This window comes from Salmo salar, chromosome 01, assembly GCF_965601325.2.
Source record: "Salmo salar chromosome 01, fSalSal1, whole genome shotgun sequence".
NCBI lineage: Eukaryota > Metazoa > Chordata > Actinopteri > Salmoniformes > Salmonidae > Salmo > Salmo salar.
The window spans coordinates 107547501-107601277 of record NC_138291.1 but is presented as its reverse complement, the minus strand read 5'-3'; the positions used below and the strand labels follow the sequence as shown (position 1 = coordinate 107601277).

The following is a 53777-nucleotide window of genomic DNA, read 5'->3' as shown; positions in this document are numbered from 1 at the left end:
ATTACATGGTAGTAGATGTGTTAGGTGTCCTCAATTGTTGAAAATCATAGAAAATAATTTGAGTTATTTAATAGTAGTATGGTATTAGTACACACTGTTTCCATCTTGTAATGTTTTGAGGAAAATACTGTCATACAGTGTGTAGTAGTGGTGTGTATACACACGCCTCTCACTCAGTAAACTATAAACAGTGTGTAGTAGTTGCGTATACACACACCTCTCACTCAGTAAACTATAAACAGCGCCACCTTGTGTCTTCAGAAGTGAACTGGTGAGTGCTGTGCAAACTAAAGCCTACAGCGCCTACTAGTGGTTGAAACGAAAACCTTACGTGCAGGAGCTACTCTGAAGGATAGGAGATAGGAAATGAGGACTGATTGACTGATTTAATTCATTAGATCATTCCATTGTGGTGGAAAGCAGGCTATTAGTTTTGCACTATTGAGAGACGGACACAGCACTTCCTTTCTTATTTATACTTTTTATTTTCCATTTACAAAGACAACAACAACAGCACAGTGACAACAAACATCCAAACAATAGAAGGGGATATTTTATTTATTTAACCTTTATTTAACTAGGCAAGTCAGTTAAGAACAAAATCTTATCTACAATGACGGCCTACACCGGCCAAACTCGGACGACGTTGGCTATGCTTTACGGATTACACATGTTCCTCTAGTGTCCCAGAGGCCCTCCAGGGGGGTTATGTTCTGGTCATGGTCACTCACATGGAGGTAGTGATGGGGGGGGTGTTCTGGTCATGGTCACTCACATGGAGGTAGTGATGGGGGGTTGTGTTCTGGTCATGGTCACTCACATGGAGGTAGTGATGGGGGGGTGTGTTCTGGTCATGGTCACTCACATGGAGGTAGTGATGGGGGGTTGTGTTCTGGTCATGGTCACTCACATGGAGGTAGTGATGGGGGGTTGTGTTCTGGTCATGGTCACTCACATGGAGGTAGTGATGGGGGGTTGTGTTCTGGTCATGGTCACTCACATGGAGGTAGTGATGGGGGGTTGTGTTCTGGTCATGGTCACTCACATGGAGGTAGTGATGGGGGGTTGTGTTCTGGTCATGGTCACTCACATGGAGGTAGTGATGGGGGGGTGTGTTCTGGTCACTCACATGGAGGTAGTGATGGGGGGGTGTGTTCTGGTCACTCACATGGAGGTAGTGATGGGGGGGTGTTCTGGTCACTCACATGGAGGTAGTGATGGGGGGGGTGTTCTGGTCACTCACATGGAGGTAGTGATGGGGGGGGTGTTCTGGTCACTCACATGGAGGTAGTGATGGGGGGGGTGTTCTGGTCACTCACATGGAGGTAGTGATGGGGGGGTGTTGTTCTGGTCACTCACATGGAGGTAGTGATGGGGGGGTGTGTTCTGGTCACTCACATGGAGGTAGTGATGGGGGGGTGTTCTGGTCACTCACATGGAGGTAGTGATGGGGGGGGTGTTCTGGTCACTCACATGGAGGTAGTGATGGGGGGGGTGTTCTGGTCACTCACATGGAGGTAGTGATGGGGGGGGTGTTCTGGTCACTCACATGGAGGTAGTGATGGGGGGGTGTTGTTCTGGTCACTCACATGGAGGTAGTGATGGGGGGGTGTTTTGGTCACTCACATGGAGGTAGTGATGGGGGGGTGTTTTGGTCACTCACATGGAGGTAGTGATGGGGGGTGTTCTGGTCACTCACATGGAGGTAGTGATGGGGGGGTGTTCTGGTCACTCACATGGAGGTAGTGATGGGGGGGTGTTCTGGTCACTCACATGGAGGTAGTGATGGGGGGGTGTTCTGGTCACTCACATGGAGGTAGTGATGGGGGGGGGTGTTCTGGTCACTCACATGGAGGTAGTGATGGGGGGGGTGTTCTGGTCACTCACATGGAGGTAGTGATGGGGGGGTGTTCTGGTCACTCACATGGAGGTAGTGATGGGCGGGGTGTTCTGGTCACTCACATGGAGGTAGTGATGGGGGGTTGTGTTCTGGTCATGGTCACTCACATGGAGGTAGTGATGGGGGGGGTGTTCTGGTCACTCACATGGAGGTAGTGATGGGGGGGGTGTTCTGGTCACTCACATGGAGGTAGTGATGGGGGGGTGTGTTCTGGTCATGGTCACTCACATGGAGGTAGTGATGGGGGGGTGTTCTGGTCACTCACATGGAGGTAGTGATGGGGGGGGTGTTCTGGTCACTCACATGGAGGTAGTGATGGGGGGGTGTTGTTCTGGTCACTCACATGGAGGTAGTGATGGGGGGGTGTTGTTCTGGTCACTCACATGGAGGTAGTGATGGGGGGGGGTGTTGTTCTGGTCACTCACATGGAGGTAGTGATGGGGGGGGTGTTCTGGTCACTCACATGGAGGTAGTGATGGGGGGGGGGTGTTCTGGTCACTCACATGGAGGTAGTGATGGGGGGGGTGTTCTGGTCACTCACATGGAGGTACTGATGGGGGGGGGGGGGTGTTCTGGTCACTCACATGGAGGTAGTGATGGGGGGGGTGTTCTGGTCACTCACATGGAGGTACTGATGGGGGGGTGTTCTGGTCACTCACATGGAGGTAGTGATGGGGGGGGGGTGTTCTGGTCACTCACATGGAGGTAGTGATGGGGGGGGTGTTCTGGTCACTCACATGGAGGTAGTGATGGGGGGGTGTTTTGGTCACTCACATGGAGGTAGTGATGGGGGGGGGTGTTCTGGTCACTCACATGGAGGTAGTGATGGGGGGGGGTGTTCTGGTCACTCACATGGAGGTAGTGATGGGGGGGGTGTTCTGGTCACTCACATGGAGGTAGTGATGGGGGGGTGTTCTGGTCACTCACATGGAGGTGGTGATGGGGGGGTGTTTTGGTCACTCACATGGAGGTAGTGATGGGGGGTGTTCTGGTCACTCACATGGAGGTACTGATGGGGGGGGGTGTTCTGGTCACTCACATGGAGGTAGTGATGGGGGGGGGGTGTTCTGGTCACTCACATGGAGGTAGTGATGGGGGGGGTGTTCTGGTCACTCACATGGAGGTAGTGATGGGGGGGTGTTTTGGTCACTCACATGGAGGTAGTGATGGGGGGTGTTCTGGTCACTCACATGGAGGTAGTGATGGGGGGGTGTTTTGGTCACTCACATGGAGGTAGTGATGGGGGGGTGTTCTGGTCACTCACATGGAGGTAGTGATGGGGGGGTGTTCTGGTCACTCACATGGAGGTAGTGATGGGGGGGGTGTTCTGGCCATGGTCACTCACATGGGGGGGGGGGGGGTTCTGGCCATGGTCACTCACATGGAGGTAGTGATGGGAGTAGATGGGAGGCCGTGTCATGGGTTAAACATCTCCCTGCTGGTGGGTCTGTGGAGTAGATGGGAGGCTGTGTCATGGGTTAAACATCTCCCTGCTGGTGGGTCTGTGGAGTAGATGGGAGGCTGTGTCATGGGTTAAACATCTCCCTGCTGGTGGGTCTGTGGAGTAGATGGGAGGCCGTGTCATGGGTTAAACATCTCCCTGCTGGTGGGTCTGTGGAGTAGATGGGAGGCCGTGTCATGGGTTAAACATCTCCCTGCTGGTGGGTCTGTGGAGTAGATGGGAGGCCGTGTCATGGGTTAAACATCTCCCTGCTGGTGGGTCTGTGGAGTAGATGGGAGGCCGTGTCATGGGTTAAACATCTCCCTGCTGGTGGGTCTGTGGAGTAGATGGGAGGCCGTGTCATGGGTTAAACATCTCCCTGCTGGTGGGTCTGTGGAGTAGATGGGAGGCCGTGTCATGGGTTAAACATCTCCCTGCTGGTGGGTCTGTGGAGTAGATGGGAGGCCGTGTCATGGGTTAAACATCTCCCTGCTGGTGGGTCTGTGGAGTAGATGGGAGGCCGTGTCATGGGTTAAACATCTCCCTGCTGGTGGGTCTGTGGAGTAGATGGGAGGCCGTGTCATGGGTTAAACATCTCCCTGCTGGTGGGTCTGTGGAGTAGATGGGAGGCCGTGTCATGGGTTAAACATCTCCCTGCTGGTGGGTCTGTGGAGTAGATGGGAGGCCGTGTCATGGGTTAAACATCTCCCTGCTGGTGGGTCTGTGGAGTAGATGGGAGGCCGTGTCATGGGTTAAACATCTCCCTGCTGGTGGGTCTGTGGAGTAGATGGGAGGCCGTGTCATGGGTTAAACATCTCCCTGCTGGTGGGTCTGTGGAGTAGATGGGAGGCCGTGTCATGGGTTAAACATCTCCCTGCTGGTGGGTCCAACAAAGGGAAACTAATTTAGGGAGTACAGTACTTAGGCCTCGTCGCCATGGTTACTGCTCCCCCCGAGAATCTGAACAGTTTAACAGACAGGCGGCGTAACTACAGACGTGTATATAGGTGGCTACAGACAGAGCCTGTGGTCTGTAGTCAGACTCACCATGTCATGGAGAGAAACGATGGCACTCGGGGAAAGTGTAGGTGGGATTTGGGCTGGGGAACAACTAAAACTTGTCAAATGCCTCAGTGTGGTTTACAGCTGGATGGGATGAAAAACGTGTTATTCTGACACACTGGACATCTGATAAGTGAAGTATCTACCAGGGTTGGAGTCAATACCATTTCAATTCTCTTCAATGCTTTTCAATGAGGAACATTTGGAATTAGAATTGGAACAACCCTGGTAGATACAGGTAGATGATGGGAATAGCTTGTTCCATCAGCCTTGTGGGAGGACATTATATACAGAATACACATTACTTACGCATAACGTGTTCTAAATGACCACACATACGCATAACGTGTTCTAAATGACATTACATACGCATAACGTGTTCTAAATGACATTACATACGCATAACGTGTTCTAAATCACATTACATATGCATAACGTGTTCTAAATGACATTACATACGCATAACGTGTTCTAAATGACATTACATACGCATAACGTGTTCTAAATGACATTACATACGCATAACGTGTTCTAAATCACATTACATACGCATAACGTGTTCTAAATGACATTACATACGCATAACGTGTTCTAAATGACATTACATACGCATAACGTGTTCTAAATGACATTACATACGCATAACGTGTTCTAAATGACATTACATACGCATAACGTGTTCTAAATGACATTACATACGCATAACGTGTTCTAAATCACATTACATATGCATAACGTGTTCTAAATGAATTACACTGTATGTGTGCAGACAGCCTCAGGATGGTGATGATACTGTATAGTGTATTACAATTCAATGGAAACATTGAATATATGATGAATAAACATTGCGTTTGTGTCTCTGATTGTGGCCACTTGTGGTCCAAGTGCTCGTTAAGTTAGTGTGAGAGAGTGCCATTGTGACAACACTGTATAAAATGTTTTTTATGCCAATAGCTTCAGCTCTGATCACCATATCCCTAAGTTAGACTTTTCCTTCTTTATTTCACTTAGTAACACATTCCTAGACAGTGGGGTACTTGGACAGGAGGACAGAGGTGGTTACCAGTCACAACACATTCTACGATCAACAATCTCCTCACTCCCCTCTGATGTTTTGAGGATTCACCCTTATGCTACTCGCACCAGAACACATGTTCATGTTCATTAGGTCACACCGTAGCAAAACGTTTAACGAAAAACAGTTTCCTATTGGACAAGTTCAGATAGTAACGCCCCTCTACTTTGTTTCAGGCCATTTCTTCTGTTTTGTGCCGAACACCCGCCAGCAACACAAGTCCAGTATTTATTAACACCTTCTGTTGTGACTGTTGCTCACCCAGCTCCAGAACCAGACTTGTTTGACCCCCATCCTTTCCTGTCCGTACCCCCTGAAGGACAGCCCGAGGCGGGCAGGGAATGGTGGAGGGGAGCACCAGGCTTTCCTAACCCACCTGGAGAAACCCGGGCTGGGGAACACAGGCCCCCGCACCCCCAAGGAACCAGGCCTTCCATGGAGGACCAGAGGAGCTCTGGACAGGAGGCTGATCTCGAGTCACTCCACGTTCCCAGCAGCTTGGTGGGAATTCTGTTCCGGGAGAATGGAGGGAACCCAAGGGAGAGGAGCGCGGTGAGGGAGCAGGAGACCGAGGGGAAGAGGCTGAGAGAGAAGGAGAAGAAGAACGAGCAGCAGAACCTAACCAACGTTCCTCTCTCTCTCTCGTAAAACCTAACCAACGTTCCCTCTCTCTCTCTCGTAAAACCTAACCAACGTTCCTCTCTCTCTCTCGTAAAACCTAACCAACGTTCCTCTCTCTCTCTCTCGTAAAACCTAACCAACGTTCCTCTCTCTCTCTCGTAAAACCTAACCAACGTTCCTCTCTCTCTCGTAAAACCTAACCAACGTTCCTCTCTCTCTCTCGTAAAACCTAACCAACGTTCCTCTCTCTCTCTCGTAAAACCTAACCAACGTTCCTCTCTCTCTCTCGTAAAACCTAACCAACGTTCCTCTCTCTCTCTCGTAAAACCTAACCAACGTTCCTCTCTCTCTCTCGTAAAACCTAACCAACGTTCCTCTCTCTCTCGTAAAACCTAACCAACGTTCCTCTCTCTCTCTCTCTCGTAAAACCTAACCAACGTTCCTCTCTCTCTCGTAAAACCTAACCAACGTTCCTCTCTCTCTCTCTCGTAAAACCTAACCAACGTTCCTCTCTCTCTCTCTCGTAAAACCTAACCAACGTTCCTCTCTCTCTCTCTCGTAAAACCTAACCAACGTTCCTCCTCTCTCTCTCTCTCTCTCTCGTAAAACCTAACCAACGTTCCTCTCTCTCTCTCTCTCTCGTAAAACCTAACCAACGTTCCTCTCTCTCTCTCTCTCTCTCTCGTAAAACCTAACCAACGTTCCTCTCTCTCTCTCTCTCTCGTAAAACCTAACCAACGTTCCTCTCCTCTCTCTCTCTCTCGTAAAACCTAACCAACGTTCCTCTCTCTCTCTCTCTCTCGTAAAACCTAACCAACGTTCCTCTCTCTCTCTCTCTCTCGTAAAACCTAACCAACGTTCCTCTCTCTCTCTCGTAAAACCTAACCAACGTTCCTCTCTCTCTCTCGTAAAACCTAACCAACGTTCCTCTCTCTCTCTCTCGTAAAACCTAACCAACGTTCCTCTCTCTCTCTCTCGTAAAACCTAACCAACGTTCCTCTCTCTCTCTCTCTCGTAAAACCTAACCAACGTTCCTCTCTCTCTCTCTCTCGTAAAACCTAACCAACGTTCCTCTCTCTCTCTCTCTCGTAAAACCTAACCAACGTTCCTCTCTCTCTCTCTCTCGTAAAACCTAACCAACGTTCCTCTCTCTCTCTCTCGTAAAACCTAACCAACGTTCCTCTCTCTCTCTCTCTCGTAAAACCTAACCAACGTTCCTCTCTCTCTCTCTCTCTCGTAAAACCTAACCAACGTTCCTCTCTCTCTCTCGTAAAACCTAACCAACGTTCCTCTCTCTCTCTCGTAAAACCTAACCAACGTTCCTCTCTCTCTCTCGTAAAACCTAACCAACGTTCCTCTCTCTCTCTCGTAAAACCTAACCAACGTTCCTCTCTCTCTCTCGTAAAACCTAACCAACGTTCCTCTCTCTCTCTCGTAAAACCTAACCAACGTTCCTCTCTCTCTCTCGTAAAACCTAACCAACGTTCCTCTCTCTCTCTCGTAAAACCTAACCAACGTTCCTCTCTCTCTCTCGTAAAACCTAACCAACGTTCCTCTCTCTCTCTCTCGTAAAACCTAACCAACGTTCCTCTCTCTCTCTCGTAAAACCTAACCAACGTTCCTCTCTCTCTCTCTCGTAAAACCTAACCAACGTTCCTCTCTCTCTCTCTCGTAAAACCTAACCAACGTTCCTCTCTCTCTCTCGTAAAACCTAACCAACGTTCCTCTCTCTCTCTCGTAAAACCTAACCAACGTTCCTCTCTCTCTCTCGTAAAACCTAACCAACGTTCCTCTCTCTCTCTCGTAAAACCTAACCAACGTTCCTCTCTCTCTCTCGTAAAACCTAACCAACGTTCCCCTCTCTCTCGTAAAACCTAACCAACGTTCCCCTCTTTCCTGCGTAAAACCTAACCAACGTTCCCCTCTTTCCTGCGTAAAACCTAACCAACGTTCCCCTCTTTCCTGCGTAAAACCTAACCAACGTTCCCCTCTTTCCTGCGTAAAACCTAACCAACGTTCCCCTCTTTCCTGCGTAAAACCTAACCAACGTTCCCCTCTTTCCTGCGTAAAACCTAACCAACGTTCCCCTCTTTCCTGCGTAAAACCTAACCAACGTTCCCCTCTTTCCTGCGTAAAACCTAACCAACGTTCCCCTCTTTCCTGCGTAAAACCTAACCAACGTTCCCCTCTTTCCTGCGTAAAACCTAACCAACGTTCCCCTCTTTCCTGCGTAAAACCTAACCAACGTTCCCCTCTTTCCTGCGTAAAACCTAACCAACGTTCCCCTCTTTCCTGCGTAAAACCTAACCAACGTTCCCCTCTTTCCTGTGTAAAACCTAACCAACGTTCCCCTCTTTCCTGCGTAAAACCTAACCAACGTTCCCCTCTTTCCTGCGTAAAACCTAACCAACGTTCCCCTCTTTCCTGCGTAAAACCTAACCAACGTTCCCCTCTTTCCTGCGTAAAACCTAACCAACGTTCCCCTCTTTCCTGCGTAAAACCTAACCATCGTTCCCCTCTTTCCTGTGTAAAACCTACCCAACGTTCCGCTCTCTCTTTCCTGTGTAAAACCTAACAAACGTTCCCCTCTCTCTCGCTCTCTTTCCCACGTAAAACCTACCCAACGTTCCTCTGTCTCTCGTAAAACCTATCCATCGTTCCTCCCTCCCTCCCCCCTGGCGTAGGAGAGCCTGCTGAAGGTGAGAGTGGAACACCAGTGTTTCAGGGAGTGTAGCTCTCAGAGGGGCCCTGCTACGGCAGGACATGGTACAGTCCTCCACACAGAGGGGCCCTGCTACGGCAGGACATGGTACAGTCCTCCACACAGAGGGGCCCTGCTACGGCAGGACATGGTATATCAGACCGTATACCACAGGTATGACAAAACATATTTAACCAGTTTATAATAGCAATAAGGCACCTCAGGGGTTTGTGGTATATGGCCAATATACCACGGCTAAGGGCTGTATCCAGGGCTTATTGCTTAAATAACCCACAGCATTAGATATATGCTCAGATGATTTTCACAGGCTACCTTTTTGATTACCAGTTTAGTTTGCTAATAATAATAATAATAATAACAACAACTGTTCCCACGGCCAGATCTCCATGTTACGACGCTTGTTGACAGAAGTCAGACGTGACCACCTCTGCTAATTCGCTAACGTGATTTTCCATTTTTTAATTATTTTTTTAATTATATTTTTACAATAAGGAGGTATAAATAACTAATGATGATAATGACCTTTGTGTAAGAGCTGTATGAAAATAAATCCTGGAATTTCAGCCTGATTTGGTGGGATGGACTTTTGGTCCACATCATGACATCACAATCTGATCTGATTTATTCTGACCAAAGACCAGTCATTCTTCATTTGCAGATGTATCCTCCTACTTTGAAGGGGTACGTGGGTAGGCTCTAGAGCAGGACTGACTAAACTGGGGCCTGCGTGCCAAACCTGGCCCACGATAATGTTTAGTTTGGCCCGACAAAAGGTTCCAGATTTCTATCAGTTGGGCTCTCAACTTACTGGTTTTTCCCGCCCCATGGCAAAATTGTATAATTGTTCTCTTCAACCCATGGCACAATTGCAGGAAATGTACTTTAAAAATGTATTTGTTTCTCTCTACCAAATCTCGCTTAAGCTGCGTTTACATGGTACAAGGTAGACGGCAAACTGGATGTCATTGTTTGACCGTAAATGCTATGCCACTATGCCGACTGTTACGACGGTTTTTGTGTCTCTCGTCTAAACGCAGCATTAGGGTCCCCCAAAGTCTAGGTAATATGGTAACGATAACGTGTTGTTAGGTGTCAAGTTACGGCCACTAATTCTATGATTACTTAAAAAAAGATATAGCGTCAAGACCATAAAAAGCTATTGTTTACATATTATATTTCTAAATAGATCATATCTATTTGCTCCGCCCATGGCCCACCACTCAGATAACATTTCAACAACCCGGCTCTAGTCTAGACGAGCCTGTCCGCCAATCAGGGCTTGTGTATGTAAATTTGTGTATGTAAATATATTTACATCACCACAACCAGACTGAGCATTTCAAATGGCAAAAGGAGGCTCAGGGAAATATATGTTTTTTCATAATTTGGTGTTATTTTACTGAAATAAACAGTGATTTAGTAATCATACAGTGATGATTTAAATATATATTTTTTAAATACTGCATGGGGCTTTAAGTAGCAATGTGACATGATCTCTGGTATTAAGTCTGATATTGGTATCTCTATAACATATTAGAGAAAGGACTGCATCCTGCCCCATTCAATCCATAAAAGTGGAAATGTACAACAAAGCAGAATACCAATAAAGATTTCACAATGATAATCATTCAATAGTAACATTAATACAGCCTTACATTTGCTTAGTCAGTGAGCTGAGAAAAAAAAAAAAAAAAAAAAAGGAGAATACAGTAGTTTGATCTGAAAATAGATTTTGTCATGAAACATGTCCTTAGGGGTATCAGGTAGCCTCGCGTTAGAGAGACAGGCCTGGAATCAAAATGTCGCTGGTCTCAATTAGGTCCACTATTGCTCTAAATGATCAACACAGCTGTTCACACAAAGGTTCATTTTGGAGAAATGTGAATACAGCACTAATTTCACTTTTAATACAAATAAAGTAAGGATGTCACCGTGTTCTCTATCGCCCCCTATCGTCGATAAACACAGATATTAAAACTACCTTCTAAAATTTTGTCGTCCCGTCTCAAGACTTAAGTACCCAAATTGGTCCACACGGACCAAAGCGGGTTTGTTAAAAAAATATATTTATCCTCTGATTAGATCCGTCGACTATTCCATATCTTAGATGCTTCATCAGAATGAACAGGTCCTTGGGCTGTATTATCTCTCCATGCAGAAAAAGCTTTTGATAGACTAGAATGGTAATATCTCTGGTCTGTCTTGAAAAATGGCTCTAATTTTAATAATATGCCAATCCCTCAGCCATAGTTATAACAGGAAATAATCTGGTCTGTTCAAAATCACTAGAAGCAGCAGACAAGGTGATCCATTTCTCCTTTGTTATTTTATTATCCATGGAACCCCTGGCCCAGGCAATTCATCAAAGGAAAAACACCAATACGCAGACGATATTGTACTATATCTAGACAATGTAGCTCTATTGCTCCCAAATGCATTGAAGATCATAGATAAATTCAGTTTAATCTCAAATTACTAAATGAATCTATCCAAATCAGCCCTACTGCCTCTCAAGATCCCCATGGAGGACTCCAATTATACTTACAGTTATAGATCTGTCACGCTCATTGAAAGCAAAGTCTAGGAAGCGGTAGATCTGTTCTATGTGCACTATTTCTATGCTTCCCGTTAAGTTTTGTTTTTGCGTATTTTACTTTCAAGTTTTGTACACCAGCTTCAAAACAGCTGCAAATACAATATTTTTGGTTATGGAAAATATATTTCACAGCGGTTTAGATGGTACAATGATCCTGTAGTCTACACTAGACTTGCTTGTGATATCACAAACTGAAATTAGGTTTACTATTAGAATTTTACCAACCAGGAAATGGCGGAGTTAATTTCTTCTTCAATGTTTTTAGTGGCAGCCCACAGGTACAATGTGTGAGCTAATGAATATAAAATATATGAACAGAATATGAATTTAAATATTGTACCTGTAACCCCCCACCACACACAAAGTCGCTGGTTCGAAGTATGACTGGGAAACGCAATGGCTAAGCTGTCGCGTTGACAGTCTCTGGACCTGATTTGAAGTCCCCGTCAGGGCCGCGGTCTCCCAAGTTCGCTGCAGAACTCTGTCTCCGTTTGATTCTGTTATATACATAGAGCTTAATGCCCGACCAGTTTCTGCTTTTGAGCGCCACAGGTTCTGACTGGAGGCATTTGAGGCAGTCCCTCTTTCCAGGAACTCGGCTACTCTATATGAACGACATCATGTGTTTCTCTACTGTTGCTACCTCATTGGTGTTTCTTCAGATTGGCTGGGCGCCTGTGCGCCGGGTCGGCTGGGCGCCGGGTTGGCTGGGCGCCTGTGCGCCGGGTCGGCTGGGCGCCGGGTTGGCTGGGCGCCTGTGCGACGGGTCGGCTGGGCGCCTGTTGAGAAAAGGTTGCTTAAAAGATTGCAAAAACGGCAGCAAAGAATGGAAAATAATTTCACAATGCAAATCACAGCTTCTTTTACACTACTGTAACATTTTTAGATTTCACTTTTTGGCTCAACAGGAGAGAAAGATAGAAAAAATGAATAGGTTAAATAAACATGACCATTTCCAGGCAAATTACCTGTATAAAAAATCCAATATTATTAGGGATGGCTGGCAAACCATCCACTTGGAGAGCTAGCCTGACCTACAAGGTATAACAAACCATCCACTTGGAGAGCTAGCCTGACCTACAAGGTGTAACAAACCATCCACTTGGAGAGCTAGCCTGACCTACACGGTGTAACAAACCATCCACTTGGAGAGCTAGCCTGACCTACACGGTGTAACAAACCATCCACTTGGAGAGCTAGCCTGACCTACAAGGTGTAACAAACCATCCACTTGGAGAGCTAGCCTGACCTACAAGGTATAACAAACCATCCACTTGGAGAGCTAGCCTGACCTACAAGGTGTAACAAACCATCCACTTGGAGAGCTAGCCTGACCTACAAGGTATAACAAACCATCCACTTGGAGAGCTAGCCTGACCTACACGGTGTAACAAACCATCCACTTGGAGAGCTAGCCTGACCTACACGGTGTAACAAACCATCCACTTGGAGAGCTAGCCTGACCTACAAGGTGTGACATTTGACTTACATTTATTTTTGGGTTCACCGAGAGTGGACAGTGCTCCAGCCAAAACAACCTCATTCCACTTGAAACTTTTGAATTTGCCAGCAGACTCCGCGACTTTGTGTCGTCCTGACTTCAGTGCACAGGATTCCACAGCGCTGCCAATGTTCATTAAGTTGTACCCCATTTGAATAGCCAGCGTCGGATGGTCGTACGTTTTGTTCTCCTCGTTGTAGCCAGCAACAGCTCTCACTGCCGTGATGACGTGAGGTAAATTACTAGGTATGACCAAGTCCTCAAAGCACATCAGAGGTGTACACGTCCTGGCCGTGATGAGGAGTCTTGCCACCTCTCTCATTCTTTGTTGAATGTATTTATTTCTTCTGTCATCTGGCTGTAGTTTGTTGTACAGCTCTTCTCCCATGAGGAGGATACATTTGTCATTTCTTACCACAAATGAAACTTGGCCGGAGTTCATACCACAAACTATCTTCCAAAGACCTGTGCTGACGTAGTCGGGTTGAGGACACAACTTAAACGCCTTTGCTGACTGAATCCTCATCTTTTGTCCAGGTTTTGGTTCTTCAGCTTTGGGGTTCAGAGGGCAGTATCTGACATGCTTCCATAGAGACTTTTGAATGTACAGACCTTGACAGTGCAAGCAGTGGGTGTAATCTGGAGTGTATCCTGGCACTTTGGGACGGGAACAGGAGGCCATCTCTCCACTCCCACGTCTTGCTACCGCAACACTATGCACCCTCTGACATATCCTCTTAGCTGGATTATGAGCCCCAGACTGTGTTTGGATGTTCATGTCTTTGTTGCCGTCTGAAGGGCTGATCTCAGTCCCCGGGTTGTTTTCATCACATAAGTTAGACAAATCAGATGGTTCATTCAGCACACCACTAGAATGGCATGTTCTCTTTGCTGGTTTACGTGCCTCAGAGTCTTCTTTAGTGCAGGAGCTACTGTCTGAAGAGTTGCTGTCTGTAACTGAGATGTTTTCGTCACTCCAGGTAGAGAAATTAGATGCTTTATTTGATTCCACGTTACTAGAATCCTAAGGGGGAAACAAAAAGGAAAGATTAATGTAATATGAAAACTCACGGACAGCAGAGATCCCATTTTGGAACGTAGATATGTTCATAGAGTTATCATATTAAACAATGTACAGTGCATTCGGAAAGAGGGTGGCAGGGTAGCCTAGTGGTTAGAGCGTTGGGCTAGTAACCGAAAGTTTGCAAGTTCAAATCCCCGCGCTGACAAAGTACAAATCTGTCATTCTGGCAGTTAACCCACTGTTCCTAGGCCGTTATTGAAAATAAGAATTTGTTCTTAACTGACTTGCCTAGTTAAAAAAAGGTTGAGAAAAAAAATCTATAAATAAAAATTCAGACCCCTTGAATTTTTCCTTTTTTTTAACATTACAGCCTTATTCTAAAATTCATAAAATACTTTTTCCCCCCCTCATCAATCTACACACAATACCCCATAATGAAAAAGCAAAAACAGGTTTAGAAATTTTTGCAAATGTATAAAAAAATAAACATGCCTTATTTACATAAGTATTCAGACCCTTTGCTATGAGACTCGAAATTGTCAGAGCAAAAACCAAGCCATGAGGTCCAAGGAATTGTCCGTAGAGCTCAGAGACAGGATTGTGTTGAGGCAGAGATCTGGGGAATGGTACCAAAATATTTCTGCAGCATTGAAGGTTCCCAAGAACACAGTGGCCTCCATCATTCTTAAATGGAAGAAGTTTGGAACCACCAAGACTCTTCCTAGAGCTGGCCGCCCGGCTAAACTGAGCAATCGGGGGAGAAGGGCCTTGGTCAGGGAGGTGACAAAGAACCCGATGGTCACTGACAGAGCTCCAGAGTTCCTCTGTGGAGATGGGCGAACCTTCCAGAAGGACAACCATCTCTGCAGCACTCCAATCAGGTCTTTATGGTAGAGTGGCCAGACGGAAGCCACTCCTCAGTAAAAAGGCACATGACAGCCACTTGGAGTTTGCCAAAAGGCACCTAGACTCTCAGACCATGAGAAACAAGATTTTCTGGTCTGATGAAACCAAGATTGAACTCTTTAGCCTGAATGCCAAGCGTCACGTCTGGAGGAAACCTGGCACCATCCCTACGGTGAAGCATGGTGGTGGCAGGGACTGGAAGACTAGTCAAGATTGATGGAAAGATGAACAGAGAAAAGTACAGAGAGATCCTTGATGAAAACTTGGTCCAGAGCACTCAGGACCTCAGACTGGGACGAAGGTTCACCTTCCAACAGGACAACAACGCAGGAGTGGCTTCAGGACAAGTCTCTGAATGTCCTTGAGTTGCCCAGCCAGAGCCCGAAATTGAACATCTCAGGACAGACCTGAAAATATCTGTACAGTGATGCTCCCCATCCAACCCGACAGAGCTTGAGAGGATCTGCAGAGAGGAATTTGGGGAGTTTCTCCCATACAGGTCTGCCAAGCTTGTAGCATCATCCCCAAGAAGACTCGAGGTTGTAAATGCTGCCAAAGGTGCTTCAACAAAGTACTGCGTAAAAGGTCTGAATACTTGTGTATATGTGAATGTGCAAATTTATAAAAACCTGCTTTTGCTTTGTCATTATGGGGTATTGTGTATAGATTGATGAGGGGGAAAAAAACTATTTAATCAATTTTAGAATAAGGCTGTAACGTAACAAAATGTGGAAAAAGGGGTCTGAATTCTTTACCAATGCACTGTACGTGGGCCATTCCGTGGGAATGAGACTCAGATTTTTCACATTAAAATGTACACTACATGACCAGAAGTATGTGGACACCTGCTCGTCAAACATCTCATTCCAAAATCCTGGGCGTTAATATGGAGTTGGTCCCCCCCCTTTTCTGCTATAACAGCCTCCACTCTTCTGGGAAGGCTTTCCACTAGATGTTGGAACATTGCTGCAGGGACTTGCTTCCATTCAGCCACAAGAGCATGAGTGAGGTCGGGCACTGATGTTGGGAGATTAGGCCTGGCTTGCAGTCGGCGTTCCATTTCATCCAAAAGGTGTTTGATGGGGTTGAGGTCAGGGCTCTGTGCAGGCCAGTCAAGTTCTTCCACACCAATCTCAACAAACCATTTCTGTACGGACTTCGCTTTGTGCACGGGGCATTGTCATGTTGAAACAGGAAAGGGCCTTTCCCAAACTGTTTCCACAAAGTTGGAAGCACAGAATCGTCTAGAGTGTCAATGTATGCTGTAGCATTAAGATTTCCCTTCTCTGGAACTAAGGGGCCTAGCCTGAACCATGAAAAACAGCCCCAGACCATTCTTCTTCCTTCACCAAACTTTACAGTTGGCACTATGCATTCGGACAGGTAGCGTTCTCCGGTCATCCGTCAAACCCAGATTTGTCCATCGGACTTCCAGATGGTGAGGCGTGATTCATCACTCCAGAGAACATGTTTCCACTGTTCCAGAGTCCAATGGTGGCGAGCTTTACGCCACATGGTGATCTTAGGCTTGTGTACAGCTGCTCGGCCGTGGAGACTCATTTAAATGAAGCTCCGACGAACAGTTAATTGTGCTGACGTTGCTTCCAGAGGCAGTTTGGAACTCTGTAGTGAGTGTTGCAACCGAGGACAGATGATTTTTAAGCTCTACGCGCTTCAGCACTTGGCGGTCCTGCTCTGAACTTGTGTGGCCTACCACTTCGCGGCTGAGCCGTTGTTACTCCTTGACGTTTCCACTTCACAATAACCACACTTACAGTTGACTGGGCAGCTCTAGCAGGGCACAAATTTGACGAACTGACTTGTTGTAAATGTGGCATCCTATGACGGTGCCACGTTGAAAGTCACTAAGCTCTTCAGTAAGGCCATTCTACTGCCAATGTTTGTCTATGGAGATTGCATGGCAGTGTGCTCAATTTTACACACCTGTCAGCAACGGGTTAAGCTGAAATAGCCAAAGCCACAAATTTAAAGGGGTGTCCACATACTTTGTATATATAGTGCATGTCAAACAAAAAACAATGATTACAAGATTAAACAAACCATACAACTACTGTATGCACAAGGACAACTTTGAACAATTTCCACAGAATGTTTTACAAAAACACATTTACTGGAAGACCAGTACAGATAGAAAGTTTGGTAACAGAATGACGGTTTGTGCCGTTGGTGCTGTCATTCTGTTACCAGAATTTGCATCTACAAAAGTAGTCCTTGTGCATAGAGTTGTATGGTTTGTTTCACTTTGCAATCATTGATTTTTGTTTGACATACATTTAATGACTTTCTCCAACTTGACAGTATTTAGAAGTGTGCTGTTTTGGGTTCCCCCTTGGAGTACTATAGACACACTTCTATTTGGTTTGTCCATTCTCTGAGTGGGAGATATTAAGGTTGGGATTTTGCTTGCAAATGTAATGTCCATAATGCTGGAATTGTCCATATACTTTATATTTAAAATGTACTTTAAAATGTATATATTCATGTTCATATTTTTTTTTGTATTCATTTTCTGTAAGGAAATTGCTTTCAAAATCTCATGTAATCACTTGGCTGTTTTCTCTACAATTAAATGCTGCCTTTTTGTGCTGTTCTACATGTTTACTAATACATTAAATTAAATATAATCTTACTTGTTCTGAAGAAGTGCTGGGACTCTGATGAACTTTACCGTTTTCACCCAGAGCTGCAGAACATTCTGGATTTACTGCAGAGAGGAGCTGAGAGTCACTGGTTGGTTCTGATACTCTGCTGTCAGATTCCAGCTGCTGTTCCTCCTGATTCGTCCAGAGTTCCTCTTGTTTTGTGGGCTCTGGGTCCTCCAGACCCAGCCTGGGGCTTCTCTCCTGCTGCTCTGGGGGAACCTCCTCTTTAGAGACAGGGAGAGAGGGCTGCTGGGAGTCTGGAGAGAAGGGAGGGGGAATGGGTCTCTCCAACCCATCAACATGTTCTTCTATGTTTTCTCTCTGGGCTTCAGAGAGGAGCTGAGAGTCCCTGGTTGGTTCTGATACTCTGTAGTCCTCTCCATCAGGTTCTGTTTTGATCTGTTCAGTTGTGTTGGTGGGTTGAGAGTCCCTCTCTCTGTTCTCCAAGGTTTGGTCAAGATGTGAGGGCAGAGATGGGTCCTGTTCATAGTCACTTTTCACACAGGATGGGATCAAGAGGTCTTTGGTATCAGGTTCCAGCCCTTGAGGCTGCTCTTCCTCTTGACTGGTCCTGAGGTCCTCCTGTTCCTCTTTAATCTGTGCGGGCTCTGGGTCCTCCTGTCCCAGACCGGGGCTACTCCCCTGTTCACAGTGCTGCTGCTCAGGGGGAACCTCCTCTTCAGAGACAGGAAGAGAGAGCTGCTGGGAGTCTGGAGGGAAGAAAAGGAAAACAAATCAGAGTTTATTCACATACAGCAGGATACAGCAGGTGTAAACAAAACCGCGAAACGCCTGATTGCAAGCTATTCCTTAACAATGCAGTTCAGAGGCTGGTGGGGGGTGCTATAGGAGGAATCAATGGAACTGAGTCCAACATGTGGTTTCTATATGATTAATACTGTTCCATTTATTCCATTCCAGCCATTACAATAAGTCCATCCTCCTAAAACTCCTCCCACCAGCCTCCTCTGATGCAGTTATACTGGTCATATAAAGTAATACACAAGAATAAATAAACAAATGGGGGTGACAGGTTGAAGATACTGTATCCCTGGAAAAAGGATGTTTCTATCACCCCGCTGAGGCTGGTGCGTGTGCGCACACACACACACACACACACACACACACACACCCTTCTTGTTCCCTCTGGCTAGTTATCTGTGTGATCTTCAGACCTGGGTTGAAATACTATGTGAAATCATTTCCATACTGAGTTAAACAGATGAGACTGAGTGGAGAGTTAGTACAGAACCCAGACTCACTGTGGCTAGAATAGAGATACTGTCAGGTCAATAAAAGGCTTTTAGATTTTAAAGATGTATACGATAATATGTATACGATAAGATGTATATGGACTTTCAAAGCAGGGTTGACTCACATTGAACCCTAACCATTCCAATGTATTTAATAGAATAAAAAACAACATAAAAAAAACTATATTTATGGAAGTGGTGATTTTGCCAGGTTACTACAGGAAACATGCTTGTTTTGGTCCCCCGGGTGTGGAGACAGATGGGTTAATATACTGCAGTCTAACTGTGTGTGTGAATGACTAAATGAGAATAATTATTTTATAAATAATTTTGTTTCCCACAGTAACTATTATTACAAACCTGCTCGATGTAACTTGATTTCCGGGTGGAAAACCAAATCCAACAGCCTCTGTAGACGTTTGTTCTCCTCCTTCGAACGGGAGATTTCTACCTGGTACTCGACTATCTTTTTTTCAAAGACAGCCGATATCTCCACAGCAGCCGCTATTAATCGCTGCGTAAGAAACGTATTTAACTCCATCTGTAATTTGGGAATTTTAGGGTCTGTAGAGCCACATGTCAACGAGGAAAATAAACCAACGATCTAGCTATTCACTTCCTGCTTTTGTTCTTCTTCTTCTTTGGGATTTGGTTGTCGGATTCCATCCAACTTTAAGGTGCATACACCGCCACCTACTGTAGTGGTGTTTGAGGCCATTCACGGCCTACCTACATTACATTATTTGATACAATAATACAATATTGGGAAAAAGGGAAATTGCCACCCATTCCACTATTGAACCCTATCTAGTCCAACTCTAAACCAATGGGTTGAGAAGACATAACCCTAGCTCTCCCCCTGCAGCTGTTCTGCAGTAAATCCTCGCAATCCCAAGTACTTCTCTACCACTGCCACCACAATCTCTATTTTCTGTGACTTTCAATTCATTTCTGCAGTACAATTGACAACCACGGCTATACATGCTAAAAAGCCAACCTTACAAGCAAATTTTCTTCCCATCACGGTCTCTTGATCTCTGCCGACTCACAGGAATCCCCTCAGGATCCCTCACCCTGTACCCATCTTCCTCTACCAGTCTCTTCCCTGCATCAGCATAGACACTTCCTGTACTACTGTAACCCTGGCAACCTCAATCTGCCTTTCTCTCACCAGACATCTCCCATCTCCAGCCCCATGATCACCCCCACAACTTTTCACATCATACAGGTTTCTCCGATCAAATAGCCTAACCCAAATAGAGCTCAATCAAATACAAAATGCACTGTCATGTTAACAAACAACATATCCTAAAAACAGGACAGGTCAATGTAAAATGGACAATATGGAATGGACAATCACAACCGTTGTCCAGGAGTTTCACCCCATTGTCATGATCAGGGGTTTCAAGTTTGTATCCGTACATTTTTGACAAGCTGATCATAGCGAAAAATAAAATACTTCTGCATTTCTCGCTGTGTAAATACATTGCAAATAGGCTCCTAAAACTCCTGATAAAGTTGGGTAGCTGATATTCAGAGTTTAAATAGCCAAATGTATTAGTCACAGGAAACAGGACTAATAAAGCCAACGCAATGGCCTGTTTTACAAAACGGTGGGCCTACCACATCGAAGGGCACTCATAAAATTCCATTGCAGGCCGACATGGTGGGCTACACCCCAGTAAGCACAAACCGACACATTTTGGACATCTTTTTTTGGTCCTGTCCGGACTTTTTGATGTTTTACAAATGATTGTCTTACCACATAGATGGGCATTCATAACATTACATTTCAGGCAACACTGTAAACTACACCCCAGTAAGCACGGACCGACGCCGACACCTTCTGAACGTCTTTTTTTGGTGCTGTTCCCGGACCGGCTTTGAGTTCCACGGACATTGGTTTTTGGTCCGGTCTGGACCAAATCTGAACCATTCATAGACATCTTTCTTTGGTCCAGATTTTGTCCGGTCTAGAGAAGCCTTGATTTGGCCAAAACATAGACGTCTATAAATTACTTATTTTCAGCTTTCATTCATAGCCAAAAATGAGCCTGATTTCAACATGAGCCTGATTTCAATGTCCAGAAAAGATGCCTTTTCACTGTCCTGGAAAATACATTTTCCCCTTTCATTCTGAACTTCAACGTCTTGAAAATACATATTTTAGACGGCATTTTTTGTTCTCGCCAATGGCAGCAGAACGGCAAGGACCGGCCCTCCTGGTAACGACTCTGCATCAAAACTCAGCATGACAGATCATTCTTCGTTTTCCCACCGGATCTACGTCTCATCAAACGGCAGTCGTCACAGACACTGGGGATCTTCAATTTCAACTGCTCCTCTTCAACACTTAATCAAATCAAATCTTATTGGTCACATACACATGGTTAGCAGATGTTATTGCGAGTGTAGAGGAATGCTTGTGCTTCTAGTTCCGACAGTGCAGTAATATCTAACAAGTAATCTAACAATTCCACAACAACTACCTTATACACACAAATCGAAGTAAAGGGGTGTAATAAGAACATCTAAATATATGGATGAGTGATGACCGAGCGGCATAGGCAAGATGCAATAGATGGTATAAAATACAGTATATACATATGAGATGAGTGATGCAAGATATGTAAATATTATTAAAGTGGCATTATTAAAGAAACTTGTGATCTATTTATTAAAGTGGCCAATGATTTTGCTTCTTCTTTTTATTATTGTTTGGTATTTTGGAACCAAAATTCAATGTTGCACTTCCGTCACCGTATGGACGATCCACGGCGGTTAACGAATACTGGGGAATGATATTTAAACGAATTTGTCACACCGTGTGAAAGAAAGGTTTTGAAGTTGGAGGCATATTTACTTCCAGTAGGTGGTGATAGTACACCATTTAAATTGTGTACCAAATGCCATAAAACAATATAGAAGAAGAAGAGGCAGAACGTGAACGGCTAGTGCTTTGGTTTGTTTACGTCGTGAATATAGAATGTCACGATTACAGTTCTTGAATGTGTTTCTTACCGAACGATTAACAGCGGTAGCTATGGAGATATCCGCTGTACTTGAACAAAATTTCGGCGAGTACCAGGAAGAAATCTCCCGTTCAAATGAGGAGAACAAACGTCTACAGAGCCTGTTGGATTTGGTTTTCAGCTCCGAAATCAAGTTACAGCGCGAAGGTTTGCAATTATATAATGACAACTCAAAATGCACGAATCAAATAGTTACTGTGGGCAAAACTTATTGATCAAATAATTATACAAATGTAATCATTATGGGTTTTTCCCCCCCTCCCGCCAGACTCCCAGCAGCTCTCTCTTCCTGTCTCTGAAGAAGAGATTCCCCCTGAGCAGGAGCACTGTGAGCAGGGGAGTAGCCCCAGTCTGGGGCAGGAGGACCCAGAGCCCACACAGATTAAAGAGGAACAGGAGGACCTCAGGACCAGTCAAGAGGAAGAGCAGCCTCAAGGGCTGGAACCTGATACCAAAGACCTCTTGATCCCTGCCTGTGTGAAAAGTGACTATGAACAGGACCCATCTCTGCCCTCACATCTTGACCAAACCTTGGAGAACAGAGAGAGGGACTCTCAACCCACCAACACAACTGAACAGATCAAAACAGAACCTGATGGAGAGGACTACAGAGTATCAGAACCAACCAGGGACTCTCAGCTCCTCTCTGAAGCCCAGAGAGAAAACATAGAAGAACATGTTGATGGGTTGGAGAGACCCATTCCCCCTCCCTTCTCTCCAGACTCCCAGCAGCCCTCTCTCCCTGTCTCTAAAGAGGAGGTTCCCCCAGAGCAGCAGGAGAGAAGCCCCAGGCTGGGTCTGGAGGACCCAGAGCCCACAAAACAAGAGGAACTCTGGACGAATCAGGAGGAACAGCAGCTGGAATCTGACAGCAGAGTATCAGAACCAACCAGTGACTCTCAGCTCATCTCTGCAGTAAATCCAGAATGTTCTGCAGCTCAGAGTGAAAACGGTTCAGAGTTCCAGCACTTCTTCAGAACAAGTAAGATTATATTTAATTTATTATTAAACATGTTCAAAGGCACTCAGCACAAAAAAGCAGCATTTAATTCCAGAGACTACGTGAGATTTTGATAGCAATAGCAGAAAATGCTTCACTTATATTGAAGAAGATATTACTTAAATACTGGAAGTCAAATTATACTCCAACATTAAGAGAATGGAAGAATCAAACATTTTATTATTTAAATATTGAATACAATCTTTCTACAGACAGAAACAACATAACAATTTGAAGTCGTGGGAAAATGGCCCCTTTTTTAAACTTGTTTTTCAACCCCTGAGAAACAGACAGTTACTGAAGCGTCCCTGGAGCAGTTTAGTGGTTCTGTGCCTTGCTCAAGGGCACAACAGCAGGAGGCGGCGTCTAGGATACCCAAAAGCCTACCAGAATTGTTCCATTCAGACTTGGGATTGAAACCAGTGACTTTCCAGTTGCAGGTCTGCCTCTAAGGACATGATCAATGAAATGTTACCTGGCTAAAACCATTTACTACAACATTAAACTGTTTTCCTTAGCTCACTGACCAACCTAGTGTTGGGCTAAGGTTAGCAAAATTCACAGGTTTTCCAGAAATCCTGGTTGAAATATTCACAGAATCAAAAGGGATTAAGCATGAAATCCAGAATCCTTTATCCAGGATTTCCAGAATACCTGTGAGTTTTGGGAAAGCTATCAGAATTTTGCAACCCCAGTTGGGCTTTATTAAAGTTACTATTAATGATCATCATCATCTTTGTGAAATCTTTATTGATAGAGCTAAATACTGCTTCCTTTATGATAGAATTGGGCAGGACTCAATCATTTTGCCATTATAGAGATACCAATATATATATATATCATACATCCCAATTTAATGTCTGGTGTATGTCACATTACTCGACAACTTAATTTGGTGTAGAATTAGGGAGATAGCCTTACAATATGTGCCAATGTTACCCTAAATTGATTAGTTTTACTTTCCACAACAGACAGACTACTTTTGTGTGTTTTAGAATGGTTTGTTTTCTCGTGGATGCATTGTCATACACCTGAGAATAGTGGGAAAAGACATTGCCACAATCAAAACAAGGGCTTCATTCAAAAATGGAAATTCAAGACAGTTTATCGAAACATGATTAGTACCATTATTATAACACACAAATACAGTCTCATATCTCCAAAACATCTAGTTTATGTATGAAACCACTGTCATGTATTAACTAAACTAGAGCCTTCAGAAGGTATTCGCACCCCTTTACATTTTTCCACATTTTGTGTTACAGCCTGAATTTAAAATAGATTAAATTGAGATTTGTCACTGACCTACACACAATATCTCATGTCAAAGTGGAATTAGTTTTTTAGTTTTTATTTTACAAATTAGATTAGATATTTCTGTATTTTATTTTCAATAAATGTGCAAATATTTCTAAAAACATGTTTCCACTTTGTCATTATGGGGTATTGTGTGTAGATGGGTGGGGGGAAAAAAATATTTAATCAATTTTTAATTCAGGATGTAACACAACAAAATGTGGAATAAGTCAAGTGGTATAAATGCTTTCTGAAGGCACTGTACATGTAAAGGATGAGCCAGAGAGACAGGAGTTAACATGTTAGATGATAGATGGTACAGGTCTTAACTTTGACCAAAATGAATGAACCCTTTACAAAACACTTGATACAGGTCTTGACTTTGACCAAAATGAATGAACCCTTTACAGAACACTTTCGACGACTTGATCACGGCTTTTACACACGCTGATGTAGTCTTTTTTGCTGGCTGGGAGAGGGAGGTCCTCCTGACTGACGAGAGACGAACAGAGGTTGTAGGGGCTGCCAGGGGTGCAGAGTGGGTCGATGTAAGACAACTCCCTCTCTCTCTCCTTCCCCTTCTTCCTCTCCGACTCCATGTCTATCTGGAGCTCAAGCTGCTTCCTAGGTCCCCCCGTCCCCATCTTGATCGACGGACGCCTGCTCCGGCTCTGAGACCTCCAGTAGCTATTGCTGTTGTAGGATGGGAGTCCCTCCTTTTTTAGGCGAAAACTCTTCTCTTTCTCCACAAGCGTTAGGCCCTGGTCCTCTCCCCCCTCTGTGTCCCCCCTCTTCTCTCCTGGACCCTCGGCCCGCAAGCCTGGTGTAGATTGCGTGCTGTGTTGGTGGGTCATATTCTTCAGTTTCATCTTCTGACTCGTCAGCTGCTGCTGCACTTTGCTCTGCTGCCTGTGGGTGGCGCTGTGGCTGTAGTACACAGACCTGGGCACCGGCCTGGCCTTGAAAGCCCTCCTCTCTTTGGCCACCAGGTTCTCCAGTTCCACTTCAATCCTCTGCTCCCTCTTCCTCCTCTCTCTCTCCAGGAAGCTGAACGGTCTCTGGGGTGAGCAGGAGTTGGCCCGTTGGTTGCCACCGCTGACCGAGACATACCGATAATTACTAAAGTTAACTCCGTGGTTACCGGGATGGTAACCGGGCCGCTGGCTGAGGCGGCGGCTGATGATGTCGTAGAGCGGCAGGCGAGTGTGGGCGGGCGCCGGCGAGGCCCTGAACTTCATGCCGCACTCCCTCAGCTCGTCCAGCTCCCGGCGCAGCAGCAAGTTCTCCAGCTCCACCTCCGAACGCGTCCTGACCTTAATAACAATAATACATCAATATTACATTAGTTTTATATTGTACTTTTAACCCAAACACCCAGAGGGACATTTGCTCAGCACGTCTGGCATACATATAGTGTATTTATGACACGCAGTACATTCCCTATGGAATGCTATGTTACATTATTCATTCAAGACTCTTTAGGGAACAATACAACTAAACAAAACCTCCTCACCTTCCTCCTCTTCTTCTCCTCCTCCCTCATCATCATCCTGAACGGCTCGGGGACGGTCACAGTCCCCCTGGAGTTATCAGGACCTCTATCCCCCCTATAGCTCTCTCCTCTGGTTCTCCTCCCTGTCTTGCTCAGGTTTCCTCCCTGGTTTCTGCCCTGGCTCTTGGGGCAGCAGCCTCTCAGCTGGAGCTGGATCTGGAGCTGGCTCCTAGATGGTGAAGTAGAGGATGGCTGCTTATGGGCGGTGGTGGTGGTCATACTCTTTGGACAGCAGGACTGACTGTCCCTGTGGGGGAACAATAGTAAAACAAAGCTTCAATTGCAACGTATATCTTCTAGTGAATGCTTTGATGCCTTGTTTCATTTTTTGATGTGATTGACCTTTGGCTCCAAGCACCCTTTCATGTATTTACGCAAGAGGATAAGAGTTGAGCACATTGATTCTTTTTGAAAAAATAATTCATACAGTTAAAAACAATTTAATGTATAAAGTACCACAGAGGAAGTCACATTCTCTCTCTTTACCTGAGACTGTTCCTGAGGGGTTTGTCCTTCCTGCTCCAGGCCCTGGGGCTGTGGCTGTCATCTACAATCAGAAAGAGACAAAATAGTGAACTATTAAAAATGTGACCTTGATGGATGGATTGAGTGATTTTGTGTAGACATAAAATGCCTTCAAAGTATTCACGCCCCTTTACTTATTCCACATTTTGTTTGTCTAACAGCCTGAATTTAAAATTGAGTTCAGCTTTTTTTTGACACTGTTCTACACACAATACTCCATAATGTCAAAGTGGAATTATGTTTTTTTCAGCAGAAATGTCTTGAGTCAATAAATATTCAACCCCTTTGTTATGGCATGCATAAATAAGTTCAGGAGTGCTTAACAATTCACATAAGTTCCATGGACTCACTGTCTGCGATTTTTAAATGACTAGTCATCTCTGTACCCCATACATACAATTATCTGTAAGGTCCTGCAGTCGAGCAGTGAATTTTAAACACAGATTCAACCACAAAGACCAGAGAAGTTTCTCAATGCCTCACAAAGAAGCGCACCTATTGGTAGATGGGTAAAAATTCAAAACCAGACATTGAATATCCTTTAAGCATGGTGAAGTTATTAATAACACTTTGGATGGTGAATCAATACACCCAGTCACTACAACGATACAGGCGTCCTTCCTAACTCAGTTGCCGGAGAGGATGGAAACCGCTCAGGGATTTCACTATGAGGCCAATGGTGACTTTAAAACAGTTACAGAGATTAATGGCTGTAATAGGAGATAACTGAGGATGGATCAACAACATTGTAGTTACTCCACAATACTAACCTAATTGACAGAGTGAAAAGAAGGAAGCCTGTACAGAATAAAAAATATTCCAAAACATGCATCCTGTTTGCAACAAGTGTTATGTTTGGGGCAAATACAACACATATATTTTTTGCTCCATATTTTCAAGCCTTGTGGTGACTGCATCATGTTATGGGTATGCTTGTAATCATTAAGGATTGGAAGTTTTTCAGGATAAAAAAAAAAAAAGAAATAAGCACAGGAAGATATGCGCAGGAAAATCCTAGTGGAAAACCTGGTTCAGTCTGCTTTCCACCAGACGCTGGGAGATGAATTCACCTTTCAGCAGGACAATAACCGAAAACACAACACCAAATCTTACACTGGAGTTGCTTACCAAGAAGACATACAATCCAGGTGTGCAAAGTTCTTAGAGACTTACCCAGAAAGACTCACAGGTGTGACCGCTGGCAAAGGGGATTCTAACATGTATTGACTCAGGGGTGTGAATACTTATTTAAATGGGATACTGTATTTCTGTATTTAATTTCCAATAAATGTAAAAAGAAAATATTATAAAAACATGTTTTCACTTTGTCATTATGGGGTATTGTGTGTAGATGGGTGAAGAATTTTTTTTATTTAATCAATTTTGAATTCAGGCTGTAACACAGCAAAATATGGAATGAGTCAAGGGATTTGAATGCTTTCTGAAGGCACTGTTTATACACAGTACATACATGTATTTTTTAAACGTGACCAGGATTTCACAATAAAGTCAGAGACTTACTGTATTTCCATTTAGTGAACGTTTTGCTGAATTATTTACAAAAATATTGACAACGGTAGGAGAAGATTAGCATATTATGTTACAGCAGGGGGCATATTTATGACATGCTGTTTATGGCTCTTTTTCCCACTGACCTCTCTCTTCCAGCAGCAGTTCATAATGGTTATCCTCCTCTCCTCCGTCTCCACCAACACCGTCTACTGATTGGTCAGACATGTCGCTGGACGTCTCCTCGTGGAAGTTAAGCTCCTCGTCTGAAAGGATTCTCTGCAGTCGCCTCACTGGCATAGAGCCAGAGCTCTGGCTTTCCGACGTGACACTGAGAGACAGGAGAGATTGAGCACCATGTAAGATGAGCTTTCATTGTTGCTACCATGGAAAAAGTATCAAGCGCATCACGGTTAAAGCCCCCCTGATGATGTGAAACACTAAAATACCGTTTTCAAACGCACAACAAAACAAACACTGATGTTTTTGTTCCCCAAATACTACTCTGGACAAAAATATAAATGCAACAATTTAAAAGATTTTACTGAATTACAGTTCCTATAAGGAAATCAGTCAAGTGAAATAAATTCATTTGGCCCTAATCTATGGATTTCACATGACTGGGCAGAGGCGCAGCCATGGGAGGGCATAGGCCTCAGCTCATGAAACATGGAATCAACACATTACATGTTGCATTTATATTTTGGTTCAGTATAATAAACACTTCATTTTCCCTGTCTTGTAAAAGGTAGCACAAGGTTACATAGCCTACAACTACTTAACTAAAAACTAAATTCCGTTTCAAAAGGTGCAGTACTAAAAGCCATGATATCAGACCTGGGTTGGAGATCCTGTATGTCTCTGCCCTCTCTCTCCAAACACTTGTCCTCCTCATCGTCCTTCTTGTTGACCTTTGACCTTTTACAGATATACATCTTCTCCAGCTCAGCCATGTTCCTCAGATGGGTTCTCTGCAGCTGCTCCAGCCTCTGGTAGTAGTCCTAGTGGGGGGAAGAGGAACACCCACATTTAGGACCAGGATTTAATCCGTTCGCCTGGTTATGCACCTTTTAAAAGACAATGTTCCCACGGTCCCGGACACCACATTCATGGTAAACTCTGCATTTGTTGGCTCAATCTGAAATGACCTTATATGTCAAAGTGCGCACTGATTGGATAGAATCCCAACCTTTTGATTCAGACAATCTTTTGACCCTTTTCACACTACCAAACCAAAACAAGCCAAAACAAGCCAAAATAGCCAAACCAAGCCAAACCATAGTAGCTGGAACCGTGCTACAATGGATCAGGTAAAGATAAAAATTGCCAAGCCAGAACATTAAAGTTTGGGTTGACATGATAGTGTGAACCAGGCACTACTGTCCCATCACAGCAATTTAGTTTCAACATCAGTTGTTAACAGGCAAAGCCTATGCATATACAGAGGAACAGTAGAAACAGTAAAGGAATGGTCATGAATTTATAGTAAAAAGGAAACGGGTGCAAAGAGCATGGAGCAGTGTCTATTCTAGGCTACCTGGTTGGAGAAGTAGACGCGTCCCAGGGCTGAGCGCTCCCCTCTCTCCACCCCGTATCCTTCCTCCAGAGAGAGAGAGCTCCGCATGTCATCTCTCCCCTCCTCGCTGCCCTCTGAATCCACATCATCATACTCCTGAAAGATTTGTTCAGAATATTATGTACAGTACACACACAATAAGACCTTATAGTTCTGTATTAGACTCCTTAGTCATTAATAAACACCCACTACAGTGAAGATTTAACATTAATAAACACACAATGAGACCTAAAAACTCAGCAACAAAAAAAACTTCCCTTTTTCAGGACCTTGTCTTTCAAAGATAATTCGTAAAAATCCAAATAACTTCACAAATCTTCATTGTAAAGGGTTTAACTTCTTTGGGATAGGGGGCAGTATTTTCACAGCCTGATAAAAAACGTACCCAATTTAATCTGGTTACTACTCCTGCCCAGAAACTAGAATATGCATATAATTAGTAGATTTGGATAGACAACACTAAAGTTTCTAAAACTGTTTGAATGGTGTCTGTGAGTATAACAGAACTCATATGGCAGGCCAAAACCTGAGAAGATTCCATGCAGGAAGTGCCCTGTCTGACAATTTGTTGTCCTTCTGTTGCATCTCTATTGACATTACAGCATCTGTGCTGTAACGTGACACTTTCTAAGGCTTCCATTGGCTCTCTAAAGCCGCCAGAAAGTGGAATGGGATGTCTGCTGTCTCTGGGCAAAGTATAGGAGCAGAGTTTGTAAGTGGTCAGCCTGGGGACAGTGTGACTGGAGATGCGCATTCACGAGAACTCGCCATGTCTTTCTTTCTCTCTTTGAATGAATACAACGTTGCCCGGTTGGAATATTATCGCTATTTTACGAGAAAAATAGCATAAAAATTGATTTTAAACAGCGTTTGACATGCTTCTAAGTATGGTAATGGAATATTTTGCATTTTTTTGTCACGAAATGCCCTCGCGCGTTACCCTTCGGATAGTGACAAACAAAACAGAGGTATTTGGATATAGCTATGGATTATTTGGAATCCATTTGTTGTTGAAGTAGAAGTCCTGGGAGTGCATTCTGACGAAGAACAGCAAAGGTAATCAAATTTTTCTAATAGTAATTCTGAGTTTAGGTGACCCCGAAGTTGGCGGATGTCAAAATAGCTAGCCGTGATGGCCGAGCTATGTACTCAGAATATTGCAAAATGTACTTTCGCCGAAAAGCTATTTTAAAATCGGACATAGCGATTGCATAAAGGAGTTCTGTATCTATAATTCTTAAAATAATTGTTATGTATTTTGTCAACGTTTATCATGAGTAATTTAATAAATTCACCGGAAGTTTTCGGTGGGTATGCTAGTTCTGAACATGACATGCTAATGTAAAAAGCTGGTTTTTGATATAAATATGAACTTGATTGAACAAAACATGCATGTATTGTATAACATAATGTCCTAGGAGTGTCATCTGATGAAGATCATCAAAGGTTAGTGCTGCATTTAGCTGTGGTTTGGGTTTATGTGACATATATGCTTGCTTGGAAAATGGCTGTGTGATTATTTGTGTATATGTACTCTCCTAACATAATCTAATGTTTTGCTTTCGCTGTAAAGCCTTTTTGAAATCGGACAGTGTGGTTAGATTAACGAGAGTCTTATCTTTAAAATGGTGTAAAATAGTTGATTGTTTGAGAAAATTGAATTGTGGTATTTTAGTTGGTTTTGTATTTCGCGCCGTGCGATGCCATTGGCTGTTGCCTAGGGTTCCACAGGCGGAACGGGGTTCCGCTACCGGAACGTCTGTCCTCAACAGGTTAAACACTGTTTCCCCTGCTTGTTCAATGAACCATAAACAATTAATGAACATGCACCTGTGGAACGGTCGTTAAGACACTAACAGCTTACAGACGGTAGGCAATTAAGGTCACAGTTATGAAAACTTAGGACACTAAAGAGGCCTTTCTACTGACTCTGAAAAACACCAAAAGAAATATTCCCAGGGTCCCTGCTCATCTGAGTGAATGTGCCTTAGGAGGCATGAGGACTGCAGATGTGGCCAGGGCAATAAATTGCAATGTCCGTACTGTGAGATGCCTAAGACAGCGCTACAGGGAGACAGGACGGACAGCTGATCGTCCTCGCAGTGGCAGACTACATGTAACAACACCTGCACAGGATCGGTACATCCGAACATCACACCGAACGTCACACAAGTACAGGATGGCAACAACTGCCCAAGTTACACCAGGAACACACAATCCCTCCATCAGTGCTCAGACTGTCCACAATAGGCTGAGAGAGGCTGGACTGAGGGCTTGTAGGCCTGTTGTAAGGCAGGTCCTCACCAGACATCACCAGCAACAATGTCGCCTATGGGCACAAACCCACCGTGGCTGGACCAGACAGGACTGGCAAAAAGGGCTCTACACTGACGAGTCGCGGTTTTGTCTCACCAGGGGTGATGGTCGGATTTGCGTTTATCGTCGAAGGAATGAGCGTTACACCGAGGCCTGTACTCTGGAGCAGGATCGATTTGGAGGTGGAGGGTCCGTCATGGTCTGGGGCGGTGTGTCACAGCATCATCGGACTGAGCTTGTCATTGCAGGCAATCTCAACGCTGTGTGTTACAGGGAAGACATCCTCCTCCCTCATGTGGTACCCTTCCTGCAGGCTCATCCTGACATGACCCTCCAGCATGGCAATGCCACCAGCCATACTGCTCGTTCTGTGCGTGATTTCCTGCAAGACAGGAATGTCAGTGTTCTGCCATGGCCAGCGAAGAGCCCGGATCTCAATCCCATTGAGCACGTCTGGGACCTGTTGGATTGGAGGGTGAGGGCTAGGGCCACTCCCCCCAGAAATGTCCGGGAACTTGCAGGTGCCTTGGTGGAAGAGTGGGGTAACATATCACAGCAAGAACTGGCAAATCTGGTGCAGTCCATGAGGAGGAGATGCACTGCAGTACTTAATGCAGCTGGTGGCCACACCAGATACTGTCTGTTACTTTTGATTTTGACCCCCCCTTTGTTCAGGGACACATTATTCCATTTCTGTTAGTCACATGTCTGTGGAACTGGTTCAGTTTATGTCTCAGTTGTTGAATCTTATGTTCATACAAATATTTACACATGTTAAGTTTGCTGAAAATAAATGCAGTTGACAGTGAGAGGACGTTTCTTTTTTTGCTGAGTTTAGTTCTGTATTAGACTCCTAAGTCATTAATAAATAGCCACTACAGTGAATATTTAACATGAATTAACACCCATTACAGTGAAGATTTAACATGAATTTATACCCACTACAGTGAAGATTTAACATGAATTAACACCCATTACATTGAAGATTTAACACGAATAAACATCCGCTAACAATTTGTTTAGGAAAAATAGCTAACTTTGATGAACATCCAGAAACGATAGATTTTCTGATTCAATAAGAAAGCTAAACCTAAATATGTGTTTTTGGTTGTTGAGTCAATTTGACCATTTCAAGCATTTATTCAAAAATATATATACAATGAACAAAAATATATATTCGTAACATGAAACAATTTCACAGATTTTACTGAGTTACAGTTCATATAAGGAAATCAGTCAATTTAAATAAATTCACTAGGGCGTAATCTATGGATTTCACATGACTGGGAATACAGATATGTATCTGTTGATCACAGACACCTTAAAAAAAAGGTAGGGGCGTGGATCAGAAAACCAGTCAGTATCTGGTGTGACCATCGTTTGCCTAAAGCAGCGTGACACATCTCCTTCACATAGAGTTGATCAGGCTGTCGATTGTGGCCTGTGGAATGTCATCCCACTCCTCTTCAATAGCTGTGCGAAGTTGCTGGATATTTGCGGGAAACCGGAACACGCTGTCGTACACGTCAATCCAGAGCATCCCAAACATGCTCAATGGGGGGCATGTCTGGTGAGTATGTAGGCCATGGAAGAACTGGTGCATTTTCAGCTTCCAGGAATTGTGTACATTTCCTTAAGACAAGGGGCTCTGCATTATCATGCTGAAACATGAGGTGATGCTGCGGATGAATGGAATGACAATGGGCCTCAGGATCTCATCACAGTATCTCTGTGCGTTCAATTTGCTATCAATAAAATGCTATTGTGTTAGTTGTCCGTAGCTTATTCCTGCCCATACCATAACCCCACCGTGAAGAGCACACTTCTCCAGCTGTAACGAGTGCGCTGAGAGTCAGGAAGCAAGTTCAGGGAGTGAGTGTTTTAATAAAAGAAGAAACATTCAATTGAACATTCAGTTCTCTGGCAAAAGCTCTGGTGGACATTCCTGCTGCCAGCATGCCAATTACATGCTCCTTCAAAACTTGAGACATCTGTGGCATTGTGTTGTGTGACGAAACTGCACATTTTAAAGTGGCCTTTTAAAGTGGCCCCCAGCACAAGGTGCACCTGTGTAATGATCATGCTGTTTAATCAGCTTCTATATATGCCACACCTGTAAGAAAACGTGCTCACTAACAAGGATGTAAACAAATGTATGCACAAAATTTGAGAGAAATCAGCTTGTCATGCGTATGGAACATTTCTGGTATCTTTTATTTCAGCTCATGAAACACTGACAGTATCACCAGCAAAGCACCATCACACCTCCTACTCCATGCTTCACGGTGGGAACCACACATGCGGAGATCATCCATTCCCCTACCCAGTATCTCACAACGACACGGCAGTTGGAACCAGAAATCTCAAATCTGGTCCTCATGAGAGACAGCTTCATCATAGCGCTTGATGGTTTTTGCGACTACACTTGAAGAAACTTTAAAAGTTCTTGAAATTTTCCGTATTGACTGACCTTCATGTCTTAAGGTAATGATGGACTGTTGTTTCTCTCTGCTTATTTGAGCTGTTCTTGCCATAATATGGACTTGGTCTTTTACCAAATAGGTCTATCTTCTGTATACCTTGTCACAACACAACTGATTGGGTCAAACGCAATAAGAAGGAAATAAATTCCACAAATTAACTTTTAAGAAGGCACACCTGTTAATTGAAATGCATTCCAGGTGACTACCTCATGAAGCTGGTTGAGAGAATGCCAAGCATGTGCAAAGCTGTCATCAAGGCAAAGGGTGGCTACTTTGAAGAATCTCAAATATAAAATATATTATGATTTGTTTTAAACTTTTTTTGGTTACTACATGATTCCATATGTGTTATTTCATAGTTTTGATGTCTTCCATTTTATTCTACATTGTAGAAAACAGTAAAAATTAAGAAAAACCCTGGAATGAGTAGGTGTGTCCAAACTTTTGACTGATACTGTATACATCATACCCCCCCAAAAATGCTAACCTCCCCTGTTATTGTAATGGTGAGAGGTTAGCATGTCTTGGGGGTATGATATAAAATGCTAACCTCCCCTGTTATTGTAATGGTGAGAGGCTAGCATGTCTTGGGGGTATGATATGTGTGCGTCTGTAACTTTCTCTCTCATCATTATTCACGATTCATTCAGGATGATCCGTAATCATTGTAGCATCCACATCAATGTAGAAGTGTTTAGAAACATATTATATTCTTATTTACAATAAAAGTGACTCCAAAATTACGCAATACATTATTTACCGTTCATTTATATTGGCACAAAATAATCTGAAACACAACCAAAACAAACAGTAAATGCATCCAACAAGTTTGTAGAGCCAAAAACTTGATGTAGACGTTGGGTGCTAGGAATATGGGACCAAATACTTTAAACTTTTTGGTCCCAACTTTTTACTACTTTAATACACATATAAGTGAATTTGTCCAAGTACTTTTCTCCCCTAAAATGTGTGTGTGTGTGTGGGGGGGGCTATGTACAAAAAGTGCTGTAATGGTTCACCTGATATGGATGAAAATGCCAAAAAAGCTGACAGCCTGCACTTTAACATGGTAATTGTTTGATTTCAAATCCAAACTGTTGGAGTATGGAGCCAAAAGAAGAAACCATGCTGTGATGTCCCAGTAATTACAGAGGGCTCTCTCTGTATGTAGTTCTGAATAGTTAGCTGGCTAACTCATTCAACCTGCTTTGTAGTATTCCCCACAAGTTTCAACTTGTTGTCTCCTCACCTCATAGCCATGGCCCCGGTCTCTTCCCCTGTAAGGGTCCGCTTCTCGTCCGTACAGCGCCAGCAGCTCGCTGCTCTGCAGTGAAGGTGAACGGTAAAGCACAGCCATCTCTGTGTTCCTCCTGTCCAAGCCTGTTACTTGTCCTGCTGTTGTTGTCGTCGTATATTATTCAATGTCAGTTATTTTATTCTAAAAGCATGTCTCGTACCACCGGGTTACATCACTATGTAGTGTGCTGCTGATCTCACAAAGGAATGGCACACTGACTGGAGTCAAGAAGTAACACACACACAACGGGATGATCCTCAGTCTTAAAGCCTGCATGCAGGAATCATGATTTTACTGTGGCAGGAGTGACACAGAACACACAGATTGAATGTAATTCACCAGCTGTTCTCCATATGGCCGAGTCAGGACTTAACCGCACTATAAGGCCTACAGACATGATTCCCAGTGAGATATCCAGCCTGTATGTGTCCAGACAGTCAACGTTTCCAATCAGATTTGCAGATTAACAAACACAGTTAATTACAGTTGAAGTGTTGATCTGATTGGATCTGGTTTAGGAGGGAGGCAGTATGTAGTCACACCTTCTGCTCTGTTGCCGTGGCAAACAGTAAGTCAGGAAGCAAAAGTCCAAGATTGCCTCTGAAATGGCACCCTATTCCACCTATGTATGGCTTTGGGTCAAACGTAGTGCACTATATAGGGACTAAGGTGTCATGTCAGACACAGACCAATTTGAATTCCAAATTGAAATTCCAGAGCTACCCAACACAAACACAACTGATTCAGCCAATCAATGTCCTAGCGGGCAGATTTAGTAGAATTCTTTAGAGTATGTCTTGAACAAAACCCTGCATGGGATGTAGTGATATAAAAAGTTGACCTGACTTTACCTGAGTTGACCTGACTTTATCTGAGTTGACCTGACTTTACCTGAGTTGACCTGACTTTACCTGAGTTGACCTGACTTTACCTGAGTTGACCTGACTTTACCTGAGTTGACCTGACTTTACCTGAGTTGACTTTTCCTGAGTTGACTTGGCTTTGTCTGAGTTGACCTGAGTTTTCCTGAGGCCGCTCCAGTTTACCCTCCACTAGCCTCCATCACTGTTGACAACCTGATGTATAGTTCTCCTCCTGTGTGTTGATTGTCCACAGACGACATGAAGGCTGCCAGGGCCTACTCCCCGTACACTAATTACCCCAGGCTGATAGGTGTCAACTAGGCAGAATATAGACACACCTTCCGTTCTGTTGTTGTGGCAGTAAAGACAGTCATGAAGCATAAGTCCAATTTAGGGCTGGAACAAAACCCTGCAGAATGGATAGGTTATGTGTATGTTGATTCACCCCTACTGCTACTCTCTGTTTATCATATATGCATAGTCACTTTAACCATATCTACATGTACATACTACCTCAATCAGCCTGACTAACCGGTGTCTGTATGTAGCCTCGCTACTGTTATTTTTCACTGTCTTTTTACTGTTGTTTTTATTTCTTTACTTCCCTATTGTTCACCTAACAACTTTTTTGCGCTGCTGGTTAGAGCCTGTAAGTAAGCATTTCACTGTAAGCTCCACACCTGTTTTATTCAGCGCACGTGACAAATAAACTTTGATTTGATGACAGTGCCAGGGGCTACTGAGCTACACAGAAGGAAAGATGCTATCTAGACACCTAAAAGTGTTCTTCGGCTGTCCCCATATGAGAACCCTTTCAATAAGTATTTTTGTTTCCAGGTACAACCCTTTCCACAGAGGGTTCTACATGGAACCCAAAAGGGTTCTACCTGGAACCAGAAAGAGTTATCCTATGCAGACAGGCGAAGCACACTTTTGGAACCCTATTTTATAAGAGTGTACCAGGACCTGCCAAGGCTACTCAGCTACCAGGGCCTGCCAAGGCTACTCAGCTACCAGGACCTGCCAAGGCTACTCAGCTACCAGGACCTGCCAAGGCTACTCAGCTACCAGGACCTGCCAAGGCTACTCAGTTACCAGGACCTGCCAAGGCTACTCAGTTACCAGGACCTTCCAAGGTTACTCAGTTACCAGGGCCTGCCAAGGCTACTCAGTTACCAGGACCTACCAGGGGCTACTCAGTTACCAGGACCTACCAGGACCTACTCAGTTACCAGGACCTGCCAAGGCTACTCAGTTACCAGGACCTTCCAAGGTTACTCAGTTACCAGGGCCTGCCAAGGCTACTCAGTTACCAGGACCTACCAGTGGCTACTCAGTTACCAGGACCTACTCAGTTACCAGGACCTACTCAGTTACCAGGACCTGCCAAGGCTACTCAGTTACCAGGACCTTCCAAGGTTACTCAGTTACCAGGGCCTGCCAAGGCTACTCAGTTACCAGGACCTACCAGGGTCTACTCAGTTACCAGGACCTACTCAGTTACCAGGACCTACCAGGACCTACTCAGTTACCAGGACCTGCCAAGGCTACTCAGTTACTGGGGACTACTCAGTTACCAGGGCCTGCCAAGGCTACTCAGTTACTAGGACCTGCCAAGGTTACTCAGTTACCAGGACCTTCCAAGGTTACTCAGTTACCAGGGCCTGCCAAGGCTACTCAGTTACCAGGACCTACCAGGGGCTACTCAGTTACCAGGACCTACTCAGTTACCAGGACCTACCAGGACCTACTCAGTTACCAGGACCTACCAGGGTCTACTCAGTTACCAGGACCTACCAGGGGCTACTCAGTTACCAGGACCTACTCAGTTACCAGGACCTGCCAAGGCTACTCAGTTACCAGGACCTGCCAAGGCTACTCAGTTACCAGGACCTACTCAGTTACCAGGACCTTCCGAGGTTACTCAGTTACCAGGGCCTGCCAAGGCTACTCAGTTACCAGGACCTACCAGGACCTACTCAGTTACCAGGACCTTCCAAGGCTACTCAGTTACCAGGACCTACTCAGTTACCAGGACCTACCAGGACCTACTCAGTTACCAGGACCTGCCAAGGCTACTCAGTTACCAGGACCTACTCAGTTACCAGGACCTACCAGGACCTACTCAGTTACCAGGACCTGCCAAGGCTACTCAGTTACTGGGGACTACTCAGTTACCAGGGCCTGCCAAGGCTACTCAGTTACTAGGACCTGCCAAGGCTACTCAGTTACCAGGACCTTCCAAGGTTACTCAGTTACCAGGGCCTGCCAAGGCTACTCAGTTACCAGGACCTACCAGGGTCTACTCAGTTACCAGGACCTACTCAGTTACCAGGACCTACCAAGACCTACTCAGTTACCAGGGCCTGCCAAGGCTACTCAGTTACTAGGACCTGCCAAGGCTACTCAGTTACCAGGGCCTGCCAAGGCTACTCAGTTACCAGGACCTGCCAAGGCTACTCAGTTACCAGGGACTACTCAGTTACCAGGACATGCCAAGGTTACTCAGTTACCGGGGACTACTCAGTTACCAGGGCCTGCCAAGGCTACTCAGTTACCAGGGCCTGCCAAGGCTACTCAGTTAACAGGACCTGCGAAGGCTACTCAGTTAACAGGACCTGCCAAGGCTACTCAGTTAACAGGACCTGCGAAGGCTACTCAGTTAACAGGACCTGCCAAGGCTACTCAGTTAACAGGACCTGCCAAGGCTACTCAGTTAACAGGACCTGCCAAGGCTACTCAGTTAACAGGACCTGCCAAGGCTACTCAGTTAACAGGGCCTGCCAAGGCTACTCAGTTACCAGGGCCTGCCAAGGCTACTCAGTTACCAGGGCCTGCCAAGGCTACTCAGTTACCAGGGCCTGCCAAGGCTACTCAGTTACCAGGGCCTGCCAAGGCTACTCAGTTAACAGGACCTGCCAAGGCTACTCAGCTCAGTCACAGTAATTCAACTAGTCTGATGGATGTAAACCAGGTGGATGGGTGTCACCACTAATCTCTTTACAGCAACATCTCTGTCCATCTGGGTCCAGTCTCGTAGCTTTATGGAATATGTCAATCAATTCTGACAGGGAGAGAGAGAGGAGAGAGACAGAGGGAGAGAGACAGAGGTGAGAGAGAGAGGTAGAGAGAGAGAGAGGTAGAGAGAGAGAGACAGAGGGAGAGAGCGAGAGAGAGATGTAGAGAGAAAGGTAGAGAGAGAGCGACAGAGGGAGAGAGAGAGAGAGAGAGAGACAGAGGGAGAGAGAGAGAGAGAGAGAGGGAGAGGTAAATGGAGGAGTTACACCAGTTTAATTTGCTACTCCTGGTGGAAACGTTGCTCCACCAGACAGACTCATACTGACTGGCCTCTGTATTATCTGCCTCTGCTATTCAACAATGGATGTGGTTGTAAAGTCATAAATAGCCACATGGTGGTGCCATTCACCATGCACTCCACTACCTGGCAGACAATGTAGCAGACTCCACGAGGAGACTTGCTAACAAGATCAATCATCATAAGAAAGATAAGGCTGAATGATGACTTTATGTGATGCTATATACAAGGAGGATAAATCATACTCTTAGACTAACGCTCTGTGATCACTAGTACTCCTGTGTGTGTGCCCCAAACTCTCCCCCTCTATAGCTGCTTCACTCTCAGTGAACTAAACAGAAATATCAACACATCATGCACCAATTTCAGTTCATATAAGGGAATCAGTCAATTGAGAAAACTAATCTATGGATTTCAAATGACTGGGAATACAGATATGCAGCTGTTGTCCCCCATACACATGGTCTGCAGTTGTGAGGCCTGTCGGACGTATGGCCCAAATTCTCTAAAACAACGTTGGAGGTGGCTTATGGTAGAGAAATTAACATTAAATTCTCTGGCAACAGCTCTGGAGGACATTCCTGCAGTCAGCATGCCAATTGCATGCTCCCTCATAACTTGAGACATCTGTGGCTGTGTGTTGTGTGACAAAACTTCTCATTTTAGAGTGGCATTTTATTGTCCCCCAGCACAAGGTGCACCTGTGTCATGCCGTTTAATCAGCTTCTTGATATGCCACACCTGTCATGTGGATGGATAGTCTTGACAGAAGAAATGCTCACTAACAAGGATGTAAACTCATTTGTACACAAAGTTGAAGAGAAATACGCCTTTTATGCCTATGGAACATTTCTAGGATCTGTTATTTCAACTCATGAAACATGGGACCAACACTTTACATGTTGAGTTTATATTTTTGTTCAGTGTAGTTTCAGCAGGAAGTGGGTTTTGGTATGGAGCCTGGAGTTATATAGAAAGAGGAGAGAGAGGGCACGTTCCTCTGCTGATGCCTTTCTGACGCATGCCAGATCTTACTACACCTGGATAGGTATTATACCTATCAGCCGACCACATCACATGTTATAGCAGTCTGTCAGTCAATGACACAGTCGACCAGTGACTAAAGAGGGATTTTCACACTACTGAGATGAACCAAGCTGACTCAAACCAAGCTGCATAGTCAGCCAGCCTGGTCTCAGAGCATTTCGTATTATTCTGTACATAAATCTGAAAATATGACACACTCCATTTAGTATGATATGTTACGTTTGGTATGGTCAAAAAAGACAGAGGGAGGGTGGGTGTATGTATAATAAAAAAAAGTTTGGGTGGGTGTATATTGTGAATGTCTAGCAACCCAAGGGTTGCGAGTTCTAATCTCATCACAGACAACTTTAGCATTTTACCTAATTAGCAACTTTTCAACTACTTACTACTTTGCAACTTCTTAACTAACCCTAACCATAACTCTTTAACCTAACTCCTAAACTTAACCCCTAGCCCAGCTTAACCCTTACATTAGCCACCTCGCTTACATTCGTAGCATATCATACGTTTAGCAAATTCGTAACATATTGTACGTTTTACAAATTCGTAACATATAGTTCGAATTGCAATTCATAACATATCATTTAAAATGGGTAATGGACGTCCACAAATGAATACATACGAAACGTAACATATCATACTAAACGGAGCGCACTGGATTTCCATACAGAATAATACGTAATGCTCTGAGACCAGGTTGAGTTATCCAACACAGTGGCTGGAACCTTGCTAAAAAGGACCATGTGTAAACAGCTCTGTGACTCAGTTGGTAGAGCATGGTGCTTCCAAAACCAAGATATTGGGTTCAATTCTTGGGACCACCCATACATAAAATGTAGAACATTTATTAATGACTATATAAAGCTTTTGTTAGAAGCGTATTCTAAATGGAACATATATGAAAGAAAATATTAAAGTCAGCCCAGTACATTTCAGTTTGGCCTATAGTGTGAATTAGAAATAAAAGGTATTCACACATCAGTAGGGGTCAGTGTCTGTTTCTAAAAGTTCTTCCTGAGATTTGGCTGGGATGAATGAATGGTGACAGTAGCTAGGTTTCCATCTAATTAGCGACAGATTTTCAATGTGAATATTCGAAAAATCTGCATAAAAACAATATGCGCATTTTCCATTAAATTGACATGTGGATAAAAGGCTATGCGTGATGACATAGTGCACATTAAAATAACTTATGCTGTTAAATTCCTGTGTATTGAATAAAAAGTTAAAAGGGATTCTCACAAAAAAATATTGCGTTATATAGCGAGTGTGCCCAGTGGCGTGTATTCATGGATACCAAGGGAAGCCAGGTGTCATTCAAAAATAAAAATAAATAAGTTATCTTTCATCTCTCTGTGTTTATAATTTTCCTTCACTTTACAAGAGGCTGAATGTATCTCCCCGGATACAGCATCCTAGTGAGCAAAACAGCGCCCCTCTGTCTCTGTATGTGTAGGCCATCTATCTGATGCTGTCTGGTCATAAAGAGTATGACACTGTTGCCACCTGTAGCACAATACATAAAGCTCATTGAATGCAAGGGAAGCCAGCGAGCATTTGGCCTCCCTTGATAAAAAAAAAAGTGTCAAGAGTAGCCAATTTGGATTTGGCTTCATGCCTATCACATCGCATCAAGAGCAATACAAAATTGCCAGAAACAACTTGAATTGTTGCCTCTTGTTGTGTTGTTGTTGTCCTCCGGTGGCTAGCTAGTTAAAATTAGCCCTTTCCTAAATTAGCTATGGATGGAGATAGCGATTTTGACTTGTGATTTTACTTAATTCTCTGTATTGGCCAATGATTATATAATGATCCAACCATAAATTCATACATTGTGCCCATGGACTGAGAGGATGGAAGTTCAATATGTAGCTAGATGTAGAAGGCTAATGTTAACTAGCTAACGTTGCCCATGAAGGAAGTTATGCTAACAATCAAGCATATTAGCCAGGTAGCGTAGAACAACAAAAGATTTAAGTGTGTACTGTATGACAGAGTGATAGACAGTACACAGTCTGTACTGTATGACAGAGTGATAGACAGTTTCATCAATGGTATCGAGTACAGTGTATACATATGAGATGAGCAATGTAGGGTATGTAAACATATCAAGTGGCATAGTTTAAAGTGACTAGTGATACATTTATTACATCCAATTTTTATTATTAAAGTGGCTAGAGATTTGAGTCAGTATGTTGGCAGCCGCCACTCAATGTTAGTGATGGCTGTTTAACAGTCTGATGGCCTTGAGATAGAAGCTGTTTTTCAATCTCTCGATCCCAGCTTTGATGCACCTGTACTGACCTCGCCTTCTGGATGATAGCAGGGTGAACAGGCAGTGGTTCGGGTGGTTGTTGTCCTTGATGATCTTTTTGGCCTTCCTATGACATCGGGTGGTGTAGGTGTCCTGGAGGGCAGGTAGTTTGCCCCCGGTGATGCGTTGTGCAGACCTCACTACCCTCTGGAAAGCCCTGCGGTTGTGGGCGAAGCAGTTGCCGAAACCAGGCGGTGATACAGCCCGATAGGATGCTCTCGATTGTGCATCTGTAAAAGTTTGTGAGTGTTTTTGGTGACAAGCCAAATTTCTTCAGCCTCCTGAGGTTGAAGAGGCGCTGTTGCGCCTTCTTCACCACGCTGTCTGTGTGGGTGGACCATTTCAGTTTGTCCGTGATGTGTACTCCGAGGAACTTAAAACTTTCCACCTTCTCCACTACTGTCCCGTCGACGTGGATGGGGGGGTGCTCCCTCTGCTGTTTCCTGAAGTCCATGATCATCTCCTTTGTTTTGTTGACGTTGAGTGTGAGGTCCTCACCTCCTCCCTTTAGGCCATCTCATCATTGTTGGTAATCAAGCCTAACACTGTAGTGTCGTCTGCAAACTTGATGACTGAGTTGGAGGCGTGCATGGCCACGCAGTCATGGGTGAACAGGGAGTATGAACACTATACTACACCGGCTCCGACGCTCGTCTTATGTGGCAGGGCTTGCAAACTATTACAGACTACAAAGGGAAGCACAGCCGTGAGCTGCCCAGTGACACGAGCGTACCAGACGAGCTAAATCACTTCTATGCTCGCTTCGAGGCAAGCAACACTGAGGCATGCTTGACATCATCAGATGTTCCGGATGACTGTGTGATCACGCTCTCTGTAGCAGACGTGAGTAAGACCTTTAAACAGGTCAACATACACAAGGCTGCGGGGCCAGACGAATTACCAGGATGTGGGTGTCTTCACTGACATTTTCAACATGTCTGTAATACCAACATGTTTCAAGCAGACCACCATAGTCCCTGTGCCCAAGAACACAAAGGCAACCTGTCTAAATGACTACGTAGCACTTACATCTGTGGCCATGAAGTGCTTTGAAAGGTTGGTAATGGCTCACATCAACACCATTATCCCAGAAACCCTACTCCAATTTGAATACCGCTCAAACAGATCCACAGATGATGCAATCTCTATTGCACTCCACACTGCCCTTTCCCACCTGGACAAAAGGAACACTTACGTGAGAATACTATTCATTGACTACAGCTCAGCGTTCAACACCATAGTACCCTCAAAGCTCATCCCTAAGCTAAAGATCCTGGGACTAAACACCTCCCTTTGCAACTGGATCCTGGACTTCCGGACGGGCCAACACCCAGGTGGTGAGGATAGGTAGCAACACATCTGCCATACTGATCCTCAACACTGGAGCTCCCCAGAGGTGCGTGCTCAGTCCCCTCCTGTACTCCCTGTTCACCCACGACTGCGTGGTGAGGCACGACTCCAACACCATCATTAAGTTTGCAGACGACACAACAGTGTACTCCCTGATCACTGACAATGATGAGACAGCCTATAGGGAGGAGGTCAGAGACCTGGCTGGGTGGTGGCAGAATAACAACCTATTCCTCAACGTAACCAAGACTAACGAGATGATTGTGGACTACAGGAAAAGGAGGACCGAGCATGCCCCCATTCTTATTGACAGGGCTGTAGTGGAGCAGGTTGAGAGCTTCAAGTTCCTTGGTGTCCACATCAACAACAAACTAGAATTGTCCAAACACACCAAGACAGTCGTGAAGAGGGCACGACAAAGCCTATTCCCCCTCAGGAAAATAAAAAGATTTGGCATGGGTCCTGAGATCCTCAAAAGGTTCTACAGCTGCAACATCGAGAGCATCCTGACTGGTTGCATCACTGCCTGGTACGGCAATTGCTCGGCCTCCGACCACAGGTCACTACAGAGGGTAGTGCGTACGGCCCAGTACATCACTGGGGCTAAGCTGCCTGCCATCCAGGACCTCTATACCAGGCTGTGTCAGAGAAAGGCCCTAAATATTGTCAAAGACACCAGCCACCCCAGTCAAAGACTGTTCTCTCAACAGTAAAGCATCCTGAGACCATTCATGTGTGGGGTTGCTTCTCAGCCAAGGGAGTGGGCTCACTCACAATTTTACCTAAGAACACAGCCATGAATAAAGAATGGTACCAACACATCCTCCGAGAGCAACTTCTCCCAACCATCCAGGAACAATTTGGTGACGAAGAATGCCTTTTCCAGCATGATGGAGCACCGTGCCATAAGGCAAAAGTGATAACTAAGTGGCTCGGGGAACAAAACATTGATATTTTGGGTCCATGGCCAGGAAACTCCCCAGACCTTAATCACATTGAGAACTTGGGGTCAATCCTCAAGAGGCGGGTGGACAAACAAAAACCCACAAATTCTGACAAACTCCAAGCATTGATTATGCAAGAATGGGCTGCCATCAGTCAGGATGTGGCCCAGAAGTTAATTGACAGCATGCCAGGGTTGATTGCAGAGGTCTTGAAAAAGAAGGGTCAACACTGCAAATATTGACTCTTTGCATCAACTTCATGTATTTGGCAATAAAAGCCTTTGACACTTATGAAATGCTTGCAATTATACTTCAGTATTCCATAGTAACATCTGACAAAAATATCTAAAGACACTGAAGCAGCAAACTTTGTGAAAATTAATATTTGTGTCATTCTCAAAACATTTGGCCACAACCGTGCTTCTACACCTGCATTGCTTGCTGTTTGGGGTTTTAGGCTGGGTTTCTGTACAGCACTTTGATATATCAGCTGATGTAAGAAGGGCTATATAAATAAATTTGATTTGATTTGAACTATATATATACTGCTCAAAAAAATAAAAGGAACACTTAAACAACACATCCTAGATCTGAATGAAAGAAATAATCTTATTAAATCCTTTTTTCTTTACATAGTTGAATGTGTTGACAACAAAATCACACAAAAATAATCAATGGAAATCCAATTTATCAACCCATGGAGGTCTGGATTTGGCGTCACACTCAAAATTAAAGTGGAAAACCACACAACAGGCTGATCCAACTTTGATGTAATGTCCTTAAAACAAGTCAAAATGAGGCTCAGTAGTGTGTGCGGCCTTCACGTGCATGTATGACCTCCCTACAATGCCTGGGCATGCTCCTGATGAGGTGGCGGATGGTCTCCTGAGGGATCTCCTCCCAGACCTGGACTAAAGCATCCGCCAACTCCTGGACAGTCTGTGGTGCAACGTGGCGTTGGTGGATGGAGTGAGACATGATGTCCCAGATGTGCTCAATTGGATTCAGGTCTGGGGAACGGGCGTGCCAGTCCATAGCATCAATGCCTTCCTCTTGCAGGAACTGCTGACACACTCCAGCCACATGAGGTCTAGCATTGTCTTGCATTAGGAGGAACCCAGGGCCAACCGCACCAGCATATGGTCTCACAAGGGTCTGAGGATCTCATCTCGGTACCTAATGGCAGTCAGGCTACCTCTGGCGAGCACATGGAGGGCTGTGCGGCCCCCCAAAGAAATGCCACTCCACACCATGACTGACCCACCGCCAAACCGGTCATTCTGAAGGATGTTGCAAGCAGCAGAACGTTCTCCACGGCGTCTCCAGACTCTGTCACGTCTGTCACGTGCTCAGTGTGAACCTGCTTTCATCTGTGAAGAGCACAGGGCGCCAGTGGCGAATTTGCCAATCTTGGTGTTCTCTGGCAAATGCCAAACGTCCTCCACGGTGTTGGGCTGTAAGCACAACCCCCACCTGTGGACGTCGGGCCCTCATACCACCCTCATGGAGTCTGTTTCTGACCGTTTGAGCAGACACATGCACATTTGTGGCCTGCTGGAGGTCATTTTGCAGGGCTCTGGCAGTGCTTCTCCTGCTCCTCCTTGCGCAAAGGCGGAGGTAGCGGTCCTGCTGCTGGGTTGTTGCCCTCCTACAGCCTCCTCCACGTCTCCTGATGTACTGGCCTGTCTACTGGTAGCGCCTCCATGCTCTGGACACTACGCTGACAGACACAGCAAACCTTCTTGCCACAGCTCGCATTGATGTGCCATCCTGGATGAGCTGCACTACCTGAGCCACTTGTGTGGGTTGTAGACTCCGTCTCATGCTACCACTAGAGTGAAAGCACTGCCAGCATTCAAAAGTGACCAAAACATCAGCCAGGAAGCATAGGAACTGAGAAGTGGTCTGTGGTCCCCACCTGCAGAACCACTCCTTTATTGGGGGTGTCTTGCTAATTGCCTATAATTTCCACCTGTTGTCTATTCCATTTGCACAACAGCATGTGAAATGTATTGTCAATCAGTGTTGCTTCCTAAGTGGACAGTTTGATTTCACAGAAGTGTGATTGACTTGGAGTTACATTGTGTTGTTTAAGTGTTCCCTTTATTTTTTTGAGCAGTGTATATTACCTCAATTACCTCGACTAACCGGTGCCCCCTGCACATTGACTCTGTACCGGTACAGAATGTATATAGCCTCGCTATTGTTATTTTACTGCTGCTCTCTAATTAATTGTTTATTTTATATATATTTTTTTTTTTGTATTTTTCTTAAAACTGCATTGTTGGTTAAGGGCTCGTAAGTGACAAAATGTGACAAAAACAATTTGATTTGAATTTAAATGCTATATTTCCACGTCATAAATGTATCTATTGACATACATTTCGGTTGGAATATAAAACCAGATAGTACATGGATGTGGCTGTAAATACTACATCCTCGTTCATCAGCCAGTGTGCTTCAATAGGACAGAAGAGGAAATAGCCACTCTACAGTGCTACCGTTTGAAATGATGATGCAGAGTACACTGCACTGCTAAAATACGTTGTCAATTACACTTTATTCCACTCATGATCTGAATTTCAGTGATACACTGAAAGCTGGTGCTTTAAGGTGACGATACTGTGGCAGTTACAGTCACAAGTCACATGGAAAAGTAGACGTTGCGTAATGTTGCATGCTGCAGAAATAGCAGACGTGTACCAGGCTACACCAATACATGTTTACTGTAGGCTTCTGCTTTACATTACGCGCCACAATACCTCTATATCTCAAATCAAATTCTACTTGTCACTTGCGCCGAAAACAACAGGTGTAGACCTTACAGTGAAATGCTTACATCTGATGATTTGTTATACATACAGTATGTAGTGTATAAGGATACTGAAATTGATGAAATGACATTTTTCTCAACGTGTGCCAAACTTTATATTGGATACAAACTTTTTTGTTGTTGCAGTAAACCTGAAAAATGGCACATGGCTTTAGTTATAGTTAAATGCTGTCTGGAAAATGGTATTTACCATCTATTATTCATTCTATCCAGGACTTCAAAAATATAAATTTTTAAAATGGTATCTTGTGTTGTTTACTTTTGGATTAAATGGTAAAATGACTAAACAATGAGCATTATGTGGTGGATTGATTTCTCATGGTTCTCATTGTTCTCAGTGTTCTCATGGTTCTCAGTGTTCTCATGGTTCTCATGGTTCTCAGTGTATTTCACTAAAAACAGTTTTCTCAGTTTAGAGTTTTATCAAAGGCGTTCCACAGGGATGCTGGTCCATGTTGAGGCTGTTCTGAGGGAAAAAGGTGGTGCCACTCAATATTAGGAAGGTGTTCCTATTGTTTTGTCCACTCAGTGTACACCACTTACATATGAAAAAAGAGCCAAGGTGACAAAAAAACTGTAAATCGGGGTCGGACACAACAAACAGTCATCTCCAGCTTGGCCTCCACTTCTGGGAATCTAGGTGTGTGTGTGTGTGTGTAAACGTTAGGTAAGAGGTTTGTTTCTGTTTCTCAAGAAGAGGAAACCCCCTTCAACCACACACACACACACACACACACACACAGACACACAGAGAGTGATTCAGAGAGAGGGGCAGGTGTTAAGTAGATATGCTCTTCTATGTAAAGCCAACTGACATTAACTCTCGAGGTGCTGACCTCTTACACCATCTACAACCACTGGGATTATTATTTGACCCCGTTGGTCTTCTATGAACGTTTTAACATCTTGAAGAACGATCTGGCCTTAATGGCCATATACTCTTATAATCTCCGGCACAGTCAGAAGAGGACTGGCCACCCCTCAGAGCCTGGTTCCTCTCTACCCAGTACAGCCAGGAGAGGACTGGCCACCCCTCAGAGCCTGGTTCCTCTCTACCCAGTACAGCCAGGAGAGGACTGGTCACCCCTCAGAGCCTGGTTCCTCTCTACCCAGTACAGCCAGGAGAGGACTGGTCACCCCTCAGAGCCTGGTTCCTCTCTACCCAGTACAGCCAGGAGAGGACTGGTCACCCCTCAGAGCCTGGTTCCTCTCTACCCAGTACAGCCAGGAGAGGACTGGTCACCCCTCACAGCCTGGTTCCTCTCTACCCAGTACAGCCAGGAGAGGACTGGTCACCCCTCAGAGCCTGGTTCCTCTCTACCCAGTACAGCTAGGAGAGGACTGGCCACCCCTCAGAGCCTGGTTCTTCTCTACCCAGTACAGCCAGGAGAGGACTGGTCACCCCTCAGAGCCTGGTTCCTCCTCTACCCAGTACAGCCAGGAGAGGACTGGTCACCCCTCAGAGCCTGGTTCCTCTCTACCCAGTACAGCCAGGAGAGGACTGGTCACCCCTCAGAGCCTGGTTCCTCTCTACCCAGTACAGCCAGGAGAGGACTGGTCACCCCTCAGAGCCTGGTTCCTCTCTAGGTTTCTTCCTAGGTTCCTGCTTTCCAGGGAGTTTTTCCTAGCCACCGTGCTTCTACAACTGCATTGTTTGCTCTCTGGGGTTTTAGGCTGGGTTTCTGTATAAGCACTTTGTGACAACGGCTGTTATAAAAAAGGGCTCTATAAATACATTTGATTGATTGATGGATGGTTGCAGCTGGCAGGCTGTATAGTTAAACCTACTACAGTTTGGAGAAGTGGTTAACACCTGTATGTCTGCAAAATGTTGCATAATGGGACCCTACGGTATAACAGACTCACCACATGCTCTCCCAGCACTATCTACCACTACTTCTATACGTTACAATCTGTTCAGATCGTCCCATCAGTTGGTCACGTGCTTAAAAATACATAGTACATAATAATTAGGGTTAAGTGCCTTGCTCAAGGGCACATAGATATTTTCCATTTGTCTGCTAGGCTATTCGAACTAGCAACGTTTCACTACTGGCACCATACTCTAACTGACAGCTAGGCTACCTACCACCCTTCACCACAAATGATGCGGTCTAGATTCCCACATTTGGGGAATTGGAGTGTAATGGCCGAGCCTCACCCTGGCTGAATCTCCTAGGTGATCAAGGTGTCTCACCTCCTGGGGAAGTCATTTTTTAATTAAATTTTTATTGAACTAGGCAAATCAGTTAAGAACAAATCCTTGTTCACAATGACGGCCTTCCCCTGGCCAAACCCTAACCCGGACGATGCTGGGCCAATTGTGCGGCGCCCTATGGGACTCCCAATCAGGGCTGGTTGTGATACAGTCTGGAATTGAACCAGGGTTTGTAGTGAGATACAGTGCCTTAGACTGCTGCGCCACTCGGGAGCCCAGTAATACATGTTTGTTTGTTATATACGGATATTCCAGCCTGTAGCTCATCAACAAGCCAGACTTGATAACTCCCTCAAACAAGCTCCATGACGAAGCCCGGGTGGAAATGAGAGGCTGATTGTATTATAGGCTAAATAAAGCCTGTGTGCCAAAGCCAGGCATCGCTCAAGATTGACATCGAAATTGGACGTCTGTCCATGTCCTGAGAACATGGGGAAATGCCTTCAGAACCAGCCACTAGGGGGCAACAGTGAGCGTTATTGCCATCAAGCATGTTTGGATTTTGCTAGGGCATTGTAGACGGGCTGGTGGATGGGCGTAATTCCATGACCCCGGGTCAGATGGTCGTGTGTTTGGACAGTATCCAAAACCTTAACTCTCGACTTCGAAATTTGACGTTTGGAGAAACCTCGATATTTGAAGTTTGTAGAAAAGTGCAAAAACGCCTAATTCTGTAGTGAGACTGTGAGAACTTGTTGGCCTTAGCATGGGACACTACTAGCCACACACGCACACGGACGCACACACGCATGTACGCACGCAAGTTCACACACACACATGCCTAAATACACACACACACACACACAAACACACTAATCTGGAGTCAGAAAGGTTGTCTTTGTTTGTGGCGCTCCTGCCTGGTGCCCTATAGACTACTGTAGTCTAGTACAGGAACAGCCTTTAGCCAAACACAGACTACAGTAAACAACTAACAGGCAGTCTGCAGTCTGAATGTCACAAGGGGAAAATACATGTACAGCTCCTCCAGCCTGAACGTGAATGAGCTTGCTTGTTTTTCTCTGGTAGAGAAGTGTCATTGACTGAGAACTCTAGCAGTGTTTTACAGAGCACAAAATAGAACACAACATGCAACTCTTCTCAGATCAATACCTCTCTTCTTAGAAGCTCAGGCTGCGTTTACACAGGCAGCCCAGCTTTGATCTGTTGCCCAGTTATTGGCAAAAGAGGCTGATCTGATTGGTCAAAAGACCAATTAGTGGGGAAAAAATATAGAATTGAGATTCCTGTGTAAACGCAGCCTTACAGACGGCAAACAGACAGACAGACGGACAGACGGACGAAGAAACAGAAGGGAAGGTAGACAGACAGGCAGACAGACGGAAAGATCAACGGACAAAGAGAAAGACGGGAAGGTAGTCAGACAGACAGACGGACAGATGGGCAGACAGGCAAGCAGACAGGCAGACAGACAGAGACAGACACATGTCTGTCCGTCTGCCTGTCTGCTTGTGTGTAATCATGCCATCAGATCTCAGTACCAGCCCTCTCTCACTCAGCAGATGGTAATCTTAATCACACACATATCACATGCGGATACACAGATGGACACACAAAGGCATGCAAACACACACCTGCATTACAGCAAAATCGACTGAAATTCAAGGCTACATTTAGATTGTGTAAAAATATATGTTTATACGTTATTCATGTATACGGCTGACTCCTGATATGTGCAATAGCTTGGGACTGTCCTGCATGGGTTTAGATTCAACAGGATAACAATGGCTTGGGACTGTCCTGCATGGGTTTAGATTCAACAGGATAACAATGGCTTGGGAATGTCCTGCATGGGTTTAGATTCAACAGGATAACAATGGCTTGGGACTGTCCTGCATGGGTTTAGATTCAACAGGATAACAATGGCTTGGGACTGTCCTGCATGGGTTTAGATTCAACAGGATAACAGTCTAGTCGGCCACATTTGCACTCATCCAATGTGAACTCATTAGTTGACTGTACTTAAACCACATCCGTTTCTGACTACTGCTCTTTGAATTGAGACTGGTTAACTGAACTGCACACAGTTCCTGTAACAGATGTGGAGATGACAGTACTGATGGCTTCTCTCACTTACCCTTTCTCTTGTTGCTCTAAAGCAGGCCTGGGAAACTCCAGTCCTCAGGTGTCCTGATTGGTGTCACAGTTTTGCCCCAGTCCCAGCTAACACACCTGACTCCAATCGTCAACTAATCATGATCAGTTTAGAATGCAATTAGTTTAAATCAGGTGTGTTTACTAGGATGGAGGGAAAGTGTGACAATCAGGCCCCTGAGGACTGGTGTTACACCCCCTGAGGACTGGAGTTACCCCCCTGAGGACTGGAGTTACCCCCCCCCGAGGACTGGAGTTACCCCCCCGAGGACTGGAGTTACCCCCCCCGAGGACTGGAGTTACCCCCCCCGAGGACTGGAGTTACCCACCCCTGAGGACTGGAGTTACCCCCCCCTGAGGACTGGAGTTACCCCCCCCCTGAGGACTGGAGTTACCCCCCCCCTGAGGACTGGAGTTACCCTCCCCCTGAGGACTGGAGTTGCCCCCCCCGAGGACTGGAGTTGCCCCCCCCGAGGACTGGAGTTGCCCCCCCCGAGGACTGGAGTTGCCCCCCCCCGAGGACTGGAGTTGCCCACCCTGAGGACTGGAGTTACCCCCCCCCCTGAGGACTGGAGTTACCCCCCCCCCCTGAGGACTGGAGTTACCCCTCCCCCAAGGACTGGAGTTACCCCTCCCCCAAGGACTGGAGTTACCCCTCCCCCAAGGACTGGAGTTACCCTCCCCCCCTGAGGACTGGAGTTACCGCCCCCTCCCCAAGGACTGGAGTTACCCCCCCTGAGGACTGGAGTTACCCCCCCCCTGAGGACTGGAGTTACCCCCCCCCTGAGGACTGGAGTTACCCCCCCCGAGGACTGGAGTTGCCCCCCCCGAGGACTGGAGTTGCCCCCCCCCGAGGACTGGAGTTGCCCCCCCCCAAGGACTGGAGTTACCCCTCCCCCGAGGACTGGAGTTACCCCTCCCCCAAGGACTGGAGTTACCCTCCCCCCCTGAGGACTGGAGTTACCGCCCCCTCCCCAAGGACTGGAGTTACCCCCCCCGAGGACTGGAGTTATCCCCCCTGAGGACTGGAGTTGCCCCCCCCCTGAGGACTGGAGTTGCCCCCCCCCCTGAGGACTGGAGTTGCCCCCCCCCCTGAGGACTGGAGTTGCCCCCCCCCCTGAGGACTGGAGTTGCCCCCCCCCCCTGAGGACTGGAGTTGCCCCCCCCCCCCTGAGGACTGGAGTTGCCCCCCCTGAGGACTGGAGTTACCCCCAGCTGAGGACTGGAGTTACCCCCCCTGAGGACTGGAGTTACCCCCCCCCCCCCCTGAGGACTGGAGTTACCCCCCCCCCCCCTGAGGACTGGAGTTGCCCAGGCCTGCTCTAGACTTACTCAATAAGCAGATCGCGGGCCGGACCGGGACCCAGAACGGGCTCAATACGACCAGATATTTATTTATTTTGTTGTAAAAAACATTTAAAAATGGAATT

At 45.2% G+C, this 53777-nt stretch overlaps 2 protein-coding genes across 2 annotated transcripts; one reads left to right on the top strand and one right to left on the bottom strand.

The window, feature by feature from the left end:
* Window positions 1–2961: 2961 nt before the first annotated feature.
* Window positions 2962–19401, bottom strand: LOC145850379 (uncharacterized). Its single transcript, XM_082978745.1, has 5 exons — window positions 19125–19401; window positions 17500–18221; window positions 12907–13942; window positions 12061–12196; window positions 2962–4172 (listed from the first exon to the last, which is right to left on the bottom strand). The coding sequence occupies exons 1-5, from the start codon at window positions 19303–19305 to the stop codon at window positions 4142–4144; spliced, it is 2106 nt and encodes a 701-aa protein (XP_082834871.1). The 5' UTR covers window positions 19306–19401; the 3' UTR covers window positions 2962–4141.
* A 2223-nt stretch (window positions 19402–21624) lies between these two features.
* LOC145881726 (uncharacterized) lies at window positions 21625–32379 on the top strand. Its single transcript, XM_082978744.1, has 2 exons — window positions 21625–21943; window positions 22065–32379. The coding sequence occupies exons 1-2, from the start codon at window positions 21751–21753 to the stop codon at window positions 22868–22870; spliced, it is 999 nt and encodes a 332-aa protein (XP_082834870.1). The 5' UTR covers window positions 21625–21750; the 3' UTR covers window positions 22871–32379.
* Window positions 32380–53777: the final 21398 nt, after the last annotated feature.

Excerpts from the sequence above, each read along its gene's own strand:
- LOC145850379 (XM_082978745.1), bottom strand. The coding sequence starts at position 19,305 with ATGGAGTTAAATACGTTTCTTACGCAGCGATTAATAGCGGCTGCTGTG. Across the intron at positions 13,943-17,499 it reads CCAGCACTTCTTCAGAACAA|GATTCTAGTAACGTGGAATC; the intron begins GTAAGATTATAT and ends TTTCCCCCTTAG. Across the intron at positions 4,173-12,060 it reads TCTGAAGAAACACCAATGAG|ACCCACCAGCAGGGAGATGT; the intron begins GTAGCAACAGTA and ends TCTACTCCACAG.
- LOC145881726 (XM_082978744.1), top strand. The coding sequence starts at position 21,751 with ATGTCACGATTACAGTTCTTGAATGTGTTTCTTACCGAACGATTAACA. Across the intron at positions 21,944-22,064 it reads AATCAAGTTACAGCGCGAAG|ACTCCCAGCAGCTCTCTCTT; the intron begins GTTTGCAATTAT and ends CCCTCCCGCCAG.